At 42.6% G+C, this 52,500-nt stretch overlaps 1 protein-coding gene across 1 annotated transcript; it reads right to left on the bottom strand.

Moving 5' to 3' along the window:
• Positions 1-16,518: 16,518 nt before the first annotated feature.
• Positions 16,519-20,588, bottom strand: LOC123509916. Its single transcript, XM_045264538.1, has 4 exons — positions 20,369-20,588; positions 19,368-20,321; positions 18,752-19,236; positions 16,519-18,693 (listed from the first exon to the last, which is right to left on the bottom strand). Exons 1-4 carry the CDS (start codon positions 20,586-20,588, stop codon positions 16,519-16,521), a joined length of 3,834 nt encoding a protein of 1,277 aa, XP_045120473.1.
• Positions 20,589-52,500: the final 31,912 nt, after the last annotated feature.

The raw sequence follows: 52,500 nt of genomic DNA, 5'->3' as shown, positions 1-52,500 counted from the left end.
GAGAAGAGTTGATAAGACGAAAAGCTTTAGATTCCACCTTGTTTAGTAAAGCTGTGTGTGTGGATCCCCAGACATGAGAGCCATACTCCATACACGGGCGGATAAGGCCCTGTACAGAGCAAGCAGCTGGGAGGAGAGAAAAATGGACGAAGACGCCATAGGACACCTAACTTCTTGGAAGCTGATTTAGCAAGAGTAGAGATGTGAAATTTCCAGTTTAGATTTTTAGTGAAGGATAGACCGAGTGTGTTTAATGTAGAGGAGAGGGAAGTTGAGTGTTATTGAAGAAGAGAGGATAGTTGTCTGGAAGGTTATGTCGAGTAGATAGTTGTAGAAATTGAGTTTTGAGGCATTGAACAAAACCAGGTTTTCTCTGCCCCAATCAGAAACAAGTGAAAGATCAGAAGTTAGGCGTCCTATAGCATCTCGCCTTGAGTCATTTAATTGTTGTTGGGTTGGGCGTCTGTTGAACGCTGTTGAATAATGCAAGGTGGTATCATCAGCATAGGAGTGGATAGGGCATTGAGTCAGATTTAGGAGATCATTGATGAATAATAGAAAGAGAGTGGGTGATAGGACAGAACCCTGTGGAACACCACTGTTGATAGTTTTAGGGAAGAACAGTGACCGTCTACTACAGCAGCAATAGAACGATCGGAAAGGAAACTGGAGATGAAGGTACAGAGAAGGATAGAATCCGTAGGAGGGTAGTTTAGAAATTAAAGATTTGTGCCAGACTCTATCGAAGGCTTTCGATATGTCAAGGCCGACAGCAAAGGTTTCACCGAAGTCCCTAAAGAGGATGACCAAGATTCAGTTAGGAAAGTAAGAAGATCACCAGTAGATCTGCCTTTACGGAAACCATACTGGCAATCAGAGAGAAGGTTGTGAGCTGATAGATGCCTCATTATCTTCCTATTAAGGATAGACTCAAAGGCTTTAGAAAGGCAGGAAATCAAAGCTATAGGGCGGTAGTTAGAAGGATTGGAGTGGTCACCTTTTTAGGGACAGGTTGAATGTGAGCAAACTTCCAGCAAGAAGGATAAATAGAAGTAGAGACACAGATGAAAGAGTTTGACCAGGCAGTGAGCGAGTTCGGAAGCACAGTTTTGAGAACAACAGGAGGGACTCCATCCGGACCGTAAGCCTTCCGAGAATCAAGGCCAGAGAGGGCCAGGAAAACGTCTTTATAAAGAATTTTAATTTTAGGGATGAAGTAGTCAGAGGGTGGAGGAGTAGGAGGAATATGCCCAGAATCATCCAAAGTTGAGTTGGTAGCAAAGGTTTGAGCGAAGAGTTCAGCTTTAGAAAAAGAAGAGACAGCTGTAGAGCCATCTGGATGAAGTAAAGGAGGGAAAGACGAAGAAGTAAAGTTGTTAGAGATATTATTGGCTAGATGCCAGAAATCTCGAGAGGAGTTAGAATTGGAAAGACTTTGACATTTTCTATTGATGAAAGAGTTTTAGTAAGTTGGAGAATAGATTTGGCATGATTACGGGCAGAAATATATAGGGCATGAGTTTCAGCAGTTGGATGGCTACGGAACCGTTTGTGAGCCGCCTCTCTATCATTGACAGCACGAGAACAAGCAGAGTTAAACCAAGGCTTTTTAGCTTTAGGGTTAGAGAAAGTATGAGGAATGTATAGCTCCATGCCAGAGATAATCACCTCTGTTATGCGCTCGGCACAAAGAGAAGGATCTCTGACATGAAAACAATAATCATCCCAAGGAAATCAGAATAGTACTGCCTTAGTTCCTCCCACTTAGCAGAGTTAAAATGCCAGAAGCACCTCCGCTTAGGCGGGTCCTGAGGCTGCACTGGAGTGATAGAACAGGTAACGGAAATTAGATTGTGGTCGGAGGAGCCCAACGGAGAGGAAAGTTTAACAGAGTAAGCAGAAGGGTTGGAGGTTAGGAAAAGATCAAGAATGTTGGGCGTGTCTCCAAGGCGGTCAGGAATACGGGTAGGGAACTGCACTAGCTGCTCTAGGTCATGAAGGATAGCAAAGTTGAAGGTTTGTTCACCAGGTTGGTCAGTGAAAGAAGATGAAAGCCAAAGCTGGTGGTGAACATTGAAATCCCTAAAATGGAGATCTCAGCAAAAGGAAAGTGAGATAAGATGTGCTCCACCTTGGAAGTCAAATAGTCAAAGAATTTTACATAGTCAGAGGAATTAGGTGAGAGGTATACAGCACAGATGAATTTAGTTAGAGAGTGACATTGAAGTCTTAGCCAGATGGTAGAAAATTCTGAAGATTCAAGATTGTGGGCACGAGAGCAAGTGGTGTCGTTACGCACGTATGCGCAACATCCAGCTTTGGATTGAAAATGAGGATAGAGCAAGTAGGAGGAACAGAAAAGGGCTGCTGTCAGTAGTCACAGACAACTGTGTTTCAGTTAGGAAGAGAAGATGAGGTTTAGTAGAGGAGGTGGTGTTCCACAGATTGAAAATTAGAACGAAGGCCACGAATGTTGCAGAAATTGATAGTGAAAGTATTAGATGAAGTGTCAAGACACCCAAGGTCGACAGCAGAGGGCAGTCCGACCTGGGGACATTTATATATATATATATATATATATATATATATATATATATATATATATATATATATATATATATATATATATATATATATATATATATATATATATATATATATATATATATATATATATATATATATATATATATATATATATATATATATATATATATATATATGAGGTTGGGCAGGTCGAGTGTTGTGATGACCAGGCCAGAGAGCTGGGAGCGTAGTGCAGTATGTTGAAAGTGGAAGCGTGGGCACTGAAGCAGGAAATGTTCCATGGCCTTACGGGTAGTCCTACACCAAGGGCAGAAGAGGTCACGAGACAGACATAGGCGGTGCAAGTGAGCACTGAGAGTGGTGTGGCCCAGGCGGAGGCGGACGTTGGCTGATGTGCTTTGCACTCCTTCCCATGACTGACTGACTGTTTGAATCTTGTAACGGCACTCATCCTACCCCGCTGATGGACCACCCCATCCATCACCCTTTTACTACCTTCGAGCAGTGCGCCATTTGTTAGAAGCTAAGCTCTCTAATCAATTCCTTCAGCCCGCTCATTGAACCTGTATATCCTTATAGAATCCTTGATTTGGACCGTGCGTCGTACAACTTCCTGGCTCGACCCACCGTCGTTACGCACTACACTTCTAATTTTTTTTTTTATTTATTTATACCATGTGGGTTTTTCACGGGGATTTCTGGGCTAAAGGGGATACTTTTCGGGGTACCTCCTATCTCCAAGCCCACCCGCTAGAAAACCGTTGCCCCGAGTGAGGAAGCCCAACTCGGACCGTGGACAGGATTTGAACCCGTGAGCTTGGAAACCCATAGGACCCCAAAGCACGCATGGTTCCACTGTACCACGGCGAAGACTCCTGAGTCTTACTGGATGACACCGGAGTCTTGGTCTTCGGCCAGGAAACCTGGAGTCCCAAGGGCTTCTTCTTCCTGTGCAGGGCCTCTAGACCTATTACCAGAACATTCAATGACTCAGCAAATATTATTGCATCATCGTCAAAACCAAGGCCTGTCATCTCAGTATTGCCAACAGATGCTCTACAATGATTTTGGTCTACAACTCTGCCTAGTAACCAGTCCATGCAAGTGTTGAAAAGTGATGGAGTAAGCACGCATCCCTGCCTCACTCACTTATTCACAGGAAAGAAGCTGGACACGCCCCCTCCACACTTCACAGCACTCAGAGTCCCGGAATAGAGGCCAGTTAATAGAACATAATCCTTGCAGGAATTCCACGGAGACGCAGAAGATCCCAGAGTGTGTCACAATGTACTGAATGAAACACCTTTTTGAGAGCGACATAGGCTGCAAGCATCCTTTGTTGAAACTCACGTCGGCGCTCCACCAGTACAGAAAGTGCTAGGATCCGGTCAGTTGTTGACTTACCGGGCTTCAACCCAACCTGTTCACGTCTATGGTGTTTCAGCAGGTGACTGCAGATACGCATCAACAGAAAATGAGCAATCACCTTGCCTGGTACGCTGAGCTGTGTTATACAGCGGTAGTTGTTGCAGTCCTTACGGTCGTCTCCTTTCTCTTTCTAGATAGGGATGACCAACCCCTTTTTTTTTTCAGTGGTTGGGGAATGGAACCTGAAAGCCACGGATAATTGCCTCACTGCTTTGAGCAGTTCCGCACTAATGTTACAGATGTCAGCTATATATCTACATATATCTACATATATCTATATATATCTACATATATCTATATATCTACATCAATCTATTTTTTTTTATGCAGGAGAGAAGACCAGCCAAGCACAAGAAAATATTGAAAAAAAAGGCCCACTTCAGTGCTGGTTCTCTAAAATATGAGTATATAGTTAGCTAAAATTAGGGAACAATTGTCTTGATTCCTCCCTCTTAAAAGAAGTCAAGTCGTAGGAACATGAAAACAGAGATGCAGGTAGGGAATTCCAGAGTTTACCAGAGAAAGGTATAAATGATTGACAGTTAACTCTTGCGTTAGGAGTTGGACAGAATAGGGATGAGAAGAAGAAAGTCTTGTGCAGAGAGGCCGCAGTAGGAGGAGGAGAGGCATACAGTTAGCAAGATCAGTAAAACAATTAATATGAAAATAGCGATAAAAGATAGAAAGAGATGCAACATTTCGGCGGTGAGAAAGGGGCTGAAGGTAGTCAGTCAGAGGAAAGGAGTTGATGAGACGAAAAGATTTTCATTCCACCCTATCTAGTTAAACTATGTGCCTGGAACCCCCGAACCATCCAAAAGTGCTCCATACAAGGACGGATAAGGCCCTTCTACAAAGTTAGTAGTTGGAGGGGAGAGAAAAACTGGCGGAGACGATTCAGAACGTCTAACTTCATAGAAACTGTTTTAGCAAGAGATGAGATCTGAAGTTTCCAGTAAGATTATGAGTAAAGGACAGACCGAGGATATCCAGGGTAAAAGAGGGATACAGTTGACTGTCATTGCAGCAGAAGGGATAGTTTTCTGGAAGGTTGTGTCGAGTTGATAGATGAAGGAATTAAGTTTTTGAGGCATTGAAAACTACTAGATTTTCTCTTCCCAAATAGGAAATCTTAAAAATATCAGAAGGCGTTCTGTGGCATCCCTGCGTAATCTGTTGACTTCCTGATGGGTTGGTCATGGAAAGATGTAGGGTGGTATCATCAGCGTAGGAGTGGATAAGGCAGGAAGTTTGGTTAAGAATATAATTAATACATAATAAAAGGGAGTGGGTGACAGGACAGAACGCTGAGGAACACCACTATTAATAGATTTAGGAGAGGAACAATAGTCGTCTACCACAGCAGCAAAGGAAAGGAAACTTGAGATAAAGTTGCAGAGAGAAGGATAGAAACCGTAGGAGAGCAGTTTGGAAATCAAAGCTTTATGCCAGACTCTATCAAAAATTTTGTTAGACTATGTCTAACGCGACAGCAAAAGTTTCACCGAAATCTCTAAAACAGGATAACCAAGACTCAGTAAAGAAACCCAGTAGATCACCAGTAGAGCGACTATGACGGAAGCCATACTGGCGATCAGATAGAAAATTCGGAAGTGACAGCTGTTTAAGAATCTTCCTATTCAGGATAGATTAAAAAATCTTAGACAAGTAAATGATTAAATCTATAGGACGGTAGTTTCTGGGATCAGAACGGTCACCCTTTTCAGAAACAGGCTGAATGTAGGCAAACTTTCAGCAAAAAGGAAAGGTAGAATTCGATAAACAAAGTAGAAAGAGTTTGGCCAGGCAAGGTGTAAGCAAGGAAGTACAGGTTTTGAGAATAATAGGAGGGACCCCATCAGGTCCATAAACCTTCCGAGGGTTTAGGCCAGCAAGGGCATGGAAAACATCATTGCGAAGAAATTTGATTGAAGACATGAAATAGTCAGAGGGAGGAGGAGAGGGAGGGACAATCCCAGAATCAATCAAAGTTATCAAGGTGGAGTTTTCAGCAAAGTTTTTAGAGAAGAATTCTGCTTTAGAAACAGATAAGGTGGCAGTTGTGCCATCAGGATGAAATAAAAAAAAGAAAGATGAGGTGAAGTTATTTGGCTAGATGCCAGAAGTCACGAGGGGAGTTAGAGTTTGAAAGACTTTGACATTTTCTATTTATGAAGGAGTTTTGGCAAGTTGGAGAACAGACTTGGCACGATTCTGGGCAAAAACATAAAGTGTATGAGCTTCAGGAGAAGGAAGGCTCAAGTATCTTTTGTGGGCAACCTTTCTATAATGTATAGCAGTTGAACAGGCTGTGTCAAAACGAGGTTTAGAAGTTTTAGGTTAAAGAAAAGAATGAGGAATGTATGCCTCCATGCTAGACACTATCACCTCCGCTGTCTGATACGGAGACGCAATCATTCCAGAGAAAACCAACATAATATCTCTTCAGGTCCCACAATCTGCCAGAGGTAAAACGCCAGACAAGATACAAAAATGAGATTGTGATCGGAGGAGCCCAACAGAGAAGGTAGAGTAACAGCATAGGCTGAAGGATTAGAGGTGAGGAAAAGATCAAGAATGTTGGGTGTATCTCCAAGACGATCAAGGATACAATTAGGGTGCTACACCAATTGCTCTAGGTCATGGAGGATAACAAAGTTGAAGGCTAGTTCACCAGAATTGTCAGTGAAGGGAGAGGAAAGTCAAAGCTGGTAGTGAACATTGAAAACTCCAAGGATGGAGATTTTTGCGAAAAGGTAGAGGGACAGAATGTACTCCACTTTGGAAGTCAAATAGTCAAATAATTTACTATAGTCAGAGGAATTAGGGAAGAGGTAAACAGCACAAATAATTTTAGCTATAGAGTGACCGTTGAGTCTAAGCCAGATGGTGGAACACTTTGAAGATTCAAGAGCGTGGGCACGAGAGCAGGTCGGTGTGCACATAGACGCAACATCCAGCTTTGGAACGAAAATGAGAATAGAGAAAGTAGGAGGGAACAGAGAACGGGCTACTGTCAGTTTCCTCAGACAGTTGTGTTTCGGTGGGGAAAAGAAAATGAGGTTTAGAAGAGAAGAGGTGGTGTTCTACAGATTGAAAATTAGATCTAAGACTGCGAATGTTGCAGAAGTTAATGAAGAAAAAGTTGAGGAAGTTGACAAAACATTTTTAGTCGCCAACGAGAAAGCAGTCCGACCTAGAGACATTTCTGGTCCCCTCCTCAGAAGGGGACTCCAAGGCTGGAATTGGAGTCGCCATTTTTTTATTTTGATTTTTAAGTGAAGGGTGTGTGAATGGTAAGTAACCCAGCCACTGGGTTGAGCAAGCCAGCTCAGTCCAGTGCTGGTCCCAAGCCCGGAGGGAGGGTTGTCGGACAGGAAGGGCATCCGCGACATAAAACCATCTGCTCCAAACCAAACATGAACGAAGTCGACCAGAATATGGCCCTCAGTCCCGTGCAGCCCTTGAGTGGGCAGAGGGTGCAAAGAATCTCACGGTCATCTCGTGTCCCGAAAGAACGGAAAGGAACAATCGACAATGATTTGAAAATTGGAACTTTAAATATTGGCACTATGACAGGGAAAGGTAGAAAAATAGTAGACATGATGGAAAGAAGGAAATTGGAGGTACTTTGTGTCCAAGAAAGAAGGTGGAGAGGAAACAAAGCCCGTGAGCTTGGAGAAGGATACAAGCTATTTTATAGTGGTGCAGATGTAAGAGGCAGAAACGGAGTGGGAATCATTTTAAATCCAGGTCACAAAGAGAACATCATATGTGTTAACAGGAAAAATGACAGAATTATGCAATTGAAGTTGATAATTGGAGGAATGGTAATGAATGTAATTAGTGTATATGCACCTCAAGCTGGTTGCGAACATGAAGAGAAAGTGAAGTTCTGGCAAGATTTAGATAGCATAGTGGGAAGTGTAGCGGAAGATGAACGGATTATTGTGGCAGGTGATCTCAACGGACACGTTGGAGTGAGAAATGAAGCAGTGGAACGGGTACATGGTGGTAACGGAAGTGGCATTTGTAATGAAGAAGGAGAAAGGGTGATTGATTTTGCGGTAGCATACGACATGGCCATAGTGAATACCTTTTTTGTAAAGAAGGACTATACCACATATTCGAGTGGGGGACTGGAGACACAGTTAGACTACATCCTGTATCCGAGGAGTAACATGCAGGAAGTAAAGAACTGTAAAGTTATTAAAGGAGAAGTGGTGGCAAAACAACACCACCTCGTAGTGGGTGTGCTGAATATTATGAGAAGAAAGGGAAAAGAAGATCAACGCCCAAGGTGAAGTGGTGGAAAATGAAAAATGAAGATTTGAAAGTTCAGTTCCAGCAAATTGTACTAGAAGGAGTAAGGTTGAAGGATGTTGTGGAGGACTGGTGGAATCACAATGCTCAATTAGTTCTACAAGCAGGAAAAGAAATATTTGGTATGACATCAGGAAGAGGACCTCCAAATGATAAGGAAACGTGGTGGTGGAATGAGGAAGTAGCAGAATGCATCAAAAGGAAGAAAAATGCCAAGAAAGCCTACTATGTGGATAGAACTGAAGGAAATAAAGAAAGACTCAAGGTTGCAAATAAAGAAGCAAAGAAAGCAGTGGCTGTAGCGAAGGCTGTGGTTAGAGACGAAATATATGAAGATTTAAAATCAGAAGAAGGACAGAAAAAGATCTATAGAATTGCTAAATCAAGAAACAAGAAGACAAAAGATCAAACCCACATAAAACATATGAAAGATAGGAATGGTACAGTGCTGCATGAAGAGGACCAGATTAAGAAAAGATAGAAAGCGTATTTTGACAACCTGCTGAATGAGGAAAATCCCAGAATACTAGTGGGTGAGGGAACACCAACTGAAAGAGTGACTGAAAGTATCAACCGAGCTGAAGTGGGACAAGCATTGAAAATTATGAAAAAGAATAAAGCGGTAGGGCCAGATAACATCCCGATAGAAGTGTGGCAGTGCCTCGGTGAACCGGGGATTGACATTATGTGGGACCTCATGAAAAAGATCTATGAACAGGAGAAGATCCCATCTCAATGGAGGAAGAGTGTCATCATCCCCATTTACAAAGAAAAAGGAGACATCCAGGAATGCTCAAACTACAGAGGAATCAAGTTCCTGTCACATACAATGAAATTATAAGAAAAGATTATAGGAAGAAGGATTGCAGTTGAAACAGAAGTGAGTGAAAATTAGTTTGGCTTTATCGAAGGTAGACAGACGTCGGATTTTTTTTTTTTTTTTTTACGTAGGGAAGAGGGCCAGCCAAGGGCAAAAAAAAAAAAAAAAATTAGAAAAAAGCCCACTTGAGCGCTGGCTCTCCAAAGAGTACAAAAAATGCCAAAACCGTCAGCCAGAATTAGGGGAGCAAGTGCCTCGATACCTCCCTCTTAAAAGAAGACAAGTTGTAGGAATTCGGAAATACAGATGCAGGGAGGGAGTTCCAGAGTTTACCAGTGAAAGGGATGAATGATTGAGCGTACTGGTTAACTCTTGCATTAGAGAGTTGGACAGAATAGGGATGAGAGGAAGAAGAAAGCCTTGTGCAGCGTGGCCGCAGGAGGAGGTGAGGCATGCAGTTAGCAAGATCAGTAGAACAGTTACCATGAAAATAGCGATAAAATATAGAAAGGGATGCAACATTTCGGCGGTGAGAAAGAGACTGAAGACAGTTAGTCAGAGGAGGGAGTTGATGAGACGAAGAGCTTTCGATTCCACCCTATCAAGCAAAGCTGTGTAACTGGTAGTCTGGGTGCCAAACGCTGATATTCAATGGAACCCGGAATTTGGTGGTGCATAATTGTTTTAAGTGGTTTTCGAAACTTTAATATGTATAGATTAAATATCCAGTGGGTGTAGTTCTGTCACTCTTGAGGAATTTGAAAAATCCAAGATGGCTGCCAAGATGATTACCATATCCCTGACAGTAGCAAAATGCAGATATACTAGTATTAATTTATTCCCGTTCATTCATATTAATCATCATTATATATTTTTAGGTTTTCAAACTTGGTTTACATGTTTAAGTGAGCATTAAAAACCACTTATTACAAAATTTCAAGTATCCACAGGTGTTATACTCGAAGAAGTGTTCGTAATATGGGAGGGTTAAAATTCTGTTTTTGGTGATTAATTTTTTGTGTACACATGTTTTAATTGGTACTGCTAATAGTCATCTGAAGTGGTGACATTATGCAGTAATCCTATATTATTACTCTTTGACCCATGTAGGAACGAGGGGTATTTTGATCACCGGCATCTCTGTGTGTGTCCACCTATTCATGTATTTATTCGTCTCGCCATCCATCCATCATATTTTCTTTAACTGTCATGCACTGGTCTTCCATCTGTCTGGTCCCTCATCCAGTTATCCATGCATTTTCTCGTATGGTGTACAGCTATTTTGGTAGCAGTTTTAGTACATCTATCAAACACCAATATACAATTTTGTACATTTCAGAGATTATAAGAAGTAAAAGATGACTACAGAGTGTTTTTTCAAGTGTTCCGGATCATCAGAGAAACTGATAACATCAGGAACACCACGTATCAGGTCCATTATTGCTGCCAGTGAACAACGTGGTGACAGTCTCCATGAATCATTGGAAAAACTGTTAGATGAGGATGAGACTTTTACCATCAAATGTCACAAAAGCTGTGTGTCTACTTACACCTCAAAGTCAAACATCCAGTACCACACAAAAGGAGTCAAACGGTCAAAAAGTGAACCTCTAACTCATAAAAGACTTCGCCGATCTCAGGTGCCTGAATTCGACTTCAAACTGCACTGCATATTCTGTGGTGAGACTTGTCAACTTGAACGTGATGCTCGTAACCCATCAAGGTGGCAGCCTGCCTATCTTTGTAGAACAGCAAGTCGTGGGAGTGGGTTGTCTTTCAAAGATTCTATACTTGAGATATGTGGTAAACGAAAGGATGATTGGTCTAACCAGGTTGAAGGTAGAGTGCAAGGTGCTGTTAGTGATCTGCATGCGGCAGAGGCACGCTATCATGACAAGTGTAGGAAGAAGTTCATGATAGGAAGGACAGCTAGTAATGTTAGTTTTGACTCTGTTAGTGAACAGGACACAACCGCTTTTGAGTTACTCTTAAAAGACATGAGAAATGACATGTGCAAAATATGGACATTTTATGAGGTATAAAAACTGTCACCGAAAAACTCAAAGAAACTTTTGGTGAAAAGTTAGTGTGTTTCTCATCACCAGGACTATCTACTCTTTTAGTGTTTCGTGATACCCTGCCAGGTGTAGTTAGACTTGTTGAAGACAAAGATGACGATATTCTAGTGAGAGATGTCAGCCAAATTATTTTGCAAGAATGTAAAAACCTTGTGCCAGATAGAGACAGCTATACAGTCAGGATCGACAAAGAAACATGTATGGATTTAGTCAGTGCCACTCTGCTCTCACTCTTGACGAACATATCAGACAAGTTTGCCTCAACTTTGCCATCAGCTATAATTGGTAACACTATAACAAATGCGGTTGCAGGTCGCCCAACACCAATGCAAGTTGGAATTGGTATAATGCTTTGAAAAACACCTGATAGAGCAATTTCATGATTTTGGTATTTGCTGCTCATATGATGAAGTCAAGCGTTTTAAGTCATCTGCAGCAGTCGCTGCATCAAAAGAAACACAGATGGGTGGTATTGTGTCTTCAGATGCAGGGCTCGTGCAGGCCATTGCAGACAACTTTGATGCCAATATTAGCTCACCCAATGGACTGAAATCAACCCATTCGTTGGCTCTTCTGATGACGCAACCATGCACCAATAGTGATACAGATAGACAGGATGTCTTCATTAAAAGATTAATGAAAGAAGATATTAAAGTGTCTTCACCAAAACCTATAGAAGTTTCCTATTATCGTGGATAAAAAAAAAACAGAGATGCCAGAAATGTTGTCCAGAAAATGTGTTCTTCCTCTGAAAGTATTGGCCCAACAAACAATCCTGGTACAGAGAGCTCACTCCCGGGATTTTTACTTTTTCAAAAGTGTTGCCACAAAGCCATTTACACCTGAATATGGTGGCTTTAATACAAGGATGGCTAGAATGGAGGGACAAGCAGTTAAACCTGCTACTACAGCAGCATACACACCTTTGATTGATATGACTCCATCGGACCCAACGACAATGAAGACAGCAATGCTTGAAGCCAAGAGACTCACAGAGAAGGTTGGGCAAGCTATCACAATATTCACAGTAGATCTACAACTCTACCGTGTAGGTCTCCAAGTACAATGGGCATATCCAGAAGTTTTTGGAAAGGACTTCATTCTTCGACTGGGAGGAATGCATTTCTTAATGAGCTTTGTTGGTGCTATAGGAAATTTAATGGCTGGCAGTGGGTTGGAGGAAATAATGAGAGCTGCATTTGGAGGGGGTGCCCAAAATGCTTACTGGGAAGAATTTTCCGCAAAAACACAAGAGCTCTGCGAATAGTCGTAGAAGAGATTTTGCACGACATTCTCAGTCAGGTGAACACATTTGATGAACTCATGCAGGAACTTGATGTCAGGTCACAGAAAAGCAAGATATCAAAACACTGGGTAGAAAATCTCATCAAACCAGTGTTACTGGTCCTGATGTTTATAAGAGCTGAGAGGGAGGCTGAATGGACTCTTCACTTATGGGCAGTAAAGCAAATGATACCCTACTTTTTTTGCATCAGGGCATATACATTATGCCAGATATGGTCTGCTTTACTTGAGAGAAATGGAAGGCCTACATGGGAAAACATTAGCAAAATTCCTACGAGGAGAACATGTTCAGCGCCACAGGAGAGGTTTGTGGAACGGAATCTGGACAGATATGTTCATTGAGACCACCTTCATGCGCTATGGACATGGTCCAGGTGGTCTCATTGGAATTACATTAAATGAAAAAGCTGTCCATCGATGGGCATTGAGTCTGCATACTTGTAGCAGACTTATCAAAGACATGAAAGAACTGAAAGACCTGTCTGACACAGACATAACTACCCACAAAGAAGAGATGGGATCAAGAATAAAATACGATGAAAATGACAGAAAAGCAATCAGAGAAAAATTGTCAAAATGTATTGATCCAATGAATGCTGCAGCTCATCCTGCATCTCTTGCCAACATAGTAACAGGACGGATATGTCCCGCTGAAGTAAATGTTCAAAATGCAGTTACTCTTGGCAAAGCTCAACAAACGGAATATGAGGCAAGTTGGCCACAAGGTTTCCAACAGCCCCTTAAGAAGGCAGTCATGACTATGAAAGAGGCCAAAAAGAAACCCAGAACAGGACCATCAGAACAATTTGAGTCTGGTCTAATATTTGCAAGGGTTTAGCTCTTATGAACTCACGTGAAATTAATGTAAAGGAATTGATGAGTCATGAACTGGCACATGTTCCTACTTCAATGTTTGAAGAAGAAACTGGTGAAATGAGGGTTGCTAAATCAAAGTCAGTTCTGAAGACAAAACTGAAGGTGGAGGAGTCAACCCGCAAAATTGGCCTTGCAGATGCAATAGTTATAGATGGCTGTGCTCTCCTTTGGGTTGTTCACTGGCCAGCGAAGGGCACTGTAAAAGATTTTGTACTGAACTACATCAAATATGTAACTGGAAAACTGAAAGGTAACTGCAGAGTGCATGTTATTTTTGACAGATATCTCGAATACAGTGCCAAGTCTGGTACAAGGTGTTCCCGTGCGACACCTGTTTCTAGGAACACCAGCTATCCCTAAACTCACCCCTGCCTCCACAACAAATTGTGCTTACCGTCACAAAAAATAAGATACAACTGATAGACATGATTTGCGATATGCTTACCTCTACTGTTAAGGGCTTGGGAAACCCTAACAGTCTGGTTATAACTGGAAAGTCACCTGTACCAGTAGAAGTAAGCAATGGCCTGATTATCCCAAGACATGACTTGAAGACTCTGCATGAGGAAGCTGATATTATAATCCCTCAGCAAGTGGTGTATTTGTCAGGTATTGGATGTCAGAATATCAGGGTAATTAGTGATGACACGGATGTATTTGTTTTGCTAACCCATTACTATCTTGAAATGAACCTTACTGCCATACTGTTAATGGAGCCAACAAGCCAGGGACGCTCTGTAATCAACATTAGTGAAACAGTATCTAAACATCTAAACATTGTTCCACAGCTTCTCTCAGCTCACGCACTTTCTGGATGCGACACGGTTGCAGGTTACTTTGGAATAGGTAAAGCAAAGGTTTTAAAGGTTCTGGAAGCAGGTTATGAGCTACAACATCTAGGAAACATTTCTGCTGATCTTAAAGATGTGTTTTGTGAGGCAACAAACTTTGTTGCTGCTTGCTATGGCCAGAAATGTCAGCCTGGCGAAACTATGTCAGATATACGTTACAAAGTGTGGGCTGCTAAGACAGGTAGGAAAGGTGTATGTCTCTTGCCAAAACTGAAGTCATTGCCTCCAACCCTTGAGTCATTTCGAGAAAATACAAAGCGAGCTCATTTCCAGGCCTGTATATGGAACGCTGCCTTGAGTGAGGGACCGCCATGCTTGGATCCAGAGAAATTTGGCTGGGAAAAGGATCATCTCCAAAAGTTTCTTTGTGCTATTCCTCTGCCACAGGATGCTAAAGTCGCACCAGCAGAAGTTCTCAAACTAATTCAGTGTTCTTGTGGCAGCAGTCAGTGCTCCTCTTCAAAATGTAGCTGTGCAGGTGCTCAAGTAGCGTGCTCTACATTTTGCAAATGTGGAGCGAGTGAGATTTGCAATAATCTGAGAACAAAGCAAGTATTAAGAAATGATGATGTAGAAGATACTGATGAGGTCATGGATAATATTGAAACAAATTATGAGGATTCTGTAGATGAAGATGAGCTTGATGACAGCCAGTAACGGACACCTAAAGTAAAGTGGTGCACCTCATAGTGATAAAGTTATTCTTTCTCTTAGCTATAATGAACTTAGCATTTAGTTACCTATTTGATGGTGTACCTCTTATTACACTGCATTTATAATACATGGAAAAGAAGTGTGTATTTTGTCACCTCAGATATTCTCATTGTCTAGTCTGTTAATACGGCTGCCTTGCCAAACATATTGTGATGACATGCATACTTCATGATATTTAATTTATTATATATTCTAATAACAGTGTCCACATACATTTTCCATGTCAGGTAAATCCTGCAGAGTTTCTGTTCTCAAAATGTCATATTCCGAACATACTATCAATGATTTTTCTATATATATATATATATATATATATATATATATATATATATATATATATATATATATATATATATATATATATATATATATATATATATATATATATATATATATATATATATATATCTGAAGGAAACACTTGTACCAGTCATTATATTAATTGATTATCTACATTTAATGTTAATTGGAATATTCAGTGTAACTGAAAGGGAAGCTGTCAGTTCAGCTTTTTTTTTTTTTTTATGTTCCAGCCTGTGTGCACAGGTAGGCATTATCTGCCCTTTGATGTTGTTAATCGTGCATTGTAACATTTTATAATTAAAAGCAATGACTATTTTCACAGTTTTACATATTTTTTCATAGTCCTTGGTTCTTTGCGGCCATCTTGGAAGCCATCTTGAATTTCTCAAATTCCTCAAGGGTTACAGAACTACACCCACCTAATCTTTCATCTGGACCCTTTCCAGATTTAAAATCCACCAAGAACAATTATACACCACAAAATTCCGGGTCTTACCTCATTTCCTCCAGACTATTCTTTGCGGACCTACGGAGGAACTTGTGTAACTTTTGCTGACCTACGGAAGAACTTGTTAGGTTTGAGGAATCAATCTAGTTCTCATTTGCTCTAACGGACGCAATTAAAATACAGTGAAGGTGATAGTAGGGAATGACAGTAGAAAGAAATACCAAAATTAAGAGAGTAGTTCCTGGGACAGATTGATCTTTCCGCTATACGATGGTGGTACGCTTACTGCGCTGTCGGACATGTAAAGCATTTAAATACCACCCAGACGCATTTAAATATAAAGTCCCATCACTCGGCACAACTCAGGTATGTGATATCCTTATGTATTGTCTCATGTCTCAAGTATTTTTGCAGCTTCTTTGGAATTTGTAAGATTAATCGAGTGCTTACCGGTGTAACAGGTCAGAATTCACCTCTGTCTAGAACTACCCCAGGGTAGTTCTAGACAAGCCAAGGCCATTGGGGTAATGTAGTATAAAATATTTTTACCCATCTGAGCCCAAATTCAGTTTTGTGGTGTTGGGTAGCTGTCGGGACAGTACAGCCACGAAGGTGAAGGTTCTTCATAGAAACACGTACTAACTGGAGTAGGTGTATTCAAGCAGAGGAACACAGAGAAAGCCTTGGAAGGACGCCCGTACGCGTGCCTGCCTTGGAGACGCCAGCAAGACTGAGGCTTACGTAGGGTTGCCAGGCGTACGATAATCAGAGGTACAGGGAATACATATGATACATTACATTACATACCCACACCTCCCTCCCCCCTCACGCTCGTAGCACTGTCTCGAGCGGAACTCTTTTCCATGAGCCGCTGGGAACGACGTGGGGCAACTGGGGGAGCAAGTAAAGCAGACGGACTTTTCTCGTCTGACCAAGGGACCACAGGGATATGGTGGGGAGGATCATCACCATGGGGCGGCACTGGGCGTAGGAGACGGCGGTTGCGTCGCCAGACACGTCCGCTGGGGAGACGAACATCATATTCCCTGTTCCTGCTGCAGCCCATGACCACACCGACCTTATCCCAGCGGAGAGACACAGGGTCCTGGATGCGGACTGTGGCTCCAATGCACAGCTTGGGGAGGGGCCTGGCGTGCTGGTCATAGTGAGCCTGCACCTGTTCAGCTCGGGCGGCAGCGCGGCGGTCGCATTCCTCCGTCTTGGTCTGCCAGTCCGCGGAGAAGGACTCTGGGTGGGCAGGGACGCAGGACCGAAGAGGGTGGCCATAGAGGTGTTGCGAAGGGACCGTCCTGTATAGTTGGGAGAGTTACGCAGCTCCAGGAGACCTCTGGCAAACTCCTCCGTATCAATGTTGCCGGAGGGGGCTGTCTTCAAGATGAGATGCTTCACCGACTTGACAGCCGCCTCAGCATGGCCATTAGACTGGGGATAGTGCGGCGAAGTCACTATGTGGTGAACACCCCAGCGCTCCATGAAGTTCTGGAAGTCTGCACTGGCAAACTGGGGCCCGCCATCAGTGCGGAGACGGAGGGGGACACCCACTTCCCGGAAATAGCGGCAGAACATCTGGATGGTGCGTGTGGCTGTGGTGTCCGCACCACATGGGACGACCACAGGCCATCCCGAGAGTCTGTCCGCAATGACAAGAAAGGACTTGCCAGCGACTGTGAAGAAGTCTGCGGAGACGGACTCAAAGGGCCTGGATGGGTTGTCGTCGCACATCAGGGGTTCCTGTTGTTGGCTCGGCTGGAGGACTTGACATGGTTCACAGGCACGAACAGTATTGGCGATGTCAGAGTCAATGCCAGGCCAGAAAACAGTCTGCCTCGCCCGACGGCGAGTGGCTTCCACACCGCGGTGGCTGTCATGGAGACGAGCAAGGGTGCGGCGGCGGAGAGCTACAGGAACAACGATCCTCTGGCCATAGAGGACAAGCTCCCCATCTGCGTAGAGGTGATCGCGGAGCTTCCAGTAGGGAAGTAGGGAACTGTGGAGCTCGTACCGGTTGGACGGGAAGCCAGATGTCACGCAGGCGGTGAGGTGGGCATATGACGGGTCTGCCCTCGCTGCTGCTCTGAACTCCTGGAGCGTCCGATCGGCGTCATGGTGTGGTGTGTTTTGGTCGGAGCCTTCAGCGTTGGCAGCTACGACACACCGCAGGTGGGCAGTGGCAGCAGTGCACGCCATCTCGTCCTCAGGAGTGGGGTGGCTGACTGGGGCTCTCGACAGAGCATCTGGGATGCGTAGCAACTTCCCGGCGCGCCATACGGCTGTGAAGAGGTAGGGCGAGATTTTCTCCTTCAGACGCTGGAGACGGGGATTCTCGATCGCGTCCAAAGTGTAGGCATTCAGGATCGGGACCAGTGGCCGATGGTCCGTCATCAGCGTGAAGTGCTGTAGGCCTATGAGGTGGAGCCGACACTTGGACATGGCCCATACAACGGCAAGCAGCTCGAGCTCAATGGTGGCGTAGCGCGTCTCAGCGTCAGTGAGGAAGCGTGAGCCACATTGAACTAGTCGTGTGCATCCTTGGCCGTGATCTTGTAGGAGAGCGTACCCAATCCCATGAAGGCGGGAGGCATCCGTCTGGAGGACGACTGGTAGCGCTGGATCAAAGTGGGCCAGAACAGGCGGCTGGAGAAGCACCGTCTTGACATGGTTGAAGGCTTCATCATGGTCCGCTGTCCAAGTGAACGTCCGTTTAGGGCTCAAGAGAGGGCGAAGAAGCTGGGCTGCGGCTGCTATGTCCGGGGTGAACTCTGACAGCTGGTTCACTAAGCCCATAAAGGAGCGGAGGTCAGTCAAGTTCGCGGGCGTAGGAAAGTCCCGGATTGCACTGACGCGGTCTTCGCCTGCAGAGATGCCAGAGGGGGAGAGGTTGTAGCCACAGAATCGGACCTGAGGCTCGGCAACTGAAAACTTGTCCTTGTTGAGGGTGATCCCGTGCTCTCTGCATCTGCTGAGCATCTGATGAATCCTCTGCAAGTGTGTGGGAAGTCATCATCAAAGAGAAGAATGTCGTCCACCACCTTGACACAATTCTCCAACCCTTGAGTGCCAAGTCGCCGCGGTGGCAGTAGGCGTCACCAGTAGCTGCGAAGCCCATGGGGCCTCGGCAATGCCTAAACCGGCCGAACGGGGTGATGAAAGTTGTGAGGTGGCGATCCTTCTCGTCAAGTACCAACTGCCAGTACCCACACAGAGCATCTGCTGTCGTGAAGAAGCGGGATGACGGAGTGACTCTGCGGACAGCGGCGTAAGGTGTTGGTGCTGGGTGAGCTGGGCGAGAAACCTGGCTATTGAGCTTTGTGAGGTCCACCGTGATGCGAACTCCCTTGTCCTTAGCCACGACGACCAAGGGGTGACACCAGGCAGACGGCTCATCGCCGGCAGGCTCAATTATCCCTTGACGCACCATGGAGTCCAGCTCATCCTTGACTTGCTGCTGGAATGCGAAGGGATCTGTCGTGGTGTGTGAATGGCGAACGGTGTAGCGCCCTCCTTCAGGTGGATCTGCATGGGCTGTGCGACCATGGGCTTCAGGGAGCCTTCCTCAGATCCTCCTTGGAGAGAAGTACGTCTGAAAACTCACGAAGGAAGTACTCCTTTGCAGCATATGGAGACGTGATGTCAGGAGGGGCCGCTCGCTGCACCGGTTAACATGCTTGACCTTGAGAATCGGCTTCGGGAACTCCGGGAGATGATGGCCAGTTCCTTGCAGTGGCCATAGGAGAGGAGTGGGGTCTGGACGCCATCGTGAACTTGGATCTGGGCGATGCAAGACCTTTGCCCGAGCCGTAAGGTAGCTTGAAAACATCCCAGGGCAGGTGCCATCTCTGAACCGTCCGCCGTCAGCGTGTGCACGGGAGGTAGAGGCTGTAGGCTGTTCCTGGGGATTTGAAGAATGCTGAGGTGTCGCTGGCCAATGACTGTGACGTCCGCGCCTGTATCTGGCAGCATTTGGAGGTGGGAAGTGGATCCTCCATGCGTCAGGTGAATACACACAGGTTTAGGAGTCATGGCCTCAGACGCTGGACTGCGAGTCACACTGCGGCAGGAGCTCTTCTTCTGTGACGTAGCGTGAGAGCTGTTCTGGCTGTGAGTCGCATTTGTTAACCTGCAGCACTTGTCGTAATGCCCAGTCTTTTTACAGGCACGACATTGGGTGTCTTTGGCAGGGCACCTGGCAGTCTTTGCCCAATGGCCCTTGCGTCCGCAGTTGCTACAGGTGCTGTCGACAGCAGGGCACTGACCATATGAGTGCCGGCGGGAGCAACACTGGCAGGGTTGGGACACGTCAACGGCTGCAGGCTTCCCTCGCTGTTCCGAAGGCGGTTGCTGAAGTGAGGAGGTGGCCTTGTCACGTCGCTTTCCCCGTCTGTAGGCAGAGATGGAGAACAGCTGACTTGGAGACGACTGGATGGCGGATGCTGTGTTCCGGGCGGCCTCATACGAGCGGCAGCAGGTGACCAGGTCCTGGAGAGGGGCACCTGAGTCCATAGAGATGAGGCGTTGAACGAGCTCCTCCTCTCTGATGCCCATGAGCAAAACCATCTTCAGCTGGGTCTCAGCACAAGTCACTGGATCACCGGAGCAAAGGTCGACCTCTTCAGCAAGGTTTTTCAGGCGGACATAGAAATCAGAAAAGACTCACCCACTGCCTGTTTGCAGCACAGGAGTTCACGGCGGCGGAGAGCCTCGTTACGTTGACTCTTGAAGTGGGATTGCAACACATCGAGGACTTCATCCACGGCTAACAGTGTGTCAGGAGCGATCCCGAGAGTGTGTTCAAGAGTCCTCTGAACCTCCAGGGAAACAGACATCCGTAGCTGGATCAACTGCTTTTCTCTGGGAAGGCGCTGCAGATCAATCATGACTGAGAAATCATGCCACCGGCGACGCCATTGCCTGAACATCTGGTAGGTGGCGTCGGCTTGCAGGATGGGCGGACTCTGAGCCACAGGTTTGCCCGTGGGGGCCTGCTGTGGACGTAGGAGTCGCAGTCACAGTGACGGGTGGTGCAGCGGCTGTAACGGCAGTCACGGCGGGGGGTGGCAGGGTGGCAACTGTTGGAACAGCTGTGGAGCCGGCGGGCGGCGACTGTTGGAGCATCTGTCACGGCAGGCAAGGCAGTGACGGGAGTAGCACTCGCTGCAACAGGTGTAGTCCCCACGAGACCAGTGACTGCAGGCTGATAGGCTGGGGCGAAAGGGCTGAGTGTTGGTAAGGGAACAGGTAAGCGGGCTGGAGACGGCTGGTGTTGGGCTGGCGATGCCTGAACTGACAACAGTTGTAGCAGTGCCATGAAACGCTCGTTGTCATCCCTGCGTCTCATTTCCTCTGCTTCCCTTCTTGACTCCTCTGCTCGCCGCCTTTCCTCATCCTCCTGTCTTCTACGCAAATCAGCTGACAGACGTGATTCCTCCAAGTATTTGATGAGGTGAAGAATGGTACCGTCTTGATGCGCGGGAGGAGACTGGTGGGGTTGAGGCGAGGAGTGGGGCAGGTGGGGGGTGAGTAGCGGCGGGCCCAAGGGTAAGCCACCCGGACTCCCCCGGGGACTGGCTTCGTCGTCTGAAAACTGAAGAGTTTCCTGCTGGTGTTCGGTGTCGCTGCACTCGGGCGAAGGACGCGGGAGCGACATGATGAACAAGGAGAACCCGTGAACAGACAGGAAGCGTCCCCACAATCAATAGAGAAACCCGTGAACAGCTGGGTTTTATATAAAGTTAATGCAAGAGAGTGCGCGTGTGTGCGTGTGTGTGGCAGTATCTGGCAACTCGGTCGTCGGTACTGTGCGTGTCGCTCCCCGCAAGGAAGGCACCGCCACCTCAGTTACCCGCTGCGCGCTGGACGAGGGGGATGTGATGCTGCGAGGTCTGTCTCCCGCCAAGGGTGTAGCGTCCCTTGTGAACGGCGAGGGAAGACTAGAACGCAAAACACTGCACGCAAAGGCACGACACCGCACACACTGTCACAGCACTGCACACACAACACTAGGCACTGCACGCACTGTCACAAGAGTCACTGAAGCTCCGTAAAACCCAGGGAAGGGCGTGAAGAGGCAGTGGAGTCCCTGCTGGCGCGGCGGCGATGGCGTCGGGAAGACTCGTGATCCTACTCACTGCGCCATGTGGTGTTGGGTAGCTGTCGGGACAGTACAGCCACGAAGGTGAAGGTTCTTCATAGAAACACGTACTAACTGTAGTAGGTGTATTCAAGCAGAGGAACACAGAGAAAGCCTTGGAAGGACCCCCGTACGCGTGCCTGCCTTGGAGACGCCAGCAAGACTGAGGCTTACGTAGGGTTGCCAGGCGTACGATAATCAGAGGTACAGGGAATACATATGCTACATTACATTACATACAGACGGACAAGCTTGAGAGTTTTATACTCCTCCAGTAGCTCCCCAAACAAGCTCAGATAAATTCGAAACTTTTCTCATATTCTGTGCTTTCCAAGAATACTGATTACAACAAAGTATAAAACTCCGTCATTTATCAATTATCAAACTTTATTTGAGGTAAAACTTTTAAACTATTTCATCACGCCCTTTTTATGTGAGAGGGAGAACTAACAAGGGCAAGAAACTGAATATTAGAACAAAAAGGCTTACTTGAATTGTAGTCTTCATAAAATAAATCTAAAGAATTAGTCAAAATTCAGGGACAAATGTCTCGACACTTCTCTCTTAAAAGAAGTTAAGTCGTAGGAAGAGGGAAATATAGAAGTAGACAGGGAGTTCCAGAGTTTACCAGTGAAAGGTATGAATAATTGAGAATACAGTAAACTCCTCGCTATACCGAACCTCTGTATAACGATTTTCGGATATAACGACTCCATTATTCTGGCCGAACAATCCTCTCCTATAGCGAATTCGGTTCGGTAAGAAGCGAACTCAGTTCGGCCCGTAAGGAGCGGTTAGCGTCACAGCCTCGTGGCCCCGCAGCCCTGCTCGTCTCGCTGCCTCAGTCAACACCCAACATTCGTCCAGTAATTACAGTTTATTCTTGTGGATGTGTGGAATTCAGGAAGGTAAAGAAAACACTCAGGGGCTTAGCGGCATTGATTGGCCTGACGCATGACCGAACGACTTATCTGATATAGCGAATTTAGGTCGTTATTAAAGATGGATTACGTGTCGGTACACATGTATTATCAAAGCCAGTACACTTCCCCACAAGTTCATCACTCCCACCACGTAGAACAAACACGTAACAGGTAGAGAGCTTGATCACTCGCAGAAGTAGCAGATGCACACTCCGGAGAAGGACACGAAGCTGAAGGAGAACCAACGGTATCCACCGGGCGTGGTGACTTGGCGCGGGATAAGACTGCAGGAGGCAGATATTGCCGATGCCTACACGGCAGGAACAGCTCCAGCAGAATGACTAACTTCATCGAAGCTGTTTTAGGAAGAGATGCGATGTGAAGTTTCCAGTTAAGATTATGAGTAAAGGACAGACTGAGAATATTTAGTGTGGAAGAGGAAGACAGTTGAGTGTCATTGAAGAAGAGGGGATAGTTGTCTGGAAGCTTCTGTCGAGTTGATAGATGGGGGAATTGAGTTTTTGAGGCATTAAAAACTACAGAGTTTTCTCTGGCCCAATAAAAATTTTTTAGAAAGATCAAAAGTCAGGCGTTCTGTGGCGTCCCTGCGTGATCTGTTGACTTCCTGAAGGGTTGGACGTCTCTGAAAGGAAGTGAAAAGATGCAGGGTGGTATCATCAGCATAAGAGTGGATAGGGGAAGACGTTTGGTTAAAAAGGTCATTAATGAATAATAGAAAGAGTGGGTGGCAGGACAGAACCCTGAGGAATATCACTGTTAATAAATTTAGGAGAAGAACGGTGACCGTCTATCACGGCTGCAATAGAACGGTCGGAAATGAAACTTGAGATGAAATTGCAAAGAAAAGGATAGAAACCATAGGAGGACAGTTTTGAAATCAAGGTTTTTGATATATCTAACGCGACAGCAAAAGTTTCACCGAAATCTCTAAAAGAAGATAACCAAGACTCCGTAAGGAACGTCAGATCACCAGTAGAGCGACCTTGACGGAAGCCATACTGACGATCGGATAGAAGATTGTGAAGTGACTGATGTTTAAGAACCTCCCTATTCAGGATAGATTAAAAAACTTTAGATAAGCAAGATATTAAAGCCAAAGGATGGTAGTTTGAGAGATTAGAATGGTCACCCTTTTTAGGAACAGGCTGAATGTAGGCAAACTTCCAGCAAGGAGGAAAGGTAGAAGTTGATAGACAGAGTTGAAAGAGTTTGGCCAGGCAAGGTGCAAGCACAGAAGCAGTTTTTGAGAACAAAAGGAGGGACCCCATCAGGTCCATAAGCCTTCCGAGGGTTTAGGCCAGAGATTACATGAAAAACATAATTATGAAGTATTTTGATTGAAGACATGAAATAGTCAGAGGTCCAAGATAGAGTTGTTAGCAAAGGTTTGTGAGAATAGTTCAGCTTTAGAAGCAAATGAGATGGCAGTGGTGTAATAATGATGAAATAAAGGAGAGAAAAATGAAGAAGTAAAGTTATTGGAGATGTTTTTTGACAGATGCCAGATGTCACGAGGGGAATTAGAGTTTGAAAGATTTTGACATTTTCTATTTTATGAAGAAGTGTTTAGGAAATTAAAGAAGAGACTTTTCACGATTCCGGGCAGAAATATAAAGTGCATGAGATTCAGGAGATGGAAGACTCAAATACTTTTTGTGGGCAACCTCTCTATCGTGTATAGCATGAGAACAGGCTGTGTTAAACCAAGGTTAAGAAGGTTTAGTTTGAGAAGAAGAATGAGGAATGTATGCCTCCATGCCGGACACTATCACCTCTGTTATGTATTCAGCACATTGAGATGGGTCTCTCACAAAGAAATAGTAATCATTCCAGGGAAAATCAGCATAATACCTCCTCAGGTCCCCCCAACTGGTAGAGGCAAAGCGCCAGAGGCACCTCTGCTTAGGGGGATCCTGGGGAGGGATTGAAGAAATAGGACAAGATACAGATATTAAATTGTGATCGGAGGAGCCCAACGGAAAAGATAGGGTAAAAGCATATGCATAAAGATTAGCGGTAAGGAAGAGATCAAGAATGTTGGGCGTATCTCCAAGACGGTCAGGTATACGAGTAGGGTGTTGCACCCTACTATTCATGGAGGATAGCAAAGTTTAAGGCTAGTTCACCAGGATGGTCAGTAAAGGGAGAGGAAAGACATAGCTGGTGGTGAATATTGAAATCTCCAAGGATGGATATCTCAGCATAAGGATAGAGGGACAGAATGTGCTCCACTTTGGAAGTGAAATAGTGAAAGAATTTACTATAATCAGAGGAGTTAGGTGAGAGATAAACAGCACCGATCAATTTAGTTTGAGAGTGACTTGAGTCTAAGCCAGATGGTGGAAAACTCAGAAGACTTAATATCGTGGGCACAAGAGCAAGTTAGGTCGTTGCGCACATAGAGGCAACATCCAGCTTTAGAACGAAAATGAGAATAGAGAAAATAGGAGGGAACAGAGAAGGGGCTACTGTCAATGTATCAGACAGCTGTGTTTCAGTGAGGAAAATATGAGGTTTAATAGAGTAGAGGTGGTGTTCCACAGACTGAAAATTAGATCTACGACCGCGAATGGTGCAGAAATTTTAATGTAGAAAAAGTTGAGGGAGGTGTCAACACATTTTGGGTCACTAACAAGAGGGCAGTCCAACCTGAGAACATTTCTGGTCCCCTCCCCAGAAGGGGACTCCGAGGCTGGATTTGAAGTCACCATTAATTAAATTTTCAATTATAAGTGAAGGGTGTGTGTGGTAAGTGCATGTAGAAGTGTGAAAAAAGGGGAGTTGTCTTTAGAAGGGAGGGTGTGACTGCCCCTTTGAGTTGTAAGACACAAAGGGAAACGTTCAGCGAGATCACAACTAGCTTTAATGGAAGGTTCACAGCACCCCCTGAACTAGTGCTATTAGACCTCGCTGGGAGTAAATTATCGTTTTGGTAAGTTTCTACTACCTCCTCCTCTCTTACATATACTTTAAAAGAAAGACTAACTCAATAATCAATTAATCTTGGATTGATTCAATCCTACTTTACATGGAGGGTGACGTTTGGCCTAGGAGGGTGCTAAACAGCCTATTCTAAATTTCCCCTCACCCCCCCACCCCTCGAGAGAAATTAAGCTTAGGCTAGTTTTCACCCCGAGGTAAAACTAGGTACGTGTGAATTTCGGCCTTTTACAGCTGTCCGAACTCGTATGTGTTGGTCCATTAGAGTCAATTTAAAGCTAAAGCTAAAGCTACCGTTGCACAATGTTCGTATGAAAGCAGCGTAAGAGTTGCTGTGTTGCTCTTGTAACGCAAGTGATGGTGTGTGTTGAGTTGTTGAGTTAACAAACACAAGACTGCTGTACATGTCTTCAGTGATGTCAGTGTGTAAATACATATATGTCCCCCAAGACCATAACCAAATGAATAGTTGTTCCTCGAAATTATTGCAGTTTGACACTTATGATGTAATTTGAGGACAAGAATAGGAAGGAAGTTTTATTGTAGAATAATTCAACAACAGAATACAAGTTTCTTAAACAGGCTAGCATCTTTGTGCGCAGAAGAGAAACAAACATTTGAGTGCGGAGACAGTATACTGTAAGCCACGCAAGATTGCAGCGTAGTGTTAAGGTTTTGAAACTCACTCTAAACGATGAAGCTGCCTCACGTAAATCAGACAGTTCACGCAGAAAACAATGTCAAATCCTTATCTTGATCATTTGTTCCATTTCTATCAAGAGGAGATTCGTCAGAAGCAATGTTTACACGTCGTCGGGTTTTTCGTCCCAACCAACAAATTAAGAGAAGCACAATCACAAAATGATTAGGAAACCATTATGTAGCGAAAAATTATATAGCAAACTTTAACAATGAAAAACAGTGATATTAAGAGGAGAAAAATCAAAGAAGCTGTTCATGAAATAGATAAGCAAACCACGCACTCAGTTACATTTGTCAGCCTAACAAATAATTTTCTATTTAACCATTTTCTTCCTTAACGTTTCAGTCAGTTTTTGTGCTACACTCTCGTCAGTACATCTACAGCGTATAAAGACAATATTAATCTTGTTCTTTCCCTCTCTTTTCTCCGGTGTCTTACTACAAACAGTTTTTACAGTGTTATGACTGTTAATTAAGGAAGTACGACCATAGCAGTAGAAGCGTTAAACTTATCGCTAGACAAGTCTCAGCTCGATTCACGTGATGCACTCTGATCTCTTCCTATCACGCGCTATCCCAAATAGCATCCACACCTCGCTCCCATTCCCTCTGTACCTACACTAAGAATTATTTTTCTCATGCACCCTTCATCCCTTGGGACACTTAGCTATATTAAGATCAACCGTGTTGTCTAGGCACATTCTCTTCTTTAGTTTCGAAAAAGTCACTGTCGCACTTATAGTTGCGTTTAGTGACGGCTTTCATGTTCGTAGTACGAGAATGAACCGAGCACCTTATGAATGGTAAGGGTATTTACTTTATATATTGTACAGTAGTGTATGCTTTATACCAGTAGTTTTGAACCTTCTTCTCTTCATTCTTCCCTTCAGGAATTCTCAACATCGCGTGCCTTCGTTTTTTTTTTTTTTCAAAATCCACCTCGCCAAAAATATTAGAAAATAAATAAACATTAAAGAAACTGATGACAAAGAAAATACCTTTAATTAATCAAAAAGTTGTATTTTTCATTCAAATTTACAAAAATATGATGCATAGTTTGCATCAGCTCTCAATGGCCTCTTTAAATTCTTGGAGGGCACATGGCCCCAAGGTTGAGAACCACGGTCTCATAATGAGTGACACCAGACTGATTATTGCGTTTATATTTACATCTTTTTTTCACATGTATCCACAAGTGTATCGATTTTGACCGACCCACAAAAAAAATAAATAAATAAAAATAAATAAATAAATCATGAATATATGAGAAGGATTTCTTGAGCAATACATGTGCTTCAACCCATACTCATACTATTCCATTCTTCTCCGCGACGCAATTGCTGCTGCACCACTTTCACACACACACACACACACACACACACACACACACACACACACACACACACATACACACAGAACACTGTTACCAATCAAAATAAAACCATACTATCACGACTATTGCGGCAACTCTTGACTACCTCTACCACCAGCATTGCCTTACCTCAACACAGTTTGAAGAAATTCACGGTCACCTTAAAAGGACAAGCAGAAGTGTGAAGGCAGTGTGGAGGCACATTGACTACTCATTACTCGATTAGGCGATTACTGGACAATCTAGAGTGACTGAGACTGATGGAGACCCAATGATAGTCGATAAAAGAAGATACAGATAAGATAAATGAAGGGAGTAGCATATGCTGCCCTTGAAAAATGGGGTTATACGTCTCAACACCAAATGTGCCACTTGTGTTATTTCCAGACTCGGAAAGGTAACATACTACTTATGGGGAGTTTTAAGAAATAATATTAAGGCTGCCAAGATACCCACTAGACCTATCCGAGGCGGCAGTACATAAATAAACAAACAAATATATATATATATATATATATATATATATATATATATATATATATATATATATATATATATATATATATATATATATATATATATACACCAGGTTCTCTCTCTCTCTCTCTCTCTCTCTCTCTCTCTCTGCTGTTATACACTTTTAAACACATACCTTAAACACACACACACACACACACAGGCTGACCACGGAAGGAGGTGGACATGTGTGTGGGTCTCTCCGCTCTCCCTCTCTGAGAGCATACACGGTGCTCCTGCCTTGTTTTTCTATTGGTGTTTTTATTAATTTTACTGGATTTTCATATGTTCATTGCCTAACTTTTATTTGCTTTTAAATCTTACCTTTCACTCATTTCTTGATGATGTGTAATTGGTAAGTACCTAAGTGGTAGTTTGTTTTGGTGTTGGATTGTCGCTGTGTTCCTGGTCTGGCAGGTTGGTGCCTCACTCACTTGCCTTGCCCCAGGGCTATTATTTTATCTGTTTTTCGGATATTGCCAGCCAGCCAGCCAGCCAGCCAGCCAGTCAGTCATTCATTGAGGTATGTGCTTCATTACATCTTTATTGGGCCTTATTTTCCTTCTACAATTGGACAGCTTTTGATAGCTTTACAGTTGTAGACAGTGTTAGTGTTCAATTTTAACACAGTTTGGCTTGCTTTGAGGACATTTGCAGACAGTTTGACATATTTTAAAGGCATTTCAACACAGTTTGGTGTGTTTTGGGAACAATTTAAGACAGTTTCACATGTTTTTAAGTCATTTCAACACAGTTTGGCGTGTTTTTTAAAAGATTTTAAGACAGCTTGACATGTTTTAAAGGCATTTTAACTGTTTGGCTTGTTTTAAGACATTTAAGTCAGTTTGACATGTTTTAAAGGCATTTTAACAAAATTTGGCATGTTTCGAGAATGTTTTAGAACAGTTTGACATGTTTTAAAGGCATTTTGACACGGTTTAGCATGTTTTGAAGACATTTTAAGACAGTTTGACAGGTTTATAGGTATTTCAACACAATTTGGTAAGTTTTGAGAACATTTTAAGACAGTTTGACAAGTTTTAAAGGCATTTTAATAAGATGGATAGACCAATAAGAAACAAGTTACCAAATTCAAAATATGTCGATGAGGCTCAGGGAGCGAAACCGAAAGTGGCCAGCCAAAACATGAGCCCATCTTCAACAGGAGCAACGATGCAAGGTAGACTGGTGATGTTGGAAAAGAGATTTCAGGAGTTGGTGAAGGAATTAAAAGTTCAGAGGAGTGAGGAGGAGCAGGATAGAGAATTCTGCAAGGCTTTGAAGGAAAGAGTTAGGAGACTGGAGGAAAATGAAAAACGATTGGTGGATGAGAATGCACACTTGAGAGTGGAGGTTGAAAAGTACAAGAGATGATTGGAGGAGAAAATGGAGAAAGTGGTAAAGGAGAAAGATAACTTTAAGGAAATGATCAGTGAGCAGAATGAAAGGTTTGAGAGGGAATGGGAATTGAAGAAAACACAATGGTCTGAGTCGAGGGAGGCAGAGATGGTGGGATTACAAGAAATAATTAAAGATCAGTTGAAGGAAGACAAAAAAGAAAGGTCCAAGGAACTGGTTAATGTTATGAAGAATAAGGAAACATTGATAAGAGAAATAGCAGAAAAGAAGAAGAGTGTTAATATTTGGGATGAAAGAACAAAATATAACATATAAGCCTAAGAGAATTAAGGAAGAATTAAAAACGGTAAGAGATCTGTTAAAAAATCTAAATGATGATGAAAAAAAGACCTACAAGAAGAAGTGGAAGAGATCCATAGACTGGGTCCGTATAAGGAAGGAGTGAGCAGACCGATTAAAGTAGTACTGAAGTCACAACAATCTGCGGAGGATATCCTATATAGAACATCAAAGTTAAGAGAGATAGAAGGTTGTAAAGAGGTGTTCGTAAGAAAAAATAGAAATGAGGAAGAGAGGAGAAGATATAAGGAATTGTTGGAAGAGGCGAGAAGGAAAAATGATGAACGGTCTGTAGAAGAAAGAGAAAAGTTTTTTTGGAGAGTTATAGGAGAGAGAGTCAGAAAGTGGTATTTGGAAAGAAGGAATGCGGAGGAACCCCTAGAGGGAGCAGTGGGTGGACCGTAATGTATACTAATATAGATGGGATACTGTCAAGTAGATTGGAATTGCAAGCCTGATATAGTGTGTTTGACTGAGACAAAATTACATGAAAAAACAAGGGTAAATTTGGATAATAAATAGAATATATGGAGAAAGGATAGAGAGAGTAAAGGTGGAGGAGGAGTTATGATTATGACGAAGAAATAAATGTGGATAAGGTTTGGTATGGGAAGAACAACGCAGAAGTGATAAGCATAAGGATAAAAAGTGACGAAAAAGAATTAATAATCATGGTGACCTATGTACCTCCTAAAACAAATTCTTGGACATTAAGGGGAATACGACAATATGATCAAGGATACTTTACAGAGTTTGGAAAGTGTATTATCTGGAAAATTAAGGTGATATTAGTAGGAGATTTTAATTGTAAGGAGGTGGATTGGGAAAATCTAGTAAGTGGTGTTGGAGAGGAAGCATGGGGAGAGAGATTCCTTAATCTAATGATGGAAAATATGATGGAACAGAGGGTGAAAGAAAATACTAGATATAGAGGAGATGATGAACCGGCTAGACTGGATTTGGTGTTAACAAGAGAAGTGTACCTATGTGGAGATATACAATACAAATGTCCATTGGGGAAGAGTGATCATGTGGTTATGGAAATGCAGATAGCAACAACACAGCGAAGGAAAGATGAGACATACAGGAGTGGTAGATTGAATTATAGAAAGATGGACACAGAAAGTTTGAAAAATTATTTCAGAAAATTAGATTGGGAGGAGATGTTACAAATCAGAGAAGTGCAAAAAATATGAGATTTTTATGAAATATTATAAAGGAGTTATGAAATTTGTACCAAAGTATAAACCGAGAGAGGAAGGAAGAAAGGATTGGTTTAATGCAACTTGTGTTAAGGCTAAGGAAAAGAGAGATGTGGCTTGGAAAAGATGGAAAAGAGCAGGAATATACTAAATAAGGAGAATTATAGAGTGGCGAGAAATGAGTATGTGAGGGTAAGGAGGAGGAAGAAAGAAAATTTGAAAAAGATATTGTAGACAAGAGTAAGGAACATCCAAAATTGTTTTACAGGTTCATAAATGGTAAACTTAAAAAGAGAGTCCATTGAAAGATTAAAAGGAGAGCAAGGGATAGTAGATGACCCTAAGAATAGCGGAATTGCTAAATAATAGGTTTCAACAAGTATTTACTAAAGAAACAATGTTTGTAAAGCCTCAGAATGTACAAGGAAATGTGCACATGGATGACATTAAGATACCTAAAAGGAGTTATATAAAATGTTGGAGGAACTTAAAGATGATAAAGCGATGGGACCAGATGAAGTTTCAGGAAAATTATTGAAGGAATGTAGAGAAGAATTGATTGATCCATTATATGATATTATAAGGTGCTCATTAGAAACAGGGAAGTACCAGTAGAGTGGAAAAGAGCTGAAGTGGTGCCCATTTATAAGGGAGGCAGTAAGGAAGAGCCTCTTAACTATAGACCTGTGTCTCTAACAAGTGTGGTCGGTAAGATTTGTGAGAGGGTGATAAAGAAATATTGGATACGGTTCCTGGAGGATCATAAGTTATTATCGGATCATCAATTTGGCTTTAGGAAAGGGAGGTCATGTGTAACAAATCTACTGAGCTTTTATTCAAGAGTGGTTGACAAAATACAGAGAGAGAGGATGGATGGACTGTGTATATTTGGATTTAAAAAAGCTTTTGACAAGGTACCTCACATGAGACTGCTATGGAAATTAGAGATTTATGGAGGACTGAAAGGAAAAGTGTTAAAGTGGATGGAAAACTACTTGAGATGGAGGGAGATGAGAACGGTAATAAGGGATGCAAAGTCGGACTGGTTGGTGGTGGAGAGTGGAGTCCCACAAGGTTCAGTGCTGGCACCAATACTTTTCCTTGTATATATTAATGACATGCCAGAGGGAGTAAACAGTTATATTAATTTGTTTGCGGATGATGCAAGTTGTGTAGGTGTGTGAAGAGTGAAGAAGATTGTGAAATTTTACAGGCAGATCTGGATAAGATTTGGGAGTGGAGCAAGAGGTGGAAATGGAATTTAATCTGAGCAAAAGTCATGTGATGGAGATGGGGAAGAGTGGAAGACGGCCAAGAGGGTCATATAAGATGGGTGAAGAAGTAGTGTTGAAAAAGGTGGAAAAGGAAAAGGATTTGGGAGTGATAATACAAGACCATGGGCAGTTTGAGGCTCATATTGATAAGATGTTTGGAGAAACGTATAATTTGATTAGAAATATTGGATTAGCCTTTCATTATATGGATAAAGATATGATGAAGAAATTAATTAGTACGGTAATTAGACCAAGATTGGAATATGCTGGAGTGGTTTGGTCCCCTTATAAAAAGAAGCATATAAGGAAGTTGGAGAGATTGCAGAGAATGGCAACAAAAATGGTTCCGGAATTGGCAGAAATGACCTATGAGGAGAGATTAAAGAAATGAATTTGCTTACCTTGGAACAAAGAAGAGAAAGAGGAGATTTAATACAGGTTTATAAACTGTTGAACGGACTGGATGAAGTGGATAATGAGCAAATGATGTTGAGAGAGGAAAATTTAAATAGAACTACGAGATCGCATAGTAAAAAGATAGCCAAGGAATATGCTTGAAGGATGTGAAGAAATATAGTTTCCCACAAAGATGTGTGGAGGTGTGGAATGGTTTGAGTGAGGAGGTGGTGTCAGCGAGGTGTGCATAGTTTTAAAGGAAAGTTGGATGTGTGTAGATATGGAGACGGGGCCACACGAGTATGATACCCAGGCCCTGTAAAATTACAACTAGGTGAATACAACTAGGTGAATACACACACACACACACACACACACACACACACACACACACATATATATATATATATATATATATATATATATATATATATATATATATATATATATATATATATATATATATATTGTTACGGCCCGCCTAACATAATCCACTACCATCACCTCCTCCGCTTGCTACCTCGTTCGCCACCTCTTCACCTCCCCTTTTCCCTTCCACGTCACCGTCTCATGAACCTTGCACGTCACCGTCTCATGAAACCCCGCTGCTGTCCCGTAGTTGGATTCACGCGGCCCAATTCGACTCAAGCGGAAGTGTTAAGCAACCTCCCAGTTTTCTGGAAGTCAGTCGAGGTCAAGGCCTCAACCAGTGAACACAACGCCTCTTGGACTACCGTGGGATCAACCATCACCCAGCACTTCACCACTGCGACACCTCATAAGTATCACTTCCCTCGTCCGTGTTTTCCACATTGCCTCCATATAGGATTAGGATTATTGTTAGGTATTAAGTTGGGTTCTTTATTGTTGTATTTATTTGTGTGTTATATGTATATGTGTATGTCATTTCATGTGTTTCATGTTATATCTATATGTTTATGTCAGTTACATTATTTGGGTTATTAAATAGCTTTTAAAGTGCCCCTTTGCATTTCCTCACCAGTTGAACCTGCAGTGTTTTTTTTATTGTTATTGTTCACCGGCTTCCCGATGCCAATCTTACCAGTTTAGCCGGAACGTAACAATTGGCGACCGTGACAGGACTATTATAACCCATGTTCAGTGTTCCATTTTTCCAGTGACTTTTTTTCTGTGATTACATTATTTTTTCTTGTGTTTCTGTGGTGTTGTGACTTTGATGTGTTTTTTCTGTGACTTACTCTGCGTGTGGTTTAAATTTACCTTTGTGCGATCAAGTGGCTCCTTTTGGGTTAAAAGTGCTTCGTGACTTTCATTGGTATCGCATAGCAGTGGTAGAGCAGGAAACCAGGTAGAAAGGCGTGTTCACCGATAGCACTTATCTCTATTTTTTGCACATAGGCAGGTGTGTAATAAGTGTTATCCAAGTGTTGGGATCATCATATGTTCATGCGAACCCTCAATCCCCTCACTTCGCGGATCATTTTTCTCGCTAGTTAGAATCGGCCATTTTAACTAGTCTCTCAGACTAATCCGCCTCCTTATCAATAACAAGTCTCAGTACAATTCGCTCCTCACTCTCAAGTCTCGTAACTAGAGTAATCCGGATCCCTCTTAATGCCGTAATTCTCTAGTTTACCCCTCATTAGTGATTGTACTCATAAGTGTTTACTTAAGTATAATCTAGGTAATTTCAAGGTTGCCTTTATTATCACTCTGCCAAGTTCCTCACTTAAGTAATTCGCTTATCATTTTTTTTTTGTTGTTTGTTTAACATCTATTTAATATGGCTTCCGCTCAGTTTAACGTTGAAGATTTTTGTGCTGACCCTTCTCTGGAACAACTTAAAGATGCTAATATAAAGAAGGACCAATGGAAAGCCATCGCTAAACATTTTGATGTTCCCATCACGTCTCAGATGACTAAAGAGGTCATTAAGAATGTAGTTGTTGAACATCTAGTGCAAGAAGGTCAGTTGCTAGGAAATGCCATAGAAGAGTTAACTCCCATGTCAGCCTCTACGAGGACTATAATACACAGTCCCCAGGAAGAACAAGGTAAGAGTAGGATAAGTCAGTGGGAAATTGAAAAGCTTAGAATAGAATACCGGCTGCAGGAAAAACAAATGCAACTACAGGCAGAAAAAGAAGATAAAGAGAGAGAATTTCAGTTACAACTTAAAAGGCAGGAGAAAGAGTTAGAATAGAAATTCAGGAGTTAACCCTACTAAATGACGCTAAGTTTAGAGGGGAAGAAATAGATACAAGAAAAAGTTAGCAAGCTTTAATCCTGCTGCAGTTGCTCCGCTAGTTCCCCTTTTGATGAATCTGATATTGACGGGTCATTTTGCGCTTTTGAGAGCATTGCTAATAGGAATAAATGGCCCAAGGATCAGTGGGTGTCTCTCCTTGTCCCCAAACTAGTAGGAAGAGCTTACAGGGTATACAACGGCCTTAGTGATAAGGTAGAGTATGAAGACATCAAAGGTAACATTCTAGACGCCTACTCTATCACTTCTGACGGATACAGACAACAGTTCCGAAAGTATGTGAAACCAGACTCTCACATCTATGTTGAATTTGCTAGTGAGAAACTAAGACAATTTAAGATATGGTTAGCCGCCCTTAACATTACCACCTTTTCGGAGTTGCTCAATCTAATGGTCCTGGAAGAATGGAAGAACAAGTTACCCTTTAATATTCTGAGGCATGTGGAAGAACGGGAGAGAGTGATCTTATGTCTGCCGCTAAAGTGGCTGATGCGTTTGCTTTGTTGATGGGATCCCTGGGTAGTAGAGGTCGTGGTTCACTATCTAATGTTAGGTCCTCCTTTGGGGAAGGTTTTGGGGGGCGGGTGGTAAGCCGACCGGATTCTCGCCAAATGCATATAATTCCCCTGGTGTACATACTGTAAGAAACCAGGTCACACGATCCAAAATGTAGACACCCAAATTGCAAGGCCTCTCAACGTCAACTTTCTTTTGTGGCCCCTAAACCTAACACATTTGAGAACAAGAAACCAGTGGCCCTAGCTAACCCTGTCAACTCTCCTCTAGAACTTTATGACTCGTACATGTATCAAGGTAAAGTGTCCCTGACTGATGGTAAAGACAAGGCAATAAATGTCAAGGTTCTGCGTGATACAGGTGCTGCCCAATCCATCTTAAGGGAAGATGTCATCCCTAACATCAAACAGGCTTTCACTGGGAGAAGGTGATCCTCACAGGTCTCGAATCACAGCTCTCATATCCCTTGGCTAACATTAGCTTACATTGCCCTTTCATTTCAGGAGAGGTTGAGGTAGCCATTAAACCTGGTGAATTGCCAGTACCAGGAGTACATCTTGTACTGGGTAACGATCTTGCCGGTAACTTGGCTGTTCCTAACTTAATTGATCTTGATTCCCCCTTAACAGAAAGTCCCACTAAGACACTGGACGAAACATCCCCTCACTTTTTCCCAGTGTGTGCAGTCACCAGGTCTCAGTCCAAGTCCCCTGGCCTTTCACCACCTCCTCCACCAATGATTGCCTCTACTGACAACTTGTACAATAATATAATTTCAAAGGAGAATTTGATTAATGCTCAGGAACAGTGAGATAAAGGATATGTCTAAATTGCCTTGTTTTAATTATCAGGAAGCAGTCCTGATGCGTGCCTACAGACCTCCTAAATTGAAACAACTAAACACCTGGTCAGAAACACAGCAAGTTGTCATCCCTTTGTCTGTAAGACCAGCCATTATAGAACTAGCTCATGATGGATTGTCAGGTCATCTAGGCATCCAAAAAAACCTACAAGAAGGCTCTTCAACATTTTTTTTGGCCAGGAATGAAAAAGGATGTGTCACACTATGTAAAAACATGTCACATATGTCAAATTGTGGGTAAGCCTAACGAACGCCTTGTGCCAGCTCCTCTGACGCCTATTCCAGTTCAGACGGAGCCCTTCGAAAAGATCATTCTAGACTGCGTAGGGCCCTTACCCAAAACCAAACGAGGGAATCAGTATTTGTTAACCCTCATGGATCCCACTACCAGGTACCCTGAAGCATTCCCTCTTAAGAACATCACATCAAAGACCATTGTAAAACATCTAATACATTTTTTCACCTCGGTAGGAATTCCAAAACAAATTCAGTCTGACAAGGGTAGCAATTTCACTAGCAATTTTTTCCAACAGATAGTGAATGAGCTAAACATCGACCATGTAACCTCCTCGGCTTACCACCCCAATCCCAAGGCTGTCTGGAGCGGTTTCACCAAACATTAAAATCCATGATGAAGAAGTATTGCTTGGAGCATCAAGGAGACTGGGATGAAAGTATCTCTTTCCTTCTCTTCGCTTTAAGAGAATCTCCTCAAGATTCTTTAGGTTACTCCCTTTTGAATTACTCTATGGTAGACAGATCAGGGGGCCTCTCAAAATATTAAAGGATCAATGGTTTACTCAAAATACTCCTTCAAGCCCCAGTGTGTCTGACTACATCAGTAACCTTAAGAATAAAATCAGTGAAGTCAGATCTTTTGCTAAATCAAACTTCCTCAAATCTCAAACTAAAATGCAACAAAATTCTCTTCCCAAATCTGTCATGAGAAGTTTCAAACCAGGAGACAAGGTTTTACTTTTTCTCCCCACTCCAGGCAATGCTCTTCACAGTAAGTTCATGGGACCTTATGTTGTGGCTCAAAACTAAGTCCATTAAATTATGTGGTCCACACTCCTGACCGTCGTAAGGATTCCCAACTAGTTCATATTAATCTAATGAAACCTTACCACTCCAGAGAACCAGAGGACGACTTGTCTCGCACTGTACCTGTATGTCTGGTAGGGAAGGAGTCTGGTCCTGTGCCCCCCGAGGAAGAGTCCGACATCGAATTCCTCTTCTCGTCACCTAAAGGACGCCCCTCAAACAGCCAAATCATGTCCAACCTTGATGAGGTGTTTCTTTCCTTAACACCTTCACAACAGTCTGATCTTAAAAAGTTATTGCTAGACTTTTCAGAAATCACAGGTGACCTTCCAGGACTTTGTACTACTATCCAACATGATATAACATTAATATCTAATGACATCAAGCCTATAAGACAACCAGCCTATCGCATTTCACCCATTAAAAGAGACTTGATGAAAAAGAGGTAGACTATCTGCTCTGTCATCACCTTGCAGAACCTAGTATATCCCCTGGGCTTCTCCTGCCTGTTAACATCTAAGCCAGATGGTAGTAGTCGATTTTGCACCGACTACAGGAAATTAAATAAAGTGACGGTGCCAGACTCCTACCCATTGCCCTTGATAGAGGACCTTATAGATAGTATAGGAGTAGCCAAATTTGTAACCACTATAGATTTACTTAAAGGTTACTACCAGATTCCCTCTCGGACGAGGCCCGAATAATATCCGCCTTCATCACCCCTTCGGACTATACCAATACACAGTGATGCCCTTCGGCTTGTCTAATGCTCCCGCCACCTTCCAGAGGGCTATAAATTACATCACCCAGGACTTGGAGGGAACATCTGCCTATCTGGACGACCTGGTGGTGACTTCGGACGACTGGGTGACACATCTTCGGAGGCTGATGGGTCGGTTGCAGGAAGCCGGTCTTACAATCAACCTGGCCAAGTCCACCTTCGGAAAGTCTACGGTGGTCTACCTGGGACATGTGGTGGGGAACGGCAAGGTTTACCCCAAGAGAGCCAACGAGGCCATCCTTGGCTTCCCTGTCCATACCACCAGGAAAGCTCTCATGAGGTTCTTGGGGATGGCTGGTTTCTACAGACGATTTTGTAGGAACTTCTCCACCCTGGCCACCCCCCTGACGGACCTTATCAGCACTTCCGTCCCCTTCCACTGGACTCCGACCTGTGACCAAGCCTTCCAACATCTCAAGGCGTTCTTCTCCTCAGAGCCAGTGGTCTGGACGCCAGATCACTCCCGCCCCTTCCATCTACAAGTGGACGCGAGTGGAGTTAGAGTGGGTGCTGTCCTCCTACAATGGACCCCACAAGCGGCATCCTCCATCCCATCGCCTATCACTCCACCAAGCTGAAGAAATACCAACTGAACTACTCCACCATCGAGAAGGAGGCTATGGCACTCGTCCTGGCGCTCCAACGTTTTGAGTGCTACCTTCATCCTGGTCCTCAAACTACGAAGGTCTTCACCAATCACATCCCTCTGGCCTTCCTTCACGCCATGAAGAACCGAAACCAACGCATACTTAGGTGGGCCTTGTTAACTCTTCAACTTGGAAGTCCACCATATCAAGGGGGTGGACAACATCATCGCCGACGCCTTATCAAGATATCCCGTCTCACCTCCTTCATGAGCCCATTACGGAGGTCTTAGGGGGGAGGAAATGTTACGGCCGGTCCGTAACATACTCCACTACCATTACCTCCTCCGCTTTTTTACCTCGTTCACCACCTCTCCACCTCCCCTTCCACGTCACCGTCTCATGAACCTTCTACACCACCGTCTCATGAACCCTCCACGTCACCGTCTCATGAAGCCCCGCTACTGTCCCGTAGTTGGATTCACGCGGCCCAATTCGACTCAAGCGGAAGTGTTAAGCAACCTCCCGGTTTTCTGGAAGTCAGTCGAGGTCAAAGCCTCAACCAGTGAACACAACGCCTCTTGGACTACCGTGGGATCTACCTCACCCAGCACTTCACCACTGTGACACCTCATAAGTATCACTTCCCCACGTCCCGTGCTTTCCACATTGCCTCCATATAGGATTAGTATTATTGTTAGGTATTAAGTTGGGTTCTTTGTTATATTTATTTGTGTGTTATATGTATATGTGTATGTCAGTTTCATGTGTTTCATGTTATATCTATATGTGTATGTCAGTTACATTATTGGGTTATTAAATAGCTTTTAAGTGCCCCCCTTTGCATTTCCTCACCAGTTGAACCTGCAGTGTTTTTTTTTTTATTGTTATTGTTCACCGGCTCCCCGATGCCAATCTTACCCGTTTAATCGGTGAACGTAATATATATATATATATATATATATATATATATATATATATATATATATATATATATATATATATATATATATATATATATATATATATATATATATATATATATATATATATATATATATATATATATATATATATATATATATATATATATATATATATATATATATATATATATATATATATATATATATATATATATATATATATATATATATATATATATATATATATATATATATATATATATATATATATATATATATATATATATATATATATATATATATATATATATATATATATATTTATATTGTGAGGGGCACCGTCTTAATCTCCTTTAATTTATTATTTCAATATGTGCCTGTTATATGGCGGCCACCCAGTGCGGGCCCCTCGGGCTGTTCTGCTGAGCAGACAACCAGCTTCCCTATTCTCGCTTCTCGTTGCAAGCGGGAGTCAGTACCAAGGTAGTCTTCAGCTGAGGTGGACATGGACGCTCGTGGTTCTGGCACATGGTAGAGCTACGTGTTGCTGGGCTTCTCTAGGTGCTCACTAGTCATTGGTCTGGGAGTTGTGCCCTCCTGTTTGAGTAGCTGGCTTGTTACTTGTAGACCGTGGCTGTGTAGGACAACGGGCTTGTTGTCCTAAGGAAAGTGTGGCCGGTTTGGGCTGCATTTCCTGTCTGGCGTTTGTCCCGTCTTGTGGCGGCGGCGCGGAGGAGAGACACGTTTCTGTCTCGTCTTGATTGTTGTAGGTGGCCGTGGTCACCAGTGGGGTTTGGTGGGCGACTGTGTGCCCCCATCATCTGTTGTATTGTATCAGTAGTATACTGTTTATAGTAGCGGCCACTCTTCAGCTGAGGTAAAACGTATGCTCTGGGCACAAGATAGAGATACGTGTGCTGGACTGTGTGTTAGAGGTACGCAACTAGTCATTGGTCTGGGACTTGTGCCCTCCTTGAGTAGCTGGCATGCTACTGGGTAGACCGTGACTGTTAGAGCAACGGCTTGTTGCTCTAGGAGAAGCGTAGTTGGTTTGGCTGCACTTCTGTTTTGCGTCCGTCCTGTCTTGTGGCGGCAACGCGTGGGAGAGACGCGGCATTGTCTCGTCCTGTTTGTCTTGTGGTGGCCGTAGTCACCAATGTGTTTTGGTGGGCAACTGTGTGCCCCATCATCTTTAGTATAGCCCCAGTGGTATACTGTATTGTAGTGGTTGTAGCCACGCACACTAGTGAATGCTGAGAGGCTTCATGCTGTCGGCCAGGTGTGCGTATATCTCGTCCGTCAGACTTGTCTGTTACGAGTATCTGGACTCCTTGTATGGCTGTTGTCACCCGTAGATGGTGTCTGGGCTTGTGTGTACACCACCGGATGTGCTGTACACAACATATGTTGTAGTAGTCTTAGCCTAGGGAAGTCAGTCTGACAGGTGTTAGGAAGCACTTGTCGTAGTAATAGATAGTATAGTAATATATACACTGCGCGTGTTGTCCCAGTCTGTGATTCATCACCGTCTGTGGGCAAGGCGTGTGGAGAGGCATTAATACTTCATAGAGAAGGGGGTGGAATTGTCCTTGTGGGCGGTTTCTCTAGGGGGTATTAAGGCCTCGCCCTGTTACACATAACATCTACCATTTATAAATTCTACTTGGTTGGGTACAAGAGGAGAAGGAGTTGCTAAGGAGATTCTCTTACAGTGGGGGGAAGTTATACACTGTTGGCGACCTTTAAAGAACCTGAGTGTTGCGGCTGCTGTGATTTATAGTGGTGGGGGGCCTGTGGAGTGTTATATTCCCCACTAACTGAACAGTTATAAACTGGCGATCGTGCCAGACCAACACACTCCTCAGTGAGCAGCAGCAGACAGTCACAGCTAGAGTGGCGTACGTAACAATATATATATATATATATATATATATATATATATATATATATATATATATATATATATATATATATATATATATATATATATATATATATATATATATATATATATATATATATGTATATATATATATATATATATATATATATATATATATATATATATATATATATATATATATATATATATATATATATATATATATATATATATATATATATATATATATATATATATATATATATATATATATATATATATATATATATATATATATATATATATATATATATATATATATATATATATATATATATATATATATATATATATATATATATATATATATATATATATATATATATATATATATATATATATATATATATATATATATATATATATATATATATATATATATATATATATAATACACACTTTTATTGTGCTGTCCTTTTTTTGGAGGAAAATGTCCTTTTTTTAAAGCAGATCTGTCCTTTTTTCATGAGCAGTGTCTGGCAACCCTGGGCAAGACGTCCCCGCTCCCTCGCCACTGTGGCATGAAGAAGTGTCCCACCCAGTGAGTATAAATACTATGAGAGGAAAGCTCGCTAGTGTTCAAGAGTAAACTGAGGCGTGCGCCTTGTGGTTGCCAGTTAGCTTATTTCACACCAACGCCACCTATGATCGAATGCAAACAACTCTCAAACCGCGTGCTTTGAAACTCGTCTCAGTACTACCACTGCCTGGTTGTGGTATTTCATATCGTATGGTTATCTGAACTACTGATTGTTACTGATTGATGACATGCTCACCACATATATTGATTGACTTCCAACTCTGCTTAATTAGGTACCGCTACTCCTATTAAGTCTCCTTTCTGCTATTAGAGGTTACTGTAGGCATGTATATATTATATATTTAACAAATAGTAGGACAAAAAATAACCAGCAAGACTATGAGGGATTAACAAATTTTTAGGGGCATATGATAGTATATGGAAATCCTATTCTCACTGTATAAACAATTGCTCATTGTTCCAAGTAAAGAAAATGTTCACTTCATACAAAGGCTTATAACATCAGTAAAGAAGTAAAAATATGTAATATACACATGGCTAAAGGTACATACACAGTATGTGTGTATGTACCTTTCTTTTATGTGTTGAATCAAGACATAATAAAGGTAGCAGAAAAAAACTGGTTTATTTATTTATTTTTTTTTTATTTCATGTTTAGTATCTAAATATGATATTCAAACAATGAATACTTAAATGTAATAATCATGCTGTGTCTCATCATAATTGTTGTTATCATTTTTCTTAAAATGTCGAAGAGAAAACTAAGTCAGGATACTCCAGAGTCCCAATCCTAATGATGAAATCTGTAAGGGAAACTGTGTCTTACATGATAAAGGTGTTAACCTGAAGAAAGACACAAACAAAAAAAAAAAAGGCTCTGAGAAAATAATAACAAGGTGGAGAGCCAACTGAAATGTGTCTTAACCCTTCTCTTCCAAAGGAATTACTATGAAAAAAATAAGACAAGTAGAGTTAAAAGGTATATATATATATATATATATATATATATATATATATATATATATATATATATATATATATATATATATATATATACAGAGAGAGAGAGAGAGAGAGAGAGAGAGAGAGAGAGAGAGGATTGGGACGGGGGTGTGGAGGGAAGAAGATACTATTATTATAGTTTCCGTTGTAAATGAAGAGGTCGGACATTATCAGAGAAAACGGCTGTAATCAAGAGAAAGAAAGAGCGACAGACAACCTTTCATTGCAATATATTCAAGCGCTCTGTGCCTCTGTTCATCGGTGGAATTCACGAAGCCATAACAACAAGCTAGCGACGCGCGTTGTTTGTTAACAACAACGTCATACCAAAACGGTATATTCGAACGCCTAAAATGTTGTTAACAATCAACGCGCGTCGGTAATACATCACCTCCTGAGGTGTTGTAAAGGCATTGCTTATCTCTTATATAGAATTTAATACTGATGTGCACAAAATACGTTTTCATTGCTTTGCCATGGAAGTCATCGCTGCCCGTTTCTACTGTCGTGCCTCAAGGAGGGAAAGGCGATTCCCTGATCGCCTGGATCCCTTGGTCCTGAGCAATGGTGAGCTGCTGCTCAAGTATCGCTTTCCGTGGCAGGAGCTAATCCTCCTGTTCGAGGAAATGGAGCCTTTACTTACAAGTAATACAAGGCGAAGCCATGCATTGCCTGTGCACACACAGGTACTGTTGGTCCTGAGGATGTTTACAGGTGCATGGCTCTTTTCAGAGCGTCATTGGAGACACTGCTTATAAGATATCTATGTTTATTGTTGTTCCATGTAGTTTGATAAAATCCTTTCCTTGGCTTATTACTGCACTATTTTCTTACATTCTTTTGTGTATTCCTTCACATTCACCAAAATAAAAGAAATACAAGATGGGAGAGAAGTGCCCTCAGGGTCCTGGTCATGGGAAGGGGGGTGAGGGGAGGTTTTGCCTTCTTCACACTTCATCAAAGTTTGCATTAACAAAGTTTAGGACTTCAGGAGTTTGCCCTCTCTGAATTCCTCCCTGAAGGGCAGGGGCACCTCTCCTCCAATATGTTCATCTGTGAATGAAAGAGAGAACGCCACTAATAAGGCCACTTTTATTGATTTAAAAACAAAGCTAAATTGTAGTAAATCCAATAAATAACTTTTGTTGGTGAAGAAACTAATGTTTGATGTTTGAAATAACATTTAGGTGTGGTTTTAAGAATACAAGCTATTAAAGCAAATTAACTGATGTTCAATGTTTGCAATAACATATATGTGTGAACACTTTAGGTGTGGCTTCAAGAACAGAAGCTGTAAAAGGAAAGTAATTGCATGCTTTTGTTGAATTCCTCCTGTAATTCTGGGCCTAGCTGGAACCCTGATATATATATATATATATATATATATATATATATATATATATATATATATATATATATATATATATATATATATATATATATATATATATATATATATATATATATATATATATATATATATATATATATATATATATATATATATATATATATATATAGAGAGAGAGAGAGAGAGAGAGAGAGAGAGAGAGAGAGAGAGAGAGAGAGAGACACACACACACACAAAGTCGGGGACAGCCTTTGCAGTGACTCCCTGAGTTTCTTTTCTCACTTTGGTTGTTGCTGGTTTATCTATTTTCTCCACTTTTCTTCAAACTATCACCTTTTGTGTATTTTCTTCTATTCTTTCACTATGAACTTCTATTCAGTTTTTCCTTTTCTTTCATTATCAACGTTCATTTGTTTTCTTCTTTCCTTTCACTATCTAACTTGTTCTACGATAGTTTCTTTTCTCTTGAAATTTTCAAAGCAATGTTTAGAAGCAAGAAATAGGGCAAATAGGATCCTGGGTTTTATAAATAGAAATGTTAGCTATAAAAGTAAGGAAGTGGTGTGTAGCTTATATAATTCCTATGTTAGCACCCTTTTAGAGTATTGCATACAGGCCTGGTCACCCCATTATAGGCAGGATATCAACATGTTAGAAGCAGTTCAGAGAAGAGCAACTAGGATGATACCAGCATTAAAGCGCCTGGAGTATAGAGATAGATTAAAGGAATTAAACATGTTTTCATTTGAGAGGAGATGCATAAGAGGGGATATGATAGAGTTATTTGAAATGTTCTCAGATACAAACTACATAGATGTGAGATCCTTCTTTACCTTAGAGGAGGGAAGTAGGACTAGAAATCATGGCAGGAAGATTAGAAAGCAAGGCTGCAGGTTAGATATAAGAAAATATTTCTTTAGTCATAGGGTGGTAGACTTCTGGAATGCATTGCCAGAGAAGGTTGTAAATAGCACTAGTTTGACAATGTTTAAAAACAAATTAGATAAGCACTTAAATTTATTAGATTTATAATTATGTATAGTTCTTATAAGAAATTTACTATAGTTAAACAAGACATGATCCCCATGTATGGGGATCACAGATTGTAGAGGAATTCGTTGCAGGACTTAGCCCTGTTAATGGGCCAAATATTTAGAATTAGTATATAATGTATTGTGTACTTGTAAGTGTATCTTTAAGTACTGATGACGAGGTCGCTGTGCGACTGATTCAGGATAACCTAGATGGGCCCTGGTGGCCCTTTGTTATCCTATTATTTATGTTATGTTATGTTACGTTATGTTATGAAAGTCTTATAATATAATTTTGTGTTTTCAATGACTTGTTTCCTTATTGAAATAACATTTTCCTAATCTCTTTCTGCCTCTTCCTCTCCGCCTCCTCCTCCTCCTCCTCCTCCTCCTCCTCCTCCTCCTCCTCCTCCTCCTCTTCCTCCTCCTCCTAATCGTGACAATGCAAACATTACGGTCTGTAACATTGAAGACTTTGATAAATAAAGAAAGAAAATAAAAGGAAAAGAAAAATATATGTATGACCTTAGCTAATACATCCTTTATCCTCCTTAAAACATCATATTAATCCCTCACTCCCGAAAACTAACACCATTAAGTATGTATAGATCCTCATAGCTCACTACATAACCCTTGATTTAGTATGGAAAACGGAAACATGCGACATCTAATAGCTATGCCAGCAACCGTACCTAGCAAGCCATCTAGCGGCCGGCCGGCCGTCACGAGCACTGGATCTGACCGAGTTGTATAAATAATGGTGAGTGTAGGAGGCAAATATTGTTCTTTATCATTAACCATCAGCGCTACCACACCACTGAGAAAGATGAGTAATGACGTATAAGTGCGTTAGGGATTGAATTGGTAGTTTATGGTGTTGATAATGGCTATGAGCAGCGGGATAAGGAGAAATGTGTAGTTTGATAACGTGGGGTAGTGACATACGATGGCGGTGAGTGAAGAAGGAATAGTATTCATATATTGTCAAATATAGTATAAAAAAAAAAAGTCGTCACTACCGAGCTTCAGAGGAAGATGAGTAATGACGTATGGGTGTAGCAGGGGTTAAATTATCAGTGTATGTTATTAAGAGTGATAATTATTGGCCGGATACCGAAAAATATTATTAAATTGAGTGATGACTGCGAAGGGGAAATGTGTTTCTCAATAATGAACCTGTAGGGAATAAGGGAAGGATAGTGGAGGAGAAAATAATTAGTTAAAGATCCTGTTATTGAAGCCAACACAGACAACAAAATCAGGAGATAAAGATTATCCAGATAATGAAGGCAACACGCTAACTCACTAGGACGTGCAAGGGAACCGTCAACTAGTGAGCTCCTTTCTATTTATAATAATCTTTGGTTGCACTTGGCCAGCTTTCCCTCTTCCATTAAAAAAAGAAATTTATTTTAAAATGTTACACCCCTTTCACTAATACACTAATACTAATAAAGGCTGTAGACTCAGTGTTGATCTCAGTATTAATGAAACCAGGACCGAGGAGAAAACGAGAGATAGCCATTAACAAAGCAGTTCTCGGAGCACCGAGGCCTCGTCTGTAGGCTCACAGGCTTCAAAACGCTCTGCTCTCTCACCACGACTATTAAAAAAACAGAGGGAGAGAGAGAGAGAGAGAGAGAGAGAGAGAGAGATGGTTCGTGAATTAGTGTAGTCTTTTATTTATTTATTTAACATTTTTTTTAGTTTGTATTCTAGGTACGTACTGTTACGTTCACCGGTTAAATGGGTAAGATTGGCATCGGGGAGCCAGTGAACAATAACAATAAAAAAAAAAAAAAAAACACTGCAGGTTCAACTGGTGAGGATATGCACTTAAGAAGCTATTTAATAACCCAATAACAATGAAACTGACATACACATAGATATAACATGAAACACATGAAACTGACATACACATATACATATAACACAGAAATAAATATAACAATAAAGAACCCAACTTAATACCTAACAATGATACTAATCCTATATGGAGGCAATGTGGAATCAACGGGACGAGGGGAAGTGATATTTATGAGATGTCGCAGTGGTGAAGTGATGGGTGAGGTGGATCCCACGGTAATCCAAGAGGCGTTGTGTTCACTGGTTGAGGCCTTGACCTCGACTGACTTCCAGAAATCAGGGAGCTTGCTTAACACTTCCGCTTGAGTCGAATGGGGCCGCGTGAATCCAACTACGGGACAGTAGCGGGGCTTCATGAGACGGTGACGTGGAAGGTTCATGAGACGGTGACGTGGAAAGTTCATGAGACGGTGACGTGGAAGGGGAGGTGGAGAGGTGGCGAACGAGTTAGCAAGCGGAGGAGGTGATGGTAGTGGAGTATGTTACGGACCGGCCGTAACATTTCCTCCCCCCGTAAGACCTCCGTAATGGGCTAATGAAGGTGAGACAGGAGATCTTGATAAGGCGTCGACGATGATGTTGTCCACCCCTTTGAGATGGTGGACTTCTAAGTTGAAGGGTTGAGTTAACAAGGCCCACCGAAAGATGCGTTGGTTTCGGTTCTTCATGGCGTGAAGGAAGGCCAGAGGGTTTTGATCGGTGAAGACCTTCATAGTTTGAGGGCCAGGATGAAGGTAGCACTCAAAACGTTGGAGCGCCAGAACGAGTGCCAGAGCTTCCTTCTCGATGGTGGAGTAGTTCAGTTGGTGTTTCTTCAGCTTGGCGGAGTGATATGCGATGGGATGGAGGATGCCGCTTGTGGGGTCCGTTTGTAGGAGGACAGCACCCACTCCAACTCCACTCGCGTCCACTTGTAGAAGATGGAAGGGGCGGGAGTGATATGGCGTCCAGACCACTGGCTCCGAGGAGAGGAACGCCTTGAGATGTTGGAAGGCTTGGTCACAGGTCGGGGTCCAGTGGAAGGGGACGGAAGTGCCGATAAGGTCCGTCAGGGGGGCAACCAGGGTGGAGAAGTTCCTATAGAATCGTCTGTAGAAACCAGCCATCCCCAAGAACCTCATGAGAGCTTTCCTGGTGGTAGGGACAGGGAAGCCAAGGATGGCCTCTACGTTGGCTCTCTTGGGGCAAACCTTGCCGTTCCCCACCACATGTCCCATGTAGACCACCGTAGACTTTCCGAAGGTGGACTTGGCCAGGTTGATTGTAAGACCGGCTTCCTGCAACCGACCCATCAGCCTCCGGAGACGGGTCAGATGTGTCACCCAGTCGTCCGAAGTCACCACCAGGTCGTCCAGATAGGCAGATGTTCCCTCCAAGTCTTGGGTGATGTAATTTATAGCCCTCTGGAAGGTGGCAGGAGCATTAGACAAGCCGAAGGGCATCACTGTGTATTGGTATAGCCTGAAGGGGGTGATGAAGGCGGATATTATTTGGGCTTCGTCCGAGAGGGGAATCTGATAGTAACCCTTAAGTAAATCTATGGTGGTTACAAATTTGGCTACTCCTATGCTGTCTATAAGGTCCTCTATCAAGGGCGATGGGTAGGAGTCTGGCACCGTCACTTTATTTAATTTCCTGTAGTCGGTGGAAAATCGACTACTACCATCTGGCTTAGATGTTAACAGGCAGGGAGAAGCCCAAGGGGATATGCTAGGTTCTGCAAGGTTTTGTTTGAATTAATTTATTACGCACAAATGCGTTAAACTAATACATTATATCTGAAGCAAGGTAATATTATAAAGTGAGCAATAAGGTAAAACATTGAAATAATTAATATTACCAATTAACAGCCACCAAAGCTTGGGCAGCGGGCAAGGAGGACATCCAGGTGATCTTCATTTAAGAGGTGCCGACAAACGTCGAGAAGGGAGAGGCCACGAGGCAGTAAACCATCAACTTCCGGGCAATGGAGGCAGTAGTGGTCCAGAGAATTTCCTTCGGGTACACCACACAGATGACACGAGGAGAAGAGCAGGACATCCACTTGGCCAGCAACCTGCCACACAGGCCTGTAGCCGAGACGGAGCCTGGCGGACACCACATTGTGCCTCCGAACCATGACCCCACGGCGACGATACTTGTAGCGTTGAAAACGGAAGGCGTCATAATGCCTGATGGTGACACTCTCAATCCTCTGCTGGTCTCTTAATTAAGTGATCGATAGAGTGGGCGGCAGCAGCGCGGATCCGGGACAGGATACAGGAAAATGAGGGAGCCACAACTTCTGCAGGAGGAGGCAGACTGCACGCTTCTTTGGCGAGGGCATCAACTCTATCACTGTGAGAGAGACCAATATGAGAAGGAATCCATACAAACTTGATATTCAGTGAGCAGTCATGACCAAGAGCTAAGTAACTTAGTATACGGGTAACTACAGTAGAAAGCGCAGAACGAGTGCTGGAAAGGGCCTGGAGAGCAGACTGTGAATCACATACAACCACTCCACTAACGCTACGCTGACACATAAGACTGACGGAGCAGATAGTCTACGTCTTTTTTCATCAAGTCTCTTGTAATGGGTGAAAATACGATAAGCTGGTTGTCTTATAGGCTTGATGTCATTAGATATTAATGTTATATCATGTTGGATAGTAGTACAAAGTTCTGGAAGGTCACCTGTGATTTCTGAAAAGTCTAGCAATAACTTTTTTAAGATCAGAATGTTGTGAAGGTGTTAAGGAAAGAAAAACCTCATCAAGGTTGGACATGATTTGGCTGTTTGAGGGACGTCCTTTAGGTGACGAGAAGAGGAATTCGATGTCGGACTCTTCATCGAGGGGCACAGGACCAGACTCCTTCCCTACCAGACATACAGGTACAGTGCGAGACAAGTCGTCCTCTGGTTCTCTGGAGTGGTAAGGTTTCATTAGATTGATATGAACTAGTTGGAAATCCTTACGACGGTCAGGAGTGTGGACCACATAGTTTAATGGACTTAGTTTTTGAGCCACAACATAAGGTTCCATGAACTTACTGTGAAGAGCATTGCCTGGAGTGTGGAGAAAAAGTAAAACCTTGTCTCCTGGTTTGAAACTTGTCATGACAGATTTGGGAAGAAAATTTTATTGCATTTTAGTGAGATTTGAGGAAGTTTGATTTAGCAAAAGATCTGACTTCACTGATTTTATTCTTAAGGTTACTGATGTAGTCAGACACACTGGGGCTTGAAGGAGTATTTTGAGTAAACCATTGATCCTTTAATATTTTGAGAGTCCCTCTGATCTGTCTACCATAGAGTGATTCAAAAGGGGAGTAACCTAAAGAATCTTTAGGAGATTCTCTTAAAGCGAAGAGAAGGAAAGAGATACTTTCATCCCAGTCTCCTTGATGCTCCAAGCAATACTTCTTCATCATGGATTTTAATGTTCGGTGAAACCGCTCCAGACAGCCTTGGGATTGGGGGTGGTAAGCCGAGGAGATTACATAGTCGATGTTTAGCTAGTTCACTATCTGTTGGAAAAAATTGCTAGTGAAATTGCTACCCTTGTCAGACTGAATTTGTTTTGGAATTCCTACCGAGGTGAAAAAATGTATTAGATGTTTTACAATGGTCTTTGATGTGATGTTCTTAAGAGGGAATGCTTCAGGGTACCTGGTAGTGGGATCCATGAGGGTTAACAAATACTGATTCCCTCGTTTGGTTTTGGGTAAGGGCCCTACGCAGTCCAGAACGATCTTTTCGAAGGGCTCCGTCTGAACTGGAATAGGCGTCAGAGGAGCTGGCACAAGGCGTTCGTTAGGCTTACCCACAATTTGACATATGTGACATGTTTTTACATAGTGTGACACATCCTTTTTCATTCCTGGCCAAAAAAATGTTGAAGAGCCTTCTTGTAGGTTTTTTGGATGCCTAGATGACCTGACAATCCATCATGAGCTAGTTCTATAATGGCTGGTCTTACAGACAAGGGATGACAACTTGATGTGTTTCTGACCAGGTGTCTAGTTGTTTCAGTTCAGGAGGTCTGTAGGCACGCATCAGGACTCCTTCCTGATAATAAAAACAAGGCAATTTAGACATATCCTTTATCTCACTGGCAACATGTCTGATCTTAGCCAAAGTGAGATCCTGTTCCTGAGCATTAATCAAATTCTCCTTTGAAATGATATTATTGTACAAGTTGTCAGTAGAGGCAATCATTGGTGGAGGAGGTGGTGAAAGGGCAGGGGACTTGGACTGATACCTGGTGACTGCACACACTGGGAAGAAGTGAGGGGATGTTTCGTCCAGTGTCTTAGTGGGACTTTCTGTTAAGGGGGAATCAAGAATGATTAAATTTGGAACAGCCAAGTTATCGTTACCCATTACAAGATGTACCCCCGGTACTGGCAGTTCACCAGGTTTAATGGCTACCTCAACTTCTCCTGAAATGAAAGGGCACTGTAAGCTAATGTTAGTCAAGGGATATGAGAGCTGTGATTCGAGACCTGTAAGGATCACCTTCTCCCCAGTGAAAGCCTGTTTGATGTTAGGGATGACATCTTTCCTTAAGATGGATTGGGCAGCACCTGTATCACGCAGATCCTTGACATTTATTGCCTTGTCTTTACCATCAGTCAGGGACACTTTACCTTGATACGTGTACGAGTCATAAAGTTCTAGAGGAGAGTTGACAGGGTTAGCTAGGGCCACTGGTTTCTTGTTCTCAAATGTGTTAGGTTTAGGGGCCACAAAGGAAGGTTGACGTTGAGAGGCCTTGCAATTTGGGTGTCTACATTTCTGGATCGTGTGACCTGGTTTCTTACAGTATGTACACCAGGGGAATTATATGCATTTGGCGAGAATCCGGTCGGCTTACCACCCGCGCCCCCAAAACCTTCCCCAAAGGAGGACCTAACATTAGATAGTGAACCACGACCT

The sequence above is a fragment of the Portunus trituberculatus genome, chromosome 27 (assembly GCF_017591435.1).
Source record: "Portunus trituberculatus isolate SZX2019 chromosome 27, ASM1759143v1, whole genome shotgun sequence".
Classification (NCBI taxonomy): domain Eukaryota; kingdom Metazoa; phylum Arthropoda; class Malacostraca; order Decapoda; family Portunidae; genus Portunus; species Portunus trituberculatus.
This window is presented reverse-complemented; position numbering and strand designations above follow the sequence as displayed.

Bases quoted from the DNA above. Each gene is read 5' to 3' on its own strand.
- LOC123509916 (XM_045264538.1), bottom strand. From the start codon at position 20,588: ATGATTGATCTGCAGCGCCTTCCCAGAGAAAAGCAGTTGATCCAGCTA. The intron at 20,322-20,368 runs GTGAGTCTTTTC...ACCTTGCTGAAG, and splicing joins GTGCTGCAAACAGGCAGTGG to AGGTCGACCTTTGCTCCGGT. The intron at 18,694-18,751 runs GTGTCAAGGTGG...ACACACTTGCAG, and splicing joins CACTCAAGGGTTGGAGAATT to AGGATTCATCAGATGCTCAG.